At 35.5% G+C, this 72,089-nt stretch overlaps 3 protein-coding genes across 4 annotated transcripts; all 3 read left to right on the top strand.

Moving 5' to 3' along the window:
• Positions 1 to 23,081: 23,081 nt before the first annotated feature.
• LOC118038751 (wall-associated receptor kinase-like 8) lies at positions 23,082 to 50,351 on the top strand. 2 transcript variants are annotated; one of them, XM_073408959.1, is made up of 4 exons: positions 23,106 to 23,943; positions 47,534 to 47,613; positions 47,730 to 47,882; positions 49,002 to 50,351. In XM_073408959.1, exons 1-4 carry the CDS (start codon positions 23,147 to 23,149, stop codon positions 50,153 to 50,155), a joined length of 2,184 nt encoding a protein of 727 aa, XP_073265060.1. In that variant the 5' UTR covers positions 23,106 to 23,146; the 3' UTR covers positions 50,156 to 50,351. The 2 variants fall into 2 exon arrangements, with proteins under 2 accessions (XP_073265059.1, XP_073265060.1); XM_073408958.1 differs by lacking the exons at positions 47,534 to 47,613; positions 47,730 to 47,882; positions 49,002 to 50,351 and adding exons at positions 24,134 to 24,286; positions 25,760 to 27,043 and having other exon boundaries at positions 23,082 to 24,026.
• LOC118038750 (wall-associated receptor kinase 3-like) lies at positions 34,837 to 35,755 on the top strand. Its single transcript, XM_073408647.1, is given in 1 exon segment — positions 34,837 to 35,755. A coding segment is annotated over 1 exon segment (906 nt). The 5' UTR covers positions 34,837 to 34,849.
• Positions 50,352 to 61,797: 11,446 nt separating the features above from the next.
• On the top strand, positions 61,798 to 69,993 carry LOC118038752 (wall-associated receptor kinase 2-like). Its single transcript, XM_073408922.1, is given in 6 exon segments — positions 61,798 to 62,007; positions 62,010 to 62,666; positions 62,779 to 62,928; positions 68,103 to 68,444; positions 68,447 to 68,983; positions 69,980 to 69,993. Coding segments are annotated over 6 exon segments (1,899 nt in total). The 5' UTR covers positions 61,798 to 61,808.
• The last annotated feature ends 2,096 nt before the right edge of the window (positions 69,994 to 72,089 follow it).

Genomic DNA, 72,089 nt, shown 5'->3' with positions numbered 1-72,089 from the left:
AAAATGACATATGAAATAAAGGCTGCCGGAATTGAAAAATTTGACGGGACAGATTTTGGATACTGGAAAATGCAAATCGAGGATTATTTATATGGGAAGAAACTTCATCTTCCCTTGTTAGGGAGCAAACCAGAGAATATACAAGAAGAAGAATGGCTACTTCTTGATAGACAAGTTTTGGGCATTATCCGGCTGTCCTTATCAAGAAGAGTTGCTCACAATATTACAAAAGAAAGATCCACTACAAGATTAATGGAAGCTTTGTCTAGGATGTATGAGAAGCCATCAGCAAATAATAAAGTGCACCTGATGAAAAAGTTGTTCAACTTGAAGATGACCGAAGGCACCTCTGTTACACAACACTTCAACAACTTTAATACCATCACAAATCAATTGTCATTTGTTGAGATTGAGTTTGATGATGAGATTCGTGCACTCATTTTGCTAGCTTCACTTCCAAGCAGTTGGGAAGGTATGAGGACAGCCGTGAGCAACTCAGCTGGAAAATCCAAACTGAAATATGATGACATCCGAGACTTGATTTTGGCTGAAGAAGTGCGAAAGAAAGACTCGGGTGAAAGTTCAAGTTCAGGTTCAGCTCTCAACATCAACACTTGAGGGAGGAGACATGATAGAGGCTTATCGAGAGGTAGATCAAAATCACAATACAGAAGTAAAAGCAAGTTTGGATCCAGAAAGCAGGTTGAATGTTGGAATTGTGGCAAACTTGGTCATTTCATGAGGAGTTGCACAAAACCAAAAAAACCTGAAGCTGACTCTGCAAACATTACCACAGATGAGGTACAAGATGCTTTGATTCTTGCTGTACAAAGTCCAATTGATGATTGGATTCTTGATTCTGGTGCTTCATTCCACTGTACACCACACCATGAAATGATGCAAAACTATGTTGCTGGAGATCATGGTGTAGTCTATCTGGCCGATGGACAACCAATAGATATTGTGGGTATAAGAGATGTGCAAATCAAGACAATGAATGGATCTATATGGAACTTGCAAAATGTAAGGCATGTTGCTGGATTAAAGAAGAAGTTGATCTCCGTCGGACAACTTGATGATAGTGGTCATTCAATCCTTTTTTCTGAAGGTATGTGGAAAGTATCAAAGGGAGCAATGGTTTTAGCTCATGGAAAGAAAACTGGCACCTTGTATATGACCATAAGATTTGCAGACATCATTGCCTCTACTGAAGCAGAAAATCAAGCTCAGTTATGGCACTGTAGACTTGGCCATATGAGTCAAAAGGGGATGAAAATACTTCAGTCGAAGGGAAAGCTGCTAGAGTTAAAAAAATGTCGATCTAGACATTTGTGAAAGTTATGTTATTGGAAAACAGAAGAAACTCAGTTTCTTAAAGGTTGGCAGGACCTTACGACCAAGAAAGCTAGAACTGGTACACACAGATTTATGGGGACCGTCTCCAGTAGCATCTCTTGGAGGTTCTCGGTATTATGTGACTTTCATTGATGATTTCAGCAGGAAGGTATGGGTCTACTTTCTGAAAAATAAATATGATGTGTTTGAAACATTTAAGAAATGGAAGGCTATGGTTGAGACTGAATCAGGTCTAAAGTTGAAATGCTTAAGATCTGATAATGAAGGAGAATACATTGATGGAGGTTTCAAAGAGTATTACGTTGTCAATGGTATCAGAATGGAAAAGACTGTTCCAGGCACACCACAACAGAATGGCATTGCTGAACGGATGAACATGACCATTAATGAACAAGCCAGAAGCATGAGGTTGCATTCAGGGTTACCTCAAACATTCTGGGCTGATGCAGTTCATACTACAGTTTACTTAATCAACCGTGGTCCATCAGTTCCTTTGGAATTCAGATTGCCCGAGGAAGTATGGAGAGGAAAAGAGGTATAACTTTCTCTTCTAAAGGTCTTTGGGTGTGTTTCCTATGTTCATATAGATTCTGATGCTCGCAACAAGTTAGATGCCAAATCCAAGAAATGTTTCTTCATTGGATATGAAGATGAAGAATTTGGATTTCGATTCTGGGATGATCAGAATAAAAAGATTATCAGAAGCAGGAACATGATCTTCAATGAGAAGTTATGTACAAAGACAGATCAAGTGTAGAAACAGATATAGCCGATTCATATACAAGTCGACAAATATATGAATTCATAAGATTAGAAGGGCTTCCCGATGTTACTGAGCAGAACAACAATCAAGAGTCTTTACAAGAAGACTCAAGCATATTTGTACCCACTACTACACAAGAAGACGCGGAGCCAATTGAACTAGCTGTTCGCAGGTCTTCGAGGACTGTCAAGCCCCCACAACGGTTCACACTTCTACTGAATTATATTTAGCTAACAGATGGTGGTGAACCGCTAACTTATGAAGAATCCTTACAAGATGGAGACTCAAGCAAGTGGGAGTTAGCCATGAAGGATGAGATGAGTTCGTTGCTGAAGAACAAGACTTGGGAGCTAACCACACTACCTGAAGGAAAGAAGGCTTTGCAAAACAAATGGGTTTACAGAGTAAAGACTGAGCATGACAGAAGCAAACGGTTCAAGGCAAGACTTGTTGTAAAAGGGTTTCAACAAAAGAAAGGGATTGACTACTCTGAGATATTTTCTCCAGTTGTGAAGCTCACAACAATCAGAGTTGTTCTGGGGATAGTAGCTGCAGAAAATTTACATCTTGAACAATTAGATGTAAAAACAACATTTCTTCATGGTGACTTGGAGGAAGACATTTACATGCAGCAGCCAGAGGGGTTTGCAATACAAGGAAAGGAGAATCAAGTCTGCAAGCTAAAGAAAAGCCTATACGGTTTGAAGCAAGCTCCAACACAGTGGTACAAGAAGTTTGACAACTTCATGTGCAGTTCGGGGTACACAAGATGCCAAGCTGATCATTGTTGATATGTCAAACATTTTGACAACTCCTACATCATTCTACTATTATATGTGGATGATATGTTGATTGCAGGATCTAGCATTGAGGAGATTGATAAGCTGAAACATCAGTTGTCAAAATAGTTTGAAATGAAGGATCTAGGAGCTGCTAAACAAATACTTGGCATGAGAATCATCAGAGATAAAGACAAAGGCATACTAAAGCTTTCACAAACAGAGTATGTCAAGAAGGTTCTCAGCAGGTTTAGTATGGATAATGCTAAACCAGTAAGTACACCTCTGGGGAATCATTTCAAACTCAGCAAAGATCAGTCACCAAAAACTGAGCTAGAATGTGAATACATGGATAAGATTCCATACGCCTCAGCTATCGGCTCTTTGATGTATGCTATGGTCTGTACCAGACCAGACATTGCCCATACAGTGGGAGTTGTAAGCCGATATATGAGCAATCCTGGAAAGCAGCATTGTAAGGCTCTGTTACTTTGTTGTTTTCTTTAAAGATTTTCACTTGCTATAATTTTTTTTTTCTTAGCTTCTTCTTCTTCTTCTTCTTCTTTTAAATTAACACTCCTTTTGGAACTTTTTTCCTTCTTACCCACTACTAGCAATCAGATTTTGAATCAGTTAGGATTTTTTTTTATTAACGTGGATGTCCGGGGCAGCTTGTGCATACCTCGACTAATTTCACAGGCCCTGAAATTAATGACTATATAAGCTTCTAGCAGTCCTGATATTTATGGGGTTCGAATCAGTAATTTCTAGAAAACAAATATAGAATTTAAACAATTAAACTATACCCTTCAAAATTAAAGAGTTTGAAGTTTTAATATGTTGCGTGGTATTGTTATTGAGCTCAAAAACAAAATCATCTTTGCAAGCCAACTTGTGTGATTATAGTTCTTACATGTTCTAGCCCAACGAGTAATTGGTGTTAAAATAAGACTTCGAGGTTTTTTTTTCTTTGCAATACTTTAATAATGTATTCCTTATTATTTTTATGATATCTCGAGTTCGAGCTTATTGTTTATAATATAAATTACTGTGGACGGTCATTCTCAAGAAGAAGAGTTAATATAAGGTTTATTAAATTTTAAATGATCAACCCAACAAAGCTTAAAACTTATAATGCGTGCTATAGCCCGAGGGAAAGTATATATAAAAATGCAATTATTTTTTCATGGACTTTACGCGTGGTTAATGTTTGTATATCTAGTCAACTTGGCAGCTGACATATACCTCAAATTCACATATTATAAAATATCAGAAGCCTAGCTAGGTGTATTTTTATTTTCATCATTCTCGAAGGTCATGAGATTAATATATTTGATCAATATTAATGTTGATGAGTGATGATTCTTGTAACAAGTTAATTGTTTTTATATTTTAATTTTTGTAATATATATCCAAATGTAATAGTCTTTTTTGTGAAAAAAAAGAAAAAACAAGAGAGAAGATGTTGAAAAATTGTTGCAGTGGGCTGTTAAGGCTTCATCGATCGACCGATCGAGTCTGCTCTCCATATGTTATGTTTTTTTAACATACATTGATTAATTATTAATTTCATATTAGAACATAACTCATCACATCATTTTTGTAACTCATAATACCAGTACACAAAGCAAATACATTAATACATTAAACTCATTAAACTCAGATAATTCTAACATGAACTTATCCGTGTTAGAGAATAATATAAATCATATCTTGAAACTTTACTTAACAACTTAAGTTATTTGGTTGAAACTGGTTTTTTAAAATGGTATCAGAGCATTGACGACCAAGCGGTCAGTAATTTGAATCTCACCATCCATATTTATTTGATAAACATTAAGTATAAGTTAATGTGGGTCTGCGTAAGTTTCAAACTCAAAAGGTTTTCATTTGAGGAGGTGTGTTAGAGAATTATATAAATCATATCTTAAAATATCGCTTAACAATTTAAGATTTTGGGTTGAATTGATTATTTGACAATCCGACAAATACAAATCACAAACACATCCCACCATTTGGATAATTCCAACATGAACTTATCTGACATGTACAAATAACATAATCCATCACACCATTTGCAAAACTCAAATACTTCCCTTCCAAAACAGCATCTTTTATTATAATAATATAGCTACAAACACACATATATACTTTATAGATACTTTTAAGGATATATTTCATAATAATAACCGCTCATAATATTCTTAGTGAATTCAATCACTTTCATTATAAAAAAAAATTATATATAATATCTTTGAAATACCTAAACATATTTAAACACACCATAAAATTAATTTCAAAAGCAGATCAATAAAATTAGATAGTCCGCAGCCAATAACTCTAAATTCCCTTAATTATGATGTAAATTGTGGTATTTTGATAACATCTTTTTTCTTAATAAGAGATCTCGAGCTTAAATGATTATTTGTAATGTGAGTAATGGTGCTTTGTAATGCTAGGCTTATTAAGTTTAAGTGATTATTTGAACAAAGCTCAAAACTAATGCATGCCTTCAAAAAACCATCTCAACACATCCCTGGAATTAATTACAGGTACGTAAGTGACCTTGGAATTAATCTTATTGTGATTTTCTCCGTTTTGAGGCGTTGCAGCCATTACTGGCATTATTGTCTCTAATTCCCGAGTTGTAGCTTTATAAGCAATTATACTAGACAGTAATATCAATTTATTTTTGAAAATTCTTTTAACAGTTTGAGATTTTTAATTATAATATTTATATGACATAGTATATATCAAAGTTCTAACCAAGCATTCACCAATCTCAATCTTTAATTTATAGGTTATTCCTCAAATTCACTTCTTTTTCTTCCAAAATAAAAAAAAATAAAATAAAATAAAAACTGGCAACATAAAAATAAAAATAAAAGAGTTGTGAAAGATTTCAAACATATAGAAAAATTAAAGTGTAATTTTGGATGAAAATTCGAAAGTTAATTGTATCCCATTATACCTCACTAATGATTATTTGATCTAATTTTACCCCATTTATCATTTAATTTGATTGAAGAAACAATATGCGGATTCAATATCAAATTAAATTATTATTGAATGAATTTACATAAAAATTAAATCTAATGATATAATTAGACTTTTAAGAGGCCAATATGATTTAATCATGAGACAAATTAAAGTTTAATTATGTTTGAGAATTAATTTGGATCCAATTAAAGATTTTTATTGAGTGCAATGACTTCATTATATTTTAAAAGGATCAAATTAATTTTTTTTAGGGGCTTAATTGGTGAAAACTTAAGTTTGGGATCCAAATTTGGGCTTAATTGAGAAAATTGAATTTTTGAGAGACTAAATATGATTTTTACCTAGTCAATTGATTAAAATCAGGGGCAAAATAACAATAAAATAGAGTTTTGGGGTCAATTAGGGGTTAAATTGAAGAAATTCACAGCCAACGACCAATCTACAAAAAACGTTGAGCTATAGGGACCCAATTGATGAAAATTAGAGGTGGAATTGAAGAAAATTAAAAGTTTAATGATCAATTGAGGGTCATATTGCATAAATCTAAGACCAAGAACTAAACTGAAAAAAACACTGAAATTAGGGGTTGACTTTGAAATTTAGTAGGAGCAAAATGGCATTAAATCAGAAGTTTTGAGTCAATTAGAAATACAATTAACATAAATCAAAAGCCAAAGAAGACCAAAAAAAAGATGAAGGTTAGGATTTTTGGGCTACTAGCGGCCTAACCTGACTAGTTTGGGTCCGGCCCTATTGATCGGGCCGGGCCTAACCCTATGTATAATAATAATATATTAATAAATAATATTATAATATTAAATATTTTACAATAGACAAAAAAAAAACCAAAAATCTTTTTAAAAAATTTTGTGGTTTTCTTGCATGTTTTTCTATTAATTTTGCATAATATCGGGTTGTATATTTACACTGTAAGATACATATCTAGTATTAAAATACTCGGTTTTTCTTCAAAATATTTCAAAAAAATTATTTAAAATTCAAAAAGATTTAAATTAATTTCCTCTTTAAAAAAAAAAAATTATGCATACAACCATATCCTAAAATGTTTTCAATAAAAAATAAAAATTGCATTTTTCTCATGTTTTAAATGCAAATAAACTATTTACCAATCATTTTGTTCATTTTATATTAGGATTTAGATGTAAACTTTTAATATTTGAGGGATGTAAAACTACATGGTGGGGTATACCCTCAAGTATTGAAGATATAAAATGCAAAATAAATACGATGCTAAAATTCAAACTTTAGAATAGTTAGGATTAAACCAGATGAGGTAGAGACTTTTCATGAAGGGAGATCTGCTTTAAACCGTAGAAAAAGACCAACGGATAGAAACTTGACGTAGAAAAATAATTAAACAATAATGCAGCTTATCTTGGGTAAGGTGCACTGGAGGTGATGCATATTCTCCTTATATAACCAGTCTTTTACTTAGACTCTCGTAGACCATAAGATTTCTAGTAACTATAATATTAGATGATGAATTTAAACCTTAATAATAATTTTATAAATTAAATTCAAAAATTTTTTCTTCCCAACGATAAAAATTGTCAAAGATTTATTAAAAAAAAAATAGTTGAACTGTGGCTCCATTTGTTTGCAGGAAAGTGGTTTCCTTTTGGATTGAACCAGATGAGGTAGAGACTTTTCATGAAGGGAGATCTGCTTTAAACCGTAGAAAAAGACCAACGGATAGAAACTTGACGTAGAAAAATAATTAAACAATAATGCAGCTTATCTTGGGTAAGGTGCACTGGAGGTGATGCATATTTTCCTTATATAACCAGTCTTTTACTTAGACTCTCGTAGACCATAAGATTTCTAGTAACTATAATATTAGATGATGAATTTAAACCTTAATAATAATTTTATAATTAAATTCAAAACTTTTTTCTTCCCAACGATAAAAATTGTCAAAGATTTATTAAAAAAAAAAACAGTTGAACTGTGGCTCCGTTTGTTTGCAGGAAAGTGGTTTCCTTTTGGAAAGTGAATTCAGGGGAAAAGTGAAATTCCTGGAAAGTGAATTCCGGGAAAGTATTTTCCGATGTTTTGGCAGTGTTATGGAAAATGAACTGGAAAACACTTTCCAGTGTTTGGTTGTGTTATGGAAAATGAACTGGAAAATAATTTATTAATGAATTAATTTTTTTTCAAGTTTATCTAATATATATAAAATATTTAATCACTTACAATAAAAAAAATGAAATCTAAAAAGTATTTATAATGATGAATTTTTTTTATTATATCCTATATTCATACATAGCTTATTAAAATAATGAGAAACAAATCTTACAAATTAAAAAGTTGAATGAGAATGAAATTGAAAAAAAAAATATAATTTCATAAATTATCTCAAATAAAATAAATAATAATCAAAATAATAGAGATCAAATCTAAATTTTTTTTTTTAAAAAATGAAAGATGAAGAAATTAAAATAATAATAATCAACATTTCATAAATTATTTCAAATAAAATAAGTAACAATCAAAAGAATGAGGACCAAATTTAATAGATAATTTTTTTTAATAAAAATATGATAAGGAAAAAGCAAATAGCAATTATAAAAATAAGGACCAAAGTTAATATAAAAATAAAATTTTAAGAGATGAAATTGAAAAATAAATATTCAAAACAAAATATATATACCAATCAAAAGTTTGAGGATTAAATTTAATATAATCAGCAAATAATGACATTTCTAAATTTTTCACAATTTTCGGAAAAGTGTTTTCCCCCCAAATTTTTCAGGAAAACACTTTTATGAAAACCAAGCTAAATTTTCCTTTTACTGGAAAGTGTTTTCCATTGACCAACTTTTCTATTGGCAAACAAACACAAAAAAGTTTGGAAAGTGATTTCTCGGAAACCACTTTCTAAAAAACAAACACAGCTAAAGGGAAAACACTTTCCTGAAAACTAAGTCAAATTTTTCTTTGACTGAAATTGACTGGAAAGTGTTTTCCGTTGACCAGAAAGTGTTTTCCGTTGACCAACTTTCCTAATGACAAACAAACAAAAGAAAGTTTGGAAAATAATTTCCCGAAAACTACTTTTCGAGAAACAAACATGGCCGTAAACACTGTACAAGTATCTTGGTACCATGCTAAGACCACGTCAATTTAACATTTATTTTGGTCTTTGCGATTGTTGGGAACTGCTGGTCTTTAACAAAGTCGATGCAACATGCACTGGGGGTCTTATTTTGTACTAACTCCTTCATTTAATGAATACATACTTAATATTATTACATTAATGTATTTAATTAGAAAATCAAATTCTATTAAATATTAATTTTAAAATATGAATTAAAAAAAAATCCCCTTAATCATTAATTATTACTCTGCGTACCCCGAACGTCGAGGTTAGTGGCTGTGATGTGACTTCATTGGGGTTTTCATAGCAGGTCTATTTTGTAACAACTCCTTCATTTCAATGATTTCTTTATTTATTTATTTTTAATTATTTCTTCGTATCTTGAAACAGCAGTTAAATAATTTTTTAAAATTAAAAAAAGGAGTGAAAATTAACAATGAAAGATTTACATCCGTGGGTATTTTAATAGCAATTATATCTTATATATATCATATATGTAATGGATTAGATATGAATATAGTTAAATTTGAATCAAAATGTAAACCTGAAATATATACATTTATATTATATAAATAATGTGTAAAACATTTATATTTTTTTAATATATATATATTAGCATGATATGCGCACATATATAGCATTTTATACAACTTCATCTGCTTCCCACGCTGGTTTTACTTGGGAAGGTTTGTATTATTTGGTGAGAGGGTAACTCGTTTTAAAATTCTATGAGAAGATTGTTTTCTGTGAATTGCACATCTGGCTGCCTCAGGGAGCACAACTGTGCATGAGATCATTGGTAGGCTATTGATATCTGAAAGCATGAACAGTTGTTAAGGACGATTAACATTAGTTCTATCGCACACTATTTTTCCCTGGGAGGTGAATTAGTTCTATCGCAACGCTGTGATACTCTGTAATAACCATTGCTCCTTTTCAGCAACCGAGGACGTTGATGCTCTGTCATCATTGTGACATCATGTATGGTTCATTTCTTTCCAGAGGTGCATTGCAAACCAAAGAATGGATTCCAATTCCGAATGCATAAAAAGAGACATGATCCAATTATTGGAGGTGCTGGAAACCCTGCAACCGCGTTCATTCTAGTTTCTGGGATTCAGGATAGACAACAAATTACAGGCCCTAGTGAAAGAAAAGCCTGTGAAGGCCCGAGAAAGAAAAGAGGAATGGCATGGTGGAGACGAGTTTAATTTCATCTACAGCAGAGTGAATCATCAACCCCTGCCCTCTCGAATCATAGTGTAGAAGAAAGATTGTGGCGACGCTATACCCGAGGCAGTGGTGATATCATGCTGTCTCCAATAGTGCGTGACTATTGGTGATGAGATCAAGAACATAAAAGGGTTTTTCATGGAGTGTGAAACAGGAGGGTGGGGAGGAAAGGATTTTTCATGAAGTTTTATTTTTAGGTTTGCAAATGATTGTTCTGAAGCTAATAATCACGCCTTATTGAAACTTGGTCCCCCTTTTGTCCTGCTTCCTACTTTTGCAAGGGAGCGAGCATCATTTAGATAAACGAGGAACAGTTCATCGCAAGTGTTAGATTTTATATGAATATGGTCTCTTTAATCTCAAATGAGGCCAACTACCAAATTGCTCAAGAAAAATGTCAAGCTAGCTATTACAGCCCGAGAATAAACTATACATTAGCCCCTATAGTTAGAAATGTTCCACTTCAACAACTATAGTTTACAATTTTTTAGCATTTTTTTTATATATCATAATATTATTTTTTTATTTTTAATATTAACAAATTAATTAAAAGGATAAAAAAAATACTAAAATTAAAAATAAATAAAAAACAGTTATAAAAATACACTTTAACAAAGTAGATACGAGAAACCCTAAACTAATCAATTAGCTAGCTTCGTAGCTCTGTATGTTTCCCAACGCCAGGATGGGCTCAGCCCAATATAATTGGGCCAGCCCATCCAATATATTAATATAATATTATATATAAAAATAAAAATATTTCAAAAAAAATTTCAAAAAACCCTTTTCCAAAATTTGTGGTTTTCCGCGTATTTTAATTCAATTTTGTTTAATATTGGTTTGTATTTTTATACTGTAAAGATATAAATTTAGTATTAAAATATCTGGCTTTCACCAAAGCTTTGCAAAACAAATTACAAAAAAAAAAAAAAAAAGATGTCTTGTTTTTATACATACCGCCAAAATCTCTCAAAATAAAAAATCTTGTTGAATTTTTATACAACAAAAATTCAAAAATAGTTTTTAGCATGCATCTTGGCTTTAATAACCAGTTTATTAAAACCACGAAAACTACGTCAATATTTCAAAAGTTTGAAAAAAAATATTTTTTTTCTTTTCACATCTGAGATTTTGAACTCATATGTAAGATGTATTCCTAATAAAATGTAGTTTTTTATTGACCTTAGAACAATTAGATTTTACCCGATAAGATAAAGATTTCATTACAAAGGAGGACTTTTATTAAACCTTAAACAGACCAACAATTAGAAAAAATAATAATATTTTAGTTTATATCAGACAATCAAACAATACAGCTTACCTTAGGTATGATGTATTTGAGGTGTTAATACATTTTCTTTACGTAACCAGTTTCCATACCTAATCTCTAAAACTAGTTAGAATTTATAGTAAACAAAAATATTAAATAGTAACTCTCATTCCTTCATTTTACTAATAAAATACAATAATTCTTTGTGTTTTATTTATTTATTTATTTTCTTGATTACCTGAATAAATACCTAAAAGCGTGGATAATTATGAAGGGGTATGGTGTAATGGTAGAGGGTTTGAGATCTGCACAGTAGGTCTCGAGTTCGAGTCAGGGCGTGCATTTTTTATAAGAGCTTGGGATAGCCGGGGTTTTGCTTACTCACCTGGATCCACAAAGTGCTATTTCTAGAAATGGGATTTTCTCGAATTCAGAAAAAATAAAATCATGAAGAAAATTAAAACTATCAAGCTGATTTGGCTTCATAGGGGTTTGCCTACACATGTATTAGTAATTGTAGACTTTCATTTGGTCACAATTATGTGACTTCTTCCTAGCCAGGTACCCCTATTTTGTAATATTCAATGATTTCTTAATTTTTAACTCTCTTATCATATCTTCTATCAACAATTTAAATAATTTCTTAAGATTAATAGAGCTCCAATATGAAGAGCGTGAAAACATTGAAAGATTTACATCATATCGTAGTAGTGATTATTTTTATTTTTAAAATTAATTTTTAATATTAGTATATTAAAATTATTTAAAAATACATAAAAAATAATAATTTAAAAAAATATAATTTTTTTAAAATATTTTTAAAACACAAAAACAAACATATTATTAGATATAATTCACCAAATCAATTGACAAGTAAAATAACCAAATGAAGTCAATTAACAATTAACTAATTTAATTAATGAACAAAACCTAAAGTGCAAAAGCTTATTACATTTTATCTTTGGTTTTTTTTATTTATTTTATTCTGATAGAAATTCTCTCAATATATATAATCGACATATTTTCATTGGTACTTATAAATAGAGTTAGCAATAAAAAAAATCCCAAAAAGACAACTCTAAAGGAAATTTGTTAACAAAAAGAAAAAATTGAATATTTTGTTATTTAATATTCAAATTGAGAAACCGAAACGCCGAAAATATCATCCTACAGCTTAACAATTCTTGTACGTGTCCTACAAGGACACATTTCTTCTATTGATAAAAAAAAATAAAAATTATTTCTTGAACTTGGCCTTACCTGAATTGTCAATTCACTTCTTATTTCTTTATAAATCTTCAATATTGAATTAGTAGTACAACACTCACCACATCTTTAATTCCACACTTTGTTTTTAGACTTGAAAACTTTTATTTTGAGAATGCTTCACCAATAATAAAGTGATAATAGTATACATCAACATCACCAATAAATAATTCCCTCGTTTTTCAAAAAATTCATTCACATGGTTACCACAAGCATTACTTGCGCTGGGAGCCAACGCAAAATCTGGCTTTGGGGTCCTTTGAAAATTATCAAGGAATATCCAAAGGCCGAAAGGGTTGATGTGCGTTTTCTACGATAATGGATGGCATCCAAGTGGCTATAGATGGTCCAAAAAATAAACTCTTTGACCCAAAGACCCCTCCTTATTTTTCATCGGTTAATTTTAAAATTTGAAAGTATGGATATAATTATTTTTTAAAGTATTTTTTTATTTAAAATTATATTAAAATAATTTTTTAAAAAAAATTATTTTTGACATTAATACATCAAAATAATTTTACAATACAAAAAAAATAATTTAAAACAAAATAAAATAAAATAAAATAAAATCTTTTAAAAAATACTTTTAAAATTCAAAAACAAATAGGACCTGCTCTCATTGTGAGTGACTTTGCTATTGTTGGAACCTACTATTTGTTGTTTGTATGGGAAGTGTTTTTTTTTATTTTTGATATTAATAATTCAAAATAATAAAAAAATACTAATTAAAAATAAAAATAAAAAATTTTAAAAAACATGGTGAAACAACATTTACAAACAAGCACTTTGACAAGGTCATTGCAATATGTGTGGCTCTCATTTTGTACTAATTCTTCATTTATTAAATTGAACTAAGATACAAAAGAAGGAATAATTTATATAAAAAAATTCATGTTGATGGGTTGGTATATAACTTCTATATAAAAGAAGGAATAATTTATATAAAAAATTCATGTTGATTGGTTGGTATATAAATTCTACATAAAAGATGGAATAAATTATATAAAAAAAATTCATGTTGAATTGAAATAAAGTGAATGATAATATTAATAGGGATTTCTAGAATTTAGGTCATATATGGTGACATCCCCTTGTTGTGCTTTTAGCAGGCGTATAGTTGGCCTCAAAAAGCTCCAAATAATTCCCATCTCTATGTCTTGGTCATGTTTTAATATTTTTAATTAATTAAATTTCGGAGATGCATTTATTGGCTTTGTAATATGTAAGAGGGAGTATTTATGTTGGTGTTTGTGTTTATTTTTCCCTTAACAATCAATGTATCTTTAATTAGTTTTAAAGTCACTTGAGATTAAGTTTTTTTAAAAATAATTTTAAGAATACATACTTAATATTATTACATTAATTTATTTAATCAAAAAAATCAAATTCTATTATGATTGGCTTAAAGCATCAGCGAGCTTTAAGTGAGGAGAAGAACTTCAGAGAGAACGAGGGAATGGCTTAAAGCATCAGCGAGCTAGGATTTTCGGTGAGGCAAAAGAAACCAACAAGTATGTTGATGATCAGAAACTTGGGAAGGTGGTTTTGATTCTGTTTTCAAGGTAGTTTTAGCAGATAAGACCTTGGTTGCAGTCAATAAGTTTAAAGGGGCAGACAAGGCTTAGATGAATGAGGAATTTCAAAAGGAAATTAGCCTTGTTTTGCTGGTCAATCACAAGAATGTGTTCGGAGACTAAAATGCCATTACTAGTTTATGAGTTCATTTCAAATGGAAATTATCTTTTCAAGTCGGTGAGCATGCTTTCAGACAACAATTGTACGGCAAAGATTGCAGATTTTGGAGCTTCACCACAATCTTTCAGCAACAACAGAAGCATTTAGAACTGGACCGGTCATTTAATGAGATCAAGAAAATATATATGCAGCTAGCTCTTTTGTAGAAATCAAGCTGAATTGGCTAATATGAAGAGTATGAGAACATTGATTGATTTACATATAATTCATGAAATAAATGGATTTGCAAAATAAACAAATGAATTCGATGAACAAATAATTAATGTAATTAATGAAAAAATATGAGGTGAAAGTTTTAATTGATTATGGAATTAACATACATAGCTTAAACATCCCTCTACAGTTTGCACTTGAGAAATTACAAAGAAAAATTATATATTTATAAGGAAATTACGAGCCTATTTGGTTACATGCATGGTTTAGCTATGTTTATGTTAAAATTTAATTTTTTTTTTTATGTTTTTAGATTATTTTTTTATACATCAAAATTAATTTTTTTTTAATATATTTTAAAATAAAAACACTTTAAACCAACCATAAAAAAATCGCAATCATAGACTTTTCATACTATAGCTTTCACATATTAACTCCCCTTGCAATTATAACGAAAGAGATGGGTGGAGAGCTCAAATCTAACCAAATGAAATTAAGATATTTGATTGTTTTAGTACTATGAATTTTCTGCAAATATTTTGTTTGCCTTACTAAAACAAAAACTAAAAAGAAAGATGCAGGACTCTCAAGGTTCCATTCACCCGGTCATATTGGAACTAATCATAAATTGAATTAAAATAGTCGAAATGAAAAAAAATAATAATAATGGGTTGGTGTGTGTATATATATATATATAAATGAACTAGGATAATTTATATAAAAAAATTCATGTTGAATTGAAATAAAGTGAATGAGAATCTTAATATGGATTTCTAGCATTTCATATATGGTGCCATCCCCTTGTGTGCTTTTAGCATGCGTATTTTTAATTAATTACATTTCGGGGATGCATTTATTGGCTTTGGAATATGTAAGAGGGAGTATTTATTTTGGTGTTTGTGTTTTATTTTTCCCTTCACAATCAATGTATCTTTAATTAGTTTTTGAATTCACTTGAGATTAATTTTTTTTAAAATAATTTTAAGAATACATACTTAATATTATGACATTAATGTATTTAATTAGAAAATCAAATTCTATTAAATATTAATTTTAAAATATGAATTAAAAAAAAAACCCTTAATCATTAATTATTCTGCGTACCCCAAACATCGAGGTTGGTGGCTATGATTTGGCTTCATTGGGGTTTGTCTACACATGTATTAGTGATTGTAGACTTTGATTTGATCAATGTTATGTGAATTCTTCCTAGCCAGGTATAGACCTCTATTTTGTAATAGCTCCTTCATTTCAATGATTTCTTGATTTTTAACTCTCTCATCATATCTTCGATCAACAGTTAAATAATATCTTTACATTAATAAATCAAGCTCCAACACGAAGAGCATGAAAAACATTGAAAGATTTAAAACCCAATGAGATAATCTAAGTGGAAAAAAAAGTACAATATTTTTGTTTAATTTCTGAATACTTTACAATTCAATAAAAAATTTAATATAAATACTTCAAAAACTATATTTAAATACTTTAGGATTCATAAAAATACCAAATTGCTTTTATTAAAACCTTGCAAAGTAAAACCTAATAAGAAAAAACTAAGCAAAGAAAAAAGAGTAAAATTTGTTATAAATCTTTAAGATAATGCATTTCAATATTATAGATGTTATAACTCAATTTTGATCCATTTGCTTTTAATTTAATTTTAAAGGGATTAAAAATTTGAAATTAAAAGATTAGGGGCTTGAATGCAAAATTTCAAAACTTCAAGGACCAAATTGAAAATGATCATTCCCTTACCAAAATGATGTCATTTCCACATGCACTTTTCTTCTTCATCATCCTCTAGAGTTGAAAGTACGCCTGCAAAGAAGGGGAGGAGAAATGTAGGCATCCCAGTTCTACCAAAACACAAATATCAATTTCTATCATCAAGGCATATAACCGACATATATTTATTGTTACTTATAAACAGAGTTAGCAATAAAAAAATTCCAAAAAAACAACTCTAAAGGAAATTTATTAAAAAAAAATTGAATATTTTTTTATTTAATATTTAAATTGAGGAACCAAAATGCCAAAAATATCATCCTACAGCTTAAAAATTCTTGTACGTGTCCTACGAGGACTAACATTTCTTCTATTGATAAAAAAAAAATATATATATTTCTTGGACTTGGCCTTACCTGAATTGTCAATTCACTTCTTTCTTTATAAATCTTCAATATTGAATTAGTAGTACAACACTCACCACATCTTTAATTCCACACTTTATTTTCGGACTTGAAAACTTTTATTTAGAGAATGCTCCACCACATCTTTAATTCCACACCAATATTGAATAAAGTGATAATAGTAAACATCACCAATAAATAATCCCCTCGTTTTTCTCTCATTCACTCACTTGGTTGTCGCAAGCATTACTTGCGATGGGGGCCAATGCAAAATCTGGCTTTGGGATCCTTTGAAAATTATAAAGGAATATCATCAAGACATATGTCACGACCCGAATCCCGGGTCCATAACCAGTAATGCAGGAGCGGTATTGAAAGGATAACTTATCTACACTAAGTCTCAGAATAGACATATCAAAAGAATAATTTATTAAAAAATACACAACATCTTATAATTTTCAGAAATATTATATTATTCAAAACTGATAAAACCAAAAGATAGTTTAAAACTCCTCATTAGTAATTAAAACAAAAACAATAATTCATAATACTCATTACATTGTCAAAATCCAAATTTACTTAAAACAAGGTAATAGTTGAGTGTCTAAGACATCGAATTAAAACTAAAAGGAAAGCCTCGCAAAACAAGCAAGGCATACCGACCAAAATTGAAGAAGCGGAAACACTCAACAAAGTCCAACTACTATCAGAAACTAAGAACCTGAAATAATATTAAGAATGAGGGGTGAGTTCAACCAACTCAGTGAGGGAATAATATTTAATATACATTTTAGATATTAATAGTTTGCAAGATGATTTATCTTGATATACATATACATATACATATACATATACATATACATATAAATATACATACTAAACATATTATCATAACGTAGTGGAATACATGTCAGAGATCAGATGACACCCAAAGGTGACTAGATGACACTCAAAAGTGACCAGATGACACCCGAAGGTAACCACTATAGGATGATCAGTCGCCATAGGCTGATGCCTCTCACACCAGCTAGGTATACAGAATATTATGTGCATATAGGCTAACTACTCTCCGTTAGCATGAAGTTACTGACAAGTCCTATATCAAGGCATAATAAGTATTCATATTGTCGCACGTTGGAAAATCCACGCGACATCGGCTGTTGATTTTTTTTTACATGTTCTTCCCATTTTAAATCTACAATGTAAATCTATCTATATTTATTTGACAAATATAGGAAGACAATAAGATATTGTCTTTTGTGGGTGGAAAATCGAATGGGAGTCGCCACCTAGTATTTTGGTCACTAGGAACCCTAACTGGTCTCAGAGATCGGGTATGAGGACTGGTTGCGTAAAGGGAAGGTATTAGCACCCCAAATACGCCCTACCTAAGGTAAGCTGCATTGTTTCATTGTCTGATAAAAACTAAGGTGTTATTGTACTTTTAGTTGTTGGTCTGTCCATGGTTCAAGAAAAATCCTTCTCGGTAAGAAGGTCTTTATCTTATCGGGTAAAATCCTAACCGTTCTAACATCTATACCAAAACTTTATTAATAATATTTAGGAATGCGTTTTACGTATAAATTCGTAATCCCAAATACTAAAAGAAAACAAAAAGATTTTTTAGAATTTTTGAAATATTGGCCTAGTTCTTATGGCTTGAATAAACTGGTTATTAAAGCCAAAATGCATGCTAATACATATATTGTTTTGAAAATTTCCTTTGTTGTGTGAAAATATGATGTTATAATATTTATATATATATATTGGAGAGACTAGGCCGTATTTTAAAACAAAAAAACAATTTTTTGGAAAATATTATTTTTTATGCTTTGACGAAAATCGGGTATTTTAATACTGGGTTTGTATCCTTACGGTATAAAAAATACAATCCAATATTAATCCACCTTAATAAAAAATATGCAAGAAAAATCAACAATATTTTTAAGGATTTTTTAGAATTTTTTTTGAAAGCAAAAACATTTTTTATGTTGAAAGTCTTTGATGTTTTGACGAAAAACCGGGTATTTTAATCATGAATTTATATCTCTACGGTATAGAAATACAAACCATTATTAAGCCAAAAATGCAAGCAAATCAACAATATTTTTCAAAGATTTTTCAGAATATATATATATTTTTTAAAGAAAATATATATATATATATATTATAATACATAATATAATATATATTAAGTGGGCTGGGCCGACCCAACTGGAGTTGGGATTGGGCCGATCTCGGCCCATTTAAGCTTTTATCTCTGACTGGGCCAGACCTGGCCCAGTATGAATGACTGGGCCAGAATCGGTCTGGCCCAGCAAAAGAAAACAGTCGGGAGGGGAATTAATTTTCCCCTCCCCTTCTCCTGCATGCAACACAATTATGCATGCAGGAGGGAAGCTTCTTCAGCTAACAGGTGCAAAAAGGGGGGGGGGGAGAAGACTTCACCTGGCGTGGAGGAGGCGGTCGCTGGTGCTGCTGCGATGGAGGCCGGCGTGGCTGAAGGCGGCGAGGCTGGGAACTGATCGCCGCTGGAGGAAGAACAAAACAGGTCCTGTAGAGGAGAAGGAGAGCCCACGGTCGCAGCTGTTGGAGCGGCTGAAGGGAGAGTTGCTATCCTGGCGGTCTTTGGTACTGCTGCTATCCAGCAGAGGGGAAGGAAAAATCACGGTTGCAAGATGGTTGCTGTGGCTGCTGCTGCTGCTGCTGGAGGCCTCTGTGACAGAGGAGAAGAGTTTTGCAGAGGAGAGAGAGATGATGCAACCACCGTGTGTGACGTTTTGGTGGCTGCTTCAGGTGGAGATGACGGTGAGAAGACGAGTGGTGATGGTGGTGGTTGCTGAGGGCCAACGGCGGAGAGGGAAAAAGAAGAAGAGGCTGGTTGCAGGAAAACTGGGCAGTAATGGCTGGTTTTCATCCGACTTTGTGTTTTATTTTCTCCTCCCTCAGGTCTTCAAAAGAGATTCTATTTATAGGCGATGCAAGAGGAAAACATTTTCTACATTGGGAAAAAATTTCAGCCCTTGATTCGACCCGAGGAATCCAAACCACTGGTTCAAAGTGTGTACCTTGAACTGCCGAATTTGGCAATCCAAGGCTGCAGACTGCCCGAGGTGGCCACTTCGAGCCAATAAACGGACCCGTTTCTAAATTTTTCGACCCGACAGAACCATTCCCTGGGATAAAGGGGTTTCAGTTGGACATGTTGGTGCACGGTTTGTCGGATTTGGAGGCCAGAAGAGCCGGAAAACGCGCCTGGAAAGCAACCACTCGGGCAGCTTTTCGAGGAAGAAAGTGAACAGTAACAGGCGACGTGTCGCCTGCTTTCCCTGCGCCATTTTTCAAATTAATCCTCCAGTTTTCAATATCTTCAATTTGACCCCGGATCAATACAATACAACACCCCTATTTACGCGCCTTTTCCAAATTGGTCCCTTGTTTCGGATTTTCTCAATTAAGTCCCTAATTGGCCATTAAACTTCAATATTTATGGAATTAAACCCATGGACCTAATAAATTCCTAAAAAATATATTTTGGCCTCAGAACTTAGATTTCTTCTAATTAAAGCCCAAATTGACTTAAAAATCAATTTTTCTTGCAATCAAACCCCCTACAAATCCAATTAAAAATCCAATTAAGTCCATAAACATCCAAATTTGGGTTTTTCTCCTCAAAATTTAAATTTTCCTTCTAAAAAAGGGCCCTCATCCTTCAAGAATATACTGTCAAAAATCCCATCTTTGTATATTTATACTCCTTGACCAATTTTCTGACCATTTTCTGAACGCTTCTGCCTCTTGTTATTTTTCTAACCTCTTTTGGCTATTTATTTTATTTTTATTTTTGTGTTTACCCGAAAATGGGTTACAACACATATAATCATCAAATAAATACATATCCTATCGAATAGAATTTAGTTCAACAGATTGCGAGTGCAAATTCAAGAATAAATGAGTACTCGGAAAATAAAGCAAAATATGTAGATATTCAAGGAATTAACTAGTTGTACTCATCGTATAATCAACATAAATATTTATTTATAATATATGCATATTAAAGATTATCCCACTCACTCGAAAAATATAAAACTAAAAGGAATATAAGATGAAAGACCCGAAAAACCTATTGAGGATCGTTAGGAGAACCTACAATAAATATACGAAATATACTCAAAAGCAACTCAAAGCAACACAATTAAAAGATTTCAATGCATAAAAGAAAACCAGGTTTAGTCTCCTAGGTTTAGGGACTAAAACGATAATTATCCAAAACAGGGACCAAAATGTAATTTTACCAAAACTGGACCAAACTATAAATACATAACCATACTGAAATTTCACCCATAAACCATCTTCAATTCTGTCTAGAACGAATTAGGAACTGAACTGCAATTTTATAAAGTTTAGGGACTAAAATGTAAATTCCCAAAATTGAGGGACCAAAATAAAAATATTCCAAATCAAATATCAAACTGAGATTCATCATCATTAACCTCATAATAACACTGTCCAGAATCTCAAAATACATTTAGGGGCCAAATTATAATTTTTTCAAAGTTTAGGGACTAAACTGAAATTTTCATAAATCAAGGACCAAAATAAAATTTGGTCATCTTCAACCTCAATGCTATTCTGTCCAGATTTTCCAGCAATGTTAAAATGAATTTCTTAACCCATAAAAATCAATTTAAACAAATCAACTCACAAATCCTTATTTCTAACAACATAATAATCAATCACCTAACATTAAACCCTTTATTATAGATCAATCTTAATAACATAAACTTTCAATCCTTATAAACCCTAATCTCTTCTTTAATCATTCCATAAGCAAACTATAATCAAAAGTAATATGAAAGAGAACTACTTACTTGCTACTTCCACCTTTCTTGAATCAAAAACTCAAGAACAAAAACTAAACTCTTTGGTTTGAGGAGGGGAGGGTCACGGCAGCTACAAGAATTAGAAGAGAGGAAAGAAATTATCTTGTAAATCTTCCTTAAATATCTAGGTTAATTTAGGTTGGGTTTGGAATGACTTAAACTTAGATTCGAGTTAAAAGTCTGGGTCTTACAACATCGACGACAACAACACTCAAATTTCAAAGAATCTAATCCTAGATCGATAAGTCATTGTCGACCCAACGAGTATTCATGTGCCCATAGCTCTGGCCTTATATAATTTTCCACAAGAAGATTCAAAAGCCGAAAGGGTTGATGTGCGTTTTCCACGATAATGGATGGCATCCAAGTGGCTATAGATGGTCAAAAAATAAACCCTTTGACCCGAAGGTGGTCACTACCTTGCCAGTTAGATTTTGCGAAGCCATGGACCCAAAGGCCCCTCCTTATTTTCCATCGATTGATTTTAGAGTTTGTTTAAAAATATAGTTATAATTATTTTTAAAGTATTTTTTATTTAAAATTATATTAAAATAATATTTTTTATTTTTAAAAAAATTATTTTTAATATCAGCATATTAAAATAATTAAAAAAAAATTGAAATAAAAAAATAATATAAAATAATTTTTAAAAAAAAATACTTAAAAAAAAAAAACTTAATCTCATTGTGGGTGACTTTGTGATTGTTGAGACCTACTATTTGTTATCTGTATGGGGAGTGTTTTTTAAAATATTTTATTTTTTATTTTTGAGACCAATACTTTAAAATAATAAAATAAAAATAATAAAATATTAATTAAAAAAAAAAAAAACTTTAATTTTTTTTAAAAAACATGGTCAAACCACATTTACAAACAAGCATTTATTTTGGTGTTTGTGTATAGTTTCCCTTAACAATCAATGTATCTTTAATTAGTTTCAAAGTCACTTGAGATTAAGTTTTTTTTTTAAATAATTTTAAGAATACATACTTATTATTACATCATTAATGTATTTAATTAGAAAATCAAATTCTATTAAATATTAATTTTAAAATATGAATTAAAAAAATCCTCTTAATCATTAATTAATTACTCTACGTACCCCAGACGTTTATGGCTTCACTGGGGTTTTCATAGTTTGTCCACACATGTATTAGAAATTGTAGACTTTGATTTGGTCAATGTTATGACTTTGCATGCGTCCCAACTGAAAAGAAAGATCTAGGAAAGGACTCTCAAGACTCTATCGACCCTGTAGTCTTGGACTTGGTCGTGTTTTTTTAGTGGTCTGTGTTAATTAGCTTATATATATATATATATATATATATATATGTCCTCTACAAGAAAAGAAGCTGCAGAAGTTAGTGGTTTGGAGCTTCTTTATACAAATCTTCTAGGGGTCAATCACTATACTTATTAAGTTGGGAGTTGCATAGTCATGTGGGTGTTTTTGCTGATGATGGTGTCGCTATTATTGTGTCCAGTAGCAGAATCAACGGCAAGTGCAGATGTAAAACCTGGCTGCCAAGATAAGTGTGGGGATGTTAGTGTTCCTTACCCCTTTGGGATTGGAGAACCAACATGTGCCATGAACGAGGACTTCATTCTAAACTGCAGTTCAGGCGCTGATGGGCAACCTGAACTGTTTTTTCGAAGAAACATGCCTGCTCGCAATATATCAGTGCTGGAGGGCACAATAAGTGCCAGCTTATACACTGCTTTCGCCTGCTATGACAAAAATGGGAGCTGGACAGACTATTTCTCACAGTCTTTCAACCTTGGATCAGGCCCCTTCACGTTGTCAGACACCCGAAATGCATTCACAGTAATTGGTTGCGATACATATGCCGGGATGACCAACTATGAGTTCACATACGGAGCTGCCTGTCTCTCCTTATGCACCGAAAACGTGAACATGTCCGATGAAAATCCTTGCTCAGGTTCTGGATGCTGCCAAACCTCAATCCCCAAGGGCCTCAAATCACTTTATTATCCATTATCAAGTTTTTTCAACTACACGAACGTTTCGGACTTCAATCTATGTGGATTCGCATTTTTAGTGGACAAGAACTCCTTCAAGATTTCAGATTGGCCGCTCTCTCTCAAGCCAAAATATGGTAATAATGCATATACAGCAGATATTGTGATTGAATGGGTAGTTGAAAATAAGACGTGCGAACAGGCCAAAGCTGATAATACAAGTGCGTATGCTTGTGGAACTAATGCAAATTGCACCTACCCTGAGATTGGTCAAGGATATCGTTGCTCTTGCAATGAAGGGTTCGAAGGAAACCCTTATCTCCAAGAAGGATGCCAAGGTAAACTGATTATTTCTTTTCTTTAGGCTTTAATCACTAATAATTATGCTTATCTTGTTCATCAAGTTGATATTTTTTTCCACTAATATTTTTAACATTTACAATAGACATAGATGAATGCAAGGTTCGAGGAAAAAACGCTTGTGAAGAAGGTACTTGCGAGAATGTGATTGGAGATTACAAGTGTCGATGTCCACGTGGCAAGTACGGTGATGGTAAAATAGGCTGTAAAGGACCTGGTATCAACACAATTATTGCAGGTAATTAGCTTTCTTTGCATTCTCTTATGATGACATTACTTGATATGTATGTTTCCCAGCCCTCAGTTTTTTACACACACGCACCTGAAGTAGTTAATAAGAATATATACTAGTTATTTGATCTGTGACTTGCCGCAGGTCAAGTACCTTTTTTTTTTTTTTTTTTTAATAAAACAATATTTTTTATTTTTTTTAATATAAAAAGATTTCAATCACAAATAAAAAATTTCACATATATATTTAATTAAATAAATTGATAATTATCTATGAAAATAAAAAAATAATTATAAAGCATAATTTCTAACCAATTGAAGTTAACTAGCTAAACTTGTGACTTGAGTCATGAATTTTATTGAGCTAATAAATAATTGTTTTCAATAATTTTTTTTTATCTAAGATGGACACATATAAAATTGAGAGCCAACAAAAAATTAAAAAAGAAAGATAAATAAATATCAATTGTTATGGATAAAATTTAAGGAAAAAAATTAAAAATAAAAAAATAAAAAAAAGCCCAGTCACTCGGTCCTAGTTGGCTAGAGCCAGGGGCCTCAAGAAAAAGGCTCAAGTGCACTGGCATGGAGAAGCCAATGTGCTTGGGCCTTATTATTATTTTTTATTTTTTATTGTTATTTGCCCTTAACTTTTTAAAGAAAAAAAAAATTGATGACGGGTTATCTACCCTATCAAGATTTTAGTCAGACAAAAAAACAAAGACATTTTAAACCATGTTTCCATTATAAAAAAACCCCAAACACTTTCTAAAATATATTTATAACCTCAAACAACTTAAAAAATATACCGAAAACCCACAATCTACCCCAAGCCAAAACTGTGTTCATGCTCAAATCTACCATAAAAGTAAGTCAAGGAAAAAAAATACGTACTATAAACTCTCAACGATACTAAAATTATTATTTTTTCATAATTTGAATTGATGTAAATGATAATTATTCCTCTCTACAACTAAAATCTAATATTTTTCTCTCTCATTCCTCAACCCGAGAATCAAAAGATAATGGAAATAAAGTTTGAGATAAAAATTGATTTTATTCTTATATTTTAAAAATTGAAGGCACCAATTATTAATAATTAGGAAAGTTTGGGGACTCTACAATAAACATTTCAAGTAAACTTTTTTAAAGCCATCAATTCCCTTTATTTTTTTCATTTTGATCTCCAGTCTTTTAATCTCACCCCTTCCCTATCAAATTAATCTAAATTAGCTTTCAATTCGGCAATTTAAGGATGAATTTTAAAAAAAATTGAAATGAAATTTTATTTTTTACCATAGAAGTCCACAATGAATTGTAAAAGGATCTACAGTGTAAGACAAAAACAATATGTTCTCTTGCCTATTTTTTAATGGTCGCTATACATGTATCCCTTGGTTTTAATATACCTGAGCCAAGTGATATTTTCAACTCAAACCATATGCCTGAGCTAACTCATATTTTTTACCTCGGAATACAGTTATCGGTCTGGCCCTTGGAGTACTGTTGTTGCTCATTGGTGCTTGGTGGATGTTCAAACTTATCAAAAGAAGGAAGTGCATTCAGTTGAAGAAGTTGTTTTTCAAACGGAATGGTGGTCTCTTATTGCAGCAACAATTATCCTCGAGTGATGGTAGTGTTCAAAAGACAAAAATATTCAGTTCAAATGAGTTGGAAAAGGCGACCGATTATTTTAATGAGAACAGAATACTTGGTCATGGCGGTCAAGGCACCGTTTACAAGGGAATGCTACCTGATGGGAGTATTGTTGCAGTTAAGAGGTCTACAATAGTGGATGAAGAAAAACTAGAAGAATTCATCAACGAGGTTGTCATTCTTTCACAAATCAGTCACAGAAATGTGGTTAGGCTACATGGATGTTGCCTGGAGACTGATGTTCCTCTCCTAGTCTATGAATTCATTCCTAATGGAACTCTTTCACAATATCTCCATGAGCAAAACGAGGACTTTACGTTATCATGGGAATCGCGGTTACAAATCGCCTCGGAAGCTGCAGGTGCGATATCCTATCTTCACTCGACAGCATCTATCCCGATTTACCACCGAGACATTAAGTCCACAAACATACTCTTAGATGAGAAATATAGAGCAAAAGTTTCAGACTTCGGAACCTCAAGATCAGTTTCCATTGATCAAACTCATCTGACCACCAAGGTGCAAGGTACTTTTGGTTACTTAGATCCAGAGTATTTTCGAACCAGTCAATTAACAGGAAAGAGTGATGTTTATAGTTTTGGAGTGGTTCTCGTCGAGCTCTTAAGTGGGAAAAAACCAATTTTCTTAACCCATTCACTGAAAACCATGAGCCTAGCCGAACATTTCATTGAATTGATGGAAGATAGTAGACTCTTTGATATCATTGATGCTCAGGTTAAGGGGGATTGCACTGAAGAGGAAGCCATAGTTATAGCGAATCTTGCAAAGAGATGTTTGAATATGAATGGAAAAAACCGGCCAACAATGAGAGAAGTTGCAAGGGAATTGGAGGGGATTCTATTATCACGTAACGGTATCAATAATCAACAAATGGTTGAAGTGGATAATTCATCGTGGTCGATTTCCTGCAGCAGTTTCGAGATTGGTACAGATGTACCATTAGATTGCAAGCCGTTGATTTCTTCTGAATTAAACATGGTGAGCGATTAAGAAAATATATCACAAATCATATGTTTCTTTTTTGTTTTTAACACTTTTACGAGGCCGTTGCTGATTGAATAAAAACTTGTAATTGTATTGTGGTCCATGTGTTTTAGCACATGTTCTTAGTCTTTCATGTTAAGAACTTAATAAATTAAAATCCTTCGCGATGATTATAAGAGAGTTTCTTTGCTCAATTGGTAACTTGAGCCATGTCTCTATCTCGAGGAATCAAAGCCATCATCAGTTAGCAAAGACTTCATTTGAGAAGTCTTTAGCCTCTCGAATCCTCTGGTGTGAGAGGATTCGAGAGGCTAAATACATAGACATGGACATGGTTTACAAGCACAGGATATTGATATATTTTTTACACATTAAAGGCGAACGTCCACATATGACATGCATTTTGAATTATGTAACAAAAAAGTTGCCCTTAATTTATTGTACTAAAAATATAGACGCACAATTGTCGTTCATAAAAAATCATTTTGAAGATATTGGCTATAAAAATAATCTTGAAGGCCATATATATATATATATATATATATATATATATATATATATATCAATTAGTAAAAAGGTCTAAATTTTTTTATTTTTTAATATTAATTTTTTTAAACCACCGTACGTTAAACCTTTATAAATTAATATTATTAAAATCATGAAAAAATATTAATTAATTAAGATATTGTTTAACCTTCAGGAATAAAAATATTATTTAATCAAAATTATTAATTTATCAAATATAATAAATTGATGTAATATAATGCCAACATCGTTTACATGGTTCCTTCCTAAAATATGACTTATTAAATGAGACACGTGGAAAGTGGAAGCACGTGATTTGCAAACAAAAATATTTTAAAAAAAAAGTTACACTTAATTATTTTAATAAAATTAACGGTTTTTTTTTCTTTTTCTTTTTTATTTTAAAAAAAGCTCTCTGTTTATCTATCTCTCTCACACATGTAATTCTCAAAATCAAAACACCCGAAGTGTACCACATCAAAGACAAGCACCATCATGGAAGCACTACATAATTAACTTTGGTGGCTGCTTATCCACAAATAAAAGGCCTTATTTGTTTTAGGGATGTTAAAAAAAACCGATAAACTAATAAAATAAAAACAATTAGCTAAAAAAACCGAACAAAATAAACCCGATCAAACTGATTAGATTATGTAGAAAAAACTCTCAGTTCGGTTCGGTTTTGTAGTGTAAAACCGGGTTAACCAGACCGAACCGGACTGAACCGGTTAAAAAAAAAGGTTCCTAGTATAAATAGAAAATGTAGCCAGTTTGCCACGCTACGCCCCTCTCTTGTCTCAAGTCTCGCCTCTCCGCTAAGGCTAACCCTAACACAGTTTCTGTGTTGCCCACTACCAAAGGTCTAGAGCCACCCGCCATCCCGCCCCCATACCAGAGCACCCGCCGTCCCTCGCCTCTCACCTCTCCCTCTCTACTCTAGTTAGACTTAGAAAACAGAAACACAAATTGACATTTCCTTAGTCTTCACTGGACCAAAATAGTTTGTGTTTCCATCCTTCGAAACCAGTCAAGCCTCTCAAAAACAGATCGACATTTCCTCAGTCTCCACTACTTCGAAACCGAATCAGTTCTATAGCAATGAGTTTTATTTTTTTTTCCTTTCTAATTAATTAATTAATTAACTAATAGTTGCTCATATTTTGCCTAGCTTTATCATCCTTTTAATTTATTGTATTTGCTTTTTTTTTTCAATGCAAAGGTCAAGTCTTTGCTGTGTAGCCTCTATTGATTCTGTTACTGTGTTGGTTGATTCTGTTGTTGTGTTGATTATGTTGCTGCGTTGGTTGATTTATAAGGTAACCATCAGAGACCAAACCGAAGGCTTGTCCTTTTGGCTGCTATTGGTGTCGAAAACATCACGACATTTACGGTAGGTTTTGCTCGGAAGGCATTCGGAGGCTTTTCTTTAACTTGGGGATAATAATAATAATAATAAACATCATGAATTTTGTTGGATTAACAAAGCTCAAGGAGGCTTCAATAGTAAGAAGTTAGTAAATAAATATTTCCCCTTGATTTGATTATGAAAGTAACGTCTTTGACACTTGCTTGCAGCTGTTGGCGCAAGCATTCTCCTTGTGATTATTTGTCTGCTACTCTACATGATCTGCACAAAAAGAATAAAGGAGAAGAACTTCCAAGTGAACGGGGTAAATTTTTTAAAGAATCAACGAGTACGGATTTTCAACGAGGCAGAGCTGGTAAAGGCAACCAACAATTATGCTGATGATCGAAAACTCGGGGAGGGTGGTTTTGGTTCTGTTTACAGTGGAGGTCTAACAGATAATACAGTGGTTGCTGTCAAGAAGTCCAAAGGGGTTGTTGGTGGGAGGAGCCACTGGTGGTGGCTTTGAAACACTCAGAGGGGATAAAACACACTGTTTTATTACACAAAACCGAAGCTTACAATTAATGAAAACTTAACACAATACACGCCCTCTCTCTCTCTTTTTCTCTTTCAAGTGTTTCTCTCAATTCTCTCCACACAAAATAACATAACTGAGCACTCTATTTATACATAAATTCAGAATACAAAAAAAAACTACAGTTCCAGGTGTGAAGGCGGCTGTTGACCGGCGGTGTGAAGGCGGCTGGCGGCTGCTGCTGGTGGCTGGCGGCTGGTCGGTGGTCGGTGGCTGGTGGCTGGTTGCCTTCCTTGACTGGAACCTTCTAGATGTTGAGTTTAATTATTCAACAAATCTCCCCCTTAAACTCAATCGAGGGATGTCATGCCAAGCATGAACTTTAATCGGATAAATACTTCTCCTTTTAATGGCTTGGTGAAGATGTCAGCAACTTGATCATTTGTGTTGCAAGATATCAGTTGGACTTCTTCATTCTTCACATGTTCCCGGATAAAATGATGACGTGTATCAATGTGTTTGCTCCTCTCATGATACACTGGATTCTTTGCCAATGCGATTGCTGATCGATTGTCAATGTAAATCTCCGTAGGATTTTCTTGAGGAAATCCCAAAAACTTCAGCATATTCCTTAACCATATTGAATGGCATACGGCTGAGTTGGCAGCAACATACTCAGCTTCACAGCTTGATAATGTTACAATCGATTGCTTCTTGGATGACCATGTGAAAGATGTGTCTCCCATGAAAAAGACAAACCCTGTTGTGCTTTTCCTTTCATCCAAATCTCTACCCCAATCACTGTCCGAGTAGCCTACAAGATTAAAGTCTTTACTTGAGGTATAAAACATACCTTCATTCATTGTGCCTTTGATGTAGCGAAGAATTCTCTTGGCTGCATTCAAGTGAGACTGGTCTGGTGTCTCCATGTATCTGCTGACGAGTCCGACTCCGTAGAGTATATCCGGTCTGGTACATGTCAAGTACCTTAAGCTTCCTACTAAGCTTTTGAAGTAAGTTGGATCAACATTTCCAACCTTACTCTTCCTCAATTCCACTCCATTCTCAACTGGAGTTGATACCGGATTGCAGCTTTCCATCTTGAACCTTTCAAGAATATCTTTGGCGTAACCGCTTTGGGATACAAAAATCCCTTCTTCCTTCTGCGTTACTTCTAAGCCAAGAAAATGTGACATTAGACCAATGTCAGTCATTTCAAACTCCTGTACCATGCTTCGTTTGAAGTCTTCAAACATGGTAGGGTTGTTGCCGGTGAATATCAAGTCATCAACATATAGGCACGCAAATAAGATGCTGCCATCTGCTTCTTTCTTCACATATACTGCATGTTCATATGGACATTTGTCAAATCCATTATCTTGAAAATACCTGTCAATTCTGGTATTCCAAGCACGTGGAGCTTGCTTCAAACCATAGAGAGCTTTCTTCAACTTGTATACTTTGCCTTCATTTTCAGCATCAATGTATCCAAGTGGTTGTTCAACATATATTTCTTCTTCTAGAAAGCCATTCAGAAATGCTGACTTCACATCGAGTTGATAGATCTTCCATCTATGTTGTGCAGCTAGTGAGATCATCAGTCTGATTGTCTCTAGCCGGGCTACTGGAGCAAATACTTCTCCATAGTCAATGCCTTCTCTCTGTTTGTAGCCTTTAGCCACTAATCTGGCTTTGTATCTTTGCACTTCTCCTTTGGCGTTCTTCTTCGTCTTGTAGACCCATTTGACACCTATTGCTTTCTTGTTTTCTGGTAGATAAGTCAGCTTCCAGGTATCATTCTTCTCAATGGCATGTATTTCTTCATCCATTGCTTCTATCCATTTCTTTTCTGTGACAGCTTCATCGAAGCTTAGTGGGTCACTATCTGCAAAGAAACAAAACAGAGTTGTATCTTCCATAACCTGAGTGGTATCGTACAACTCTTCAAGGTTTCGCATCCTTCTTGGTCCTTCTGACGAGGATGCTGATGGTGGTGTTGATGATGATGCTCCTGGTGTGTTCCTCCTGTTGAATACAGGGAATCTGTGTACCGGACTTTGTGGTTCAGCTACTGGCACAATCGGTTCTTCTGCAGGTACAATCGGTTCTTCGACAAGTACTGTTGGTACTTCTTCACCTTCAAGGATCAAATCAGTGTTGATCCATCTGACTGCTTCTTGATCACCATTCCATTCCCAAGATTTATCTTCTTCAAAGATAACATCTCTACTTGTAATCACCTTCTTCGTGATAGGATTATATAGTCTGTATCCCATCCTTCTTTCACCATATCCCACAAAGATGCATTTCTCGCTCTTATCATCGAGCTTTCTCCTTCTTGCATCTGGGATCTTTGCATATGCCACACAACCAAAGACTCGTAGATGAGTAACACTTGGTTTGTGACCACTCCATACTTCTTCTGGAATGACTCCTTGCAAACTTCTGGTTGGGCAGCGATTCAACAGATACACTGCACATGATACAGCTTCAGCCCAGTATTGCTTGGGCAACTTCTTTGCTTTGAGCAGACTTCTTGCCATGTCAAGAATAGTGCGATTCTTCCTTTCTGCTACACCGTTCAGCTGTGGTGTATAAGCTGGTGTCGTCTGATGTCTGATGCCTTGTTGTGTACAATAGGCTTCAAAGTCATTGGCTGTATATTCTCCTCCTTGATCAGATCTTACTGTTCTGATCGTATAACCAGTTTGCTTCTCCACAATTGCTTTAAAATCTTTAAAACAATTGAATACTTCTGACTTCCTCTTCAGAAAGTATATCCACGTCTTTCTACTAAAATCATCAGTAAAAGTGAGGAAGTACCTATTTTGTCCAGTTGACATAGGTGTGATTGGGCCACACACATCTGTGTGTACTAACTCCAGTGGCCTTTTTGCTCTCCAGTTGACTTCTTTGGCAAAACTGGATCTGTGATATTTGCTGAGGACACAACTCTCACAGACTTCATCTGGATGATCAATGTGAGGCAAACCTTTGACCATCTTCTTGCTTGCTAGCATCTTCAAACTTGTGAAATTCAGATGTCCAAGCCTCAGGTGCCAAAGCCATTCTTCACTGTTGGTGATGACACTCAAACACCTTGCTGCGTCATACTGGATGTTCAAAGGAAACATCCTATTCTTGGACATTTTCACGTAGGCCATTAATCTCCAATTGTTGTCTCTAATTGCCAGATGACAATTCTCCGAGTAAAAAGTATAGCCTCTCTCCAAAAGTTGACCTAAGCTGATTAGGTTCTGTTTTATGGCTGGGACATAATAGACATCGGCGATGTAGCTGGAATCGCCATTCTTCATCTTGACTGGGATGTTGCCTTTACCTTTGAATGGAACCTTTGTGGTATCTCCAAAAGTAACTAGACCTTGCTTGGTCTCATCTAGATTACTAAATAACTCTCGGTAGCCGCACATGTGATTGCTGGCTCCAGTATCTAGATACCATATGTCCTCCTTTTTCTTATCAAGTCCTTGTTGGACAAGAAATGCAGTTTCTTCTCTGTCATCCTTCTCTACATAGTTAGCTTGCTCACGTATCTCCAATGGAGCTTTCCTTCTGCATTCAGTGCTATAGTGCCCAAATTGATTGCAACTATAACATTGGATATTCCTCTTGTCACGGTTATTGTAACCGCCTCCTCTTCCTCTGGGAGTGAATGCTTGTTGTCCTCGGCCTCCTCTGGTGGTGTTTCTACCACCTCTTCCTCTAAAGCTTGTATTCCAAGAACCTCTTCCTTGGAATCTTTGGAATCCTCCTCTGGATTGTTGACTTCCTCCTTGAGTGGTGTAGCCACTTGATGAAGTCTCCCCTTGCTCATATCTGTCCTTGAGAGACAGCTTTGCTTGTAAGGCATGCTCAATTGCCTTATCTCCATTTCGCTTTACAATCTTCTGCTCATGAGCTTGCAAAGAACTCATAAGCTCATCAACCGTCAACTTGTCCACATCTTTGGACTCTTCAATTGCGACAACAACAAAATCAAATTTTGGATCTAGGGATCTCAAAATTTTCTCAGTAATTCGAGCATCGATGATGGCTTCTCCATTTCTCCTCATCTGGTTGACTATCACCATAATCCTTGTGTGATAATCAGAAATAGACTCCGAGGACTTCATTTGCAATAACTCAAATTCTCCTCGCAAAGATTGAAGACGAATCTTCTTGATTCTGTCAGCACCTTTGTATTTCTGTTGGAGAGCCTCCCATATATCATGTGATGTTTCAGCGGAAGCTATTATCTCGAACGTATCTTCATCAAGACCTTGGTAGATGATGGTCTTGGCTTTGTTGTCCTTCTTTCTGTTGACTTTCAAAGTTTGCTTTTGAGCCTCTTGTAAAGCATCTTCTCTTTCTTTAGACTCTGGTTCATCATAACCAGTTTGTACAATATCCAAACACTCTTGTGACCCAAGAAATGCCTTCAATCTGATGCACCAACTATCATAGTTGTCTTTGGTCAGCTTAGGGATGAGTGTATGTGTACCTTCTGTAGTCATTTTGTTCTTTTAATGACTATATCACCTCTTTGGGAGCCGAATTTGACCAAACGGACACTGTAGATAGATCCGGAATGGTTCAAATAGTAGGGAACCGGTCTGACTTTGTTGAAATCGGGTCAAAAAATGGGTGAACCGGTCAAAAAACCAATTCTGTACGGCGGGCGGTTCGCTGGGTTGAACCGGGAATATTCTGGGAATATTCTGTGGAATATTCGGGGAATATTCTGGGGAATATTCCTTCGGCTCGGCTGAGGCTTGAAAGCGGCTCGGCTCGGCGCGAGGTACGGCTCGGCTTGTGGCTCGGCTTGGACTCGGCGTGACGGCTCAGCTCGGCTTGAATATGGCGCGCGTGCACGTCAGTCGTCTTCAACCTCGGGGCGCGTGGGATGCGCGTGGGCTAACTGGCTGAATATTCAGGCGGCGCGTGTGGGCTACCCCGAACTCCGATTTGGCTGATTTTTGCGGCAGTGAGTTCGTCTTGATGAGCTCTACACTATAGAATGATCAAAACTTGTTTTTGACAATTTTGAAAATTCGGATATACCCCAAAACTCTTCTGTTTTCCGATGAACGGGGCTCTGATACCAATTGTTGGTGGGAGGAGCCACTGGTGGTGGCTTTGAAACACTCAGAGGGGATAAAACACACTGTTTTATTACACAAAACCGAAGCTTACAATTAATGAAAACTTAACACAATACACGCCCTCTCTCTCTCTTTTTCTCTTTCAAGTGTTTCTCTCAATTCTCTCCACACAAAATAACATAACTGAGCACTCTATTTATACATAAATTCAGAATACAAAAAAAAACTACAGTTCCAGGTGTGAAGGCGGCTGTTGACCGGCGGTGTGAAGGCGGCTGGCGGCTGCTGCTGGTGGCTGGCGGCTGGTCGGTGGTCGGTGGCTGGTGGCTGGTTGCCTTCCTTGACTGGAACCTTCTAGATGTTGAGTTTAATTATTCAACAGGGGTGGACAAAGCTCAGATGAATGCGGAATTTCAAAAGGAAATGAGCATTGTTTCACAGGTCAATCACAAGAATGTGGTAAAGCTCCTGGGCCTGTGTTTAGAGACCAAAGTTCCATTACTGGTCTATGAGCTCATCTCAAATGGAACTCTTTCCAAGCACATCCACGAAAAAGGTTCCCGGATACTGGCTTCCTGGACCAATTGTTTGAGGGTAGCATCGGAGACTGCGCTTGCGCTTGATTATTTGCACTCTCTGGCAGACCCTCCCGTTATTCATGGAGATGTCAAGTCAGTCAACATACTTCTAGACAGTAATTGCACAACAAAAGTAGCAGATTTTGGAGCTTCGGTGCTGATGTCTCCTGGCCAAACCGATATCTTAGCTACAAAAATACAAGGTCCTCTAGGCTACCTGGATCCTGAGTATCTTATGACGGGTATTTTAACCGTTCAAAGTGATGTCTATAGCTTTGGGGTAGTTCTTGTGGAGCTTCTCACTGGAGAGATGCCAAACTCCATTTCCAAGTCTGGAGAGAAACGGAACGTTATTCAACACTTCATCTCAGCACTGGAAAATAATCATCTCTTCAAAATTTTAGATTTACAGATAGCTGATGAAGGTGAAATTGATGAGATAGAAGTTGTAGCTGAGCTTGCAAAAGGATGTCTAAATAGCATGGGAGTAAACCGGCCAACCATAAAGGAAGTGTCCAATGAGCTTGCTAAGCTGAAAGCTCTTTACTAGAAATCATGGGCTCAGCAAAATAGAGAGGAAACATACTACTTGTTAGGCAAATCATCACAATCTTTATGCAAGAATGCAAGTCCTCCCATGAACCAATCCCAGACTTGTTGGGATATTGCCATTTATGTAGCAGCATTTGCAGCCCATGTTCTAGAAGAAGATAGCTTCCATTTTTAAAGAGGGTTGTTGGTGCAACAACCAAAAGTCACAAAGTTGGCAAAGGTTAGGTGACCACCATTAATGAAGATCAGCTGGAGCATCACCATTAATGCCTATAAAAGAGGCATGATTTTAGAGAGGAAAATGAGAGAGAGAATGGTTAGAGTAAGTGAAGAGAATAAGAGAGAAAGAGAGAAGAGCTGCAATGGCAGCAGCTGCAAGGGCAGCAATGTGAGCTGGGAGTTGAGTTTGAGTTGATGTGATCCTCCTCCTCCTCCTCTATGTATTTGTTTTGTATCATTTCTCTATCTCTAATAATATAAACCTCTCTCATGGATGTAAGTGATTTGTCGAACCACGTTAAATATTGTGTCAGTGTGCTTAGCCTCCAATGGGCAACTACCAGTACATTACCGGTTAGATTCCCCAACAATTGGTATCAGAGCATATGGTTTAAAGTGGTGTTTTGCTCAAAAATAAAAGTTGTCAAAATTGTGTTTTGACCATACCAACGTGTAGAGGAGAAAGAGACGAAGCCACTAGTGAAAACCGTGTCAAAATTGGACGTTGGGCATGGCCGCACACACCCCTACACGCCGGCGAGGTGGCTGGCCATACACACAAACGCACCAAATGCATGCCATGCGTCTTCTTCGCCCAGATGGACTGACCCAACTTGCATACCAGACGACCTGACCCACGTGCCTGACTCGAATAAGGATGACGTAATTATAATGGCAGCATGCACAGTTGGCATGCCATGTTAGCGCCAGTCAGCAGCCACGTCAGCATAGTGGGACTCACATGCCACATCATCAGCCAAGAGGAGCCGAGCCGTGTGCCGAGGGATAGGATTCTATGTAGCAGAGTCTACGTGAAACCGGATCTGAGATTGAATCTGGGCCGTTCATCAAGCCATAATTGTTTTGATGAAATCTTAGCCTTCTGAAATGTGATTTGGACGATTGCAGACTTGTTTCCATCTATTTTGATCGTTCTGGATGCAATGGTATGGTCCAATCATTGAGATTGAGACCGAAAATGGTGGTGGTGAATTATTAAGAGAAATTGCCCGATCAGGAGGCATCTGAAGCTCTTGATGGTGGTCAATGGAGATGAAGAAGAAAAAGTCACACATATTTTCCTAATTATGTGTGCTGAATTGTTTAGTGGGGAAATTTAATTGCCTTGATAGAAGGCAAAATTAGAACACTCTGAACACCCGAGATGTGGACGATTTGAGGTGGAGAATGAAAATTGTTGAAGACCAATTTTGATGAATCTAAGCACTGGTAGTCTCGCTAGATAAGAATTCAGGTATAAATAAAAAATATTCCAGATCACTTGTAAAGGAAAGCCGCAACAAAGCTACCAAATGATGTATATACGGAAAGGCAGTACAATGGATAGATATGGTCTCAGAAGTTCTGGCTAGGAGATTGGGTTTTAAGCGGGACCATTGTGACCCCTCCAATCTTTCCTGCAAACTTGCTTAGTTGAAGGATTATCCATATGGTACTATTTTCGTATATGTAACAGTTTGTAATGAAATTGGTGAATATTAGCAGGATAACGGCATAAGGGGAACAATTGGGTTTCATATGATCAAGGATCTAATGGAGTGGTGATTTCTTCAAAGAAGTCAGATTCGGTGACTGTAATTTCTCGAGGGGAGAATTGATGAAGATCTTGATAATGGAAGAGAAATACAACAAGGGGATAAAGATTGACACTCTATTTTGACTTGATAGGTGTTGTGACAGATGAGCTCCTGTCAAACATAAAAGCAAGGAATAGGGAGAAATCTGAAGAACATAAATTGCACGAGAGCACACAAAAATTGTGCAGGAGTACCCGTAGGATCTAACGAGGTACTGTAATAAGACAACAGGTGTAAGGAGAAGAAGAGTTCCCAAATGAAGCTCAGAGCAGAGACTGTGTACAACAAGAAGTCTCTTGTGCTCTTGATGAATACAACAGGTGAAGACCTTTCCAGTGCATGCAAGAATAAAAAGATGAGTTGTTGCAAAAACACCTAATTAAGGGGGGTGCAAACACCTGTGACAAAAGGCGACCGCCTATGAAAGGTGAAGACACTAAAGAGAATTGGTGCAAATGGAGTTATTAAGCAGAAAGGCATAGAAGCTCCAAACATAGAAATCGAGGTGGAGGATTGCGAGGAGTATACCGTAACTTTCTCTTTCTATGTAGTCAGTGGCAATAATCTCTCCTAAGTCCACATGGTGGTAGAGAATCTTGGAGCCACTAGAGTCATCCCAGATGAAGGAGGACGAGACTGCTCCACGACAAGCGAAGACACCTCAGACAGAAGGTCTGAGGGCCACAATGTGAGCCCAGATTTAGACCGCCGCATGACGACGAGCGGATACACCTCAGATGAAAGGTGTGTGGGCCATGATAGGAGCCCCAGTTTAAACTATCTTATAACAATAGGCTAAGACACCTTAGAGAAGGTGTGAGGGCCATGATAGGAGCCCTAGTTCAGAACACCCCAAAGCCAATGTGATGGCTAGATATAAGTGGATAGGTGTATGGATAGCCAATAAAGTGACTATGATGAGTATGAAGACAAATGCAAGATTGACTTTCATGGATATTGCCCTCATGTTAAACGTCAATGAGCTAAAAGACATTTGCCTTGGACACTAAGTGGGTGACTTATGGAGCATTAAGACGCAACTGCTAGTAGGAGCAGAGGGCATACGAAGGTTCCTGAAACAAGTTGACTCTTGTCAAGGTGGTGAGCTCCGTGATGACATTGTAATACTCAGAGTATGAGACAGATATGGATCAACCTTTAATGGGCTGCCCCCATGGTTAAAGGTGGAAAGCTACCTAGACTTTTGAGACTAAGAGTGAGAGACTTAAGGGGAAGTAAGGCGTGGTTTCTAGAGTGGAACAGAGGAGACGCAACTCCTGGATGAGTAGACTCTTGGAAAAGTGGTGAGCTTGTGATCATATTAAGATACTCAGATAATGATTGTCGCACTTGGAAATAGAAATTTTCGTTTGATGGGGTGTTGTAAGCCTTGGTGTGAGGCTTGATAAATCATTCCAAATCAAGCATGATTAATACGCTTGAAGGGGAATGTTGTGTCCCAGAGATAAGCATTAACACTCTTCAGATGAGATGTGACAAACCATCTGGTTAAAGTGATCTTTTGGTGTGAGCAAAGGTGTGCTTTGGTGACTCTGATGATTGAAATGTTTGGCAAGTACCTGTAAACCTAGTCGAAGATGCTCTCGGAATAGTAAACTTGGAAGAGCTGCAGGATGCAAGCTTGTGTTGAAAAAGCAAGAGAACAATTGCCCCACATAAATGGTAAAGGGGGTGATTGTCAGGATATTGCCACTTATATGGCAACATTTGCAGTCCATCTTCTAGAAGAAGATGGCTTCCATTTTCAAAGAGGGTTGTTGGTGCAGCAACCAAAAGTCACAAAGTAGGCAAAGTTTAGGTGAACACCATTAATGAAGATCAGCTGGAGCAGCACCATTAATGCCTATAAAAGAGGCATGATTTTAGAAAGAAAAATGAGAGAGAGAATGGAGAGAGTATGTGAAGAGAATAAGAGAGAAGGAGATAACAGCTCCAAAGGCATCAATGTGAGCTAAGAGTTGAGTTTGAGTGGATGTGATCCTCCTCCTCCATGTATTTGTTTTGTATCATTTCTCTATCTCTACAAATATGGACCTCTCCCATGGATGTAGGCGATTTGCTAAACCACGTTAAATATTGTGTCAATGTGCTTAGCCTCCAATGGACAACTATCAGTATATCACCGGTCAGATTCCCCAACAAGACTGTGATGTCATTGCAGATCAAGAACTACACTAACAACAATTAAAGTCAAACCACAATCAGTTTCCAACATTCAATAAGTCAGATAGCTCCATTAATAAATTATAGATTATGGCTATTGATGTTCTTGAGTTATTGTCTCTAGTACTTCTCCTGGAATCCAGATTTTCCTTTTCTTTTGTCACCTGTGTTCAAATAAAAATTGTGTGTTTACAGGACTAGTTAATATACACTCTAAAAAAGAAATTGTTTTGAGAAATTTATAAGGACCTTTGATTTCCTAATCAAACTAGATTCAATGATGTTTACTTACATTCACAGACAGAGAAAGCTCCATAGCTAGCTTAAATTTCCATAGCATACGAATTCTTACCAAAACAAGATTCCAATCATTTTCTAGCCTTTATGAGCAGCTATAACCATTGTTCTTAAGCTTAACCTCTTGATCTCGGGAAAGTCTCAGGTTTCAGGTGAGGTAAATTGATTCGAGTTAATATAATTTTTTTAATTTTATTAAAAGTAAAAATCATATCATTTGAAAGTATAGCCTCTTATATTTAAAAGTTAACTATAGAAAAACTTTGAACTAAAAACTTTACACAATCAATCCCCTCTTATATTTAAATTTGAGACAAAATGACCTGAATATAGAAATTTAAATCATATAAGATTCTAAAAATTATCTGAAAAAAGAATCCTAAAAGAATTAGAAAAACAATGAAAAAAAATCCCGGCTGTAACTTTTGGATCAAATTTGGTATGTTGGCATCCTGTAATCCTAATAGGAAATAGAATTGTTAACACGTTATGATAAAATTTTAACCCAATTGAATGATTGATTAAAATATATTTTTATCATAAATATTATGTAGTGTGTGTCCATCCTTCTGAAATTATGATTTTGTTTTTAAATCAAGGTTGTTTGGAGATGGTTTTGGTTGAAAATTGATGCAAAATAGGTTTCACACAAATCACCTTTGCTCAAAGTGTCATGTTTTTTTTTTTCTCTTTCGAGAAAGGTCTCAGGTACATACCATGCTACGACCAAATCACAGCTTGTAAGTTGATAAACTTATTTTTAACTGGTTTAAAAAACTCTTATTACCATCTTTCTTTGGGCATGATTTATGTGGAAGGCTTGGCGGTATGCAAAATCTTGCACTTGAACTTGACAGTTAATCAAGTTTAAGGTAACTGGATTTAATAAATATATCAGATTTAAGATGTTTGGATTGGCAATCAACCAAATCCAAGACATTTGCATTTGGCAAATCAATTAAATTCAAGGAAACATGGGTATGACGAATATATCAGACTCAAGACATTTGGATTTGGCAGTCAATCAAATCTAAGGCATTTGAATTTAGCAAATCAACCAAGTCTAAGGTGATGTGAATTTGACAAACATACTAGACACGAGACACGTGGACTTGACAGTTAGCCAAGTCCAAAACACTACTAGAAATTCAATAAATACAAATGAAATTATTGATGATTTTTTTCATTGGTATTTTGCAGTGATATTTACCAACAAAATTTTTTCCATCGTTAAAATTGTTAGTATATACCGAGGGAAACTCAAACAAAATATAAAGAATGGAAAAAAAAAAAGAAGTTGTGCGATGACGTGTAAGTTTTTATGGACAATTTTACCAATAAAATTACAGTCATATTCAAACCAAGTTGTTCGTATAGTCACGTGTCAAAAACAACGACGAAGTGACATATAGAATAATTCTGTCGGTAATTTTATTACTAATATTTAATAAATAACTAGGCATCAACCCTCCCCTCCCCTATTTTTCCTTCTTCTCCCCCCTGCATCTAAACAAATGCCCCCTCCCAATATTAACAGCCAACTCCCCCCTCCCAATCATCCCCCCGCATCTCAACACAAACTTTTTTAGTCTTAGCATCCATATTATGATTTATTGTGGATTTTTTATTTTTAGTAAGTAAATGTATCTTTTTTTTTTAATTTTAATACAATTTTAAAATATCAATTTTATTATTGAATGTTCTTTTAGTATATGTATTTTATTTGAGTATTTACTTGTTTTATTGTTTTTTCTAAAATATGTAATATGAATTTATAATTTTGTGCTTGCTAATTTGTTTTAGATTTTGTAAAATTTTATTTATTTGTAAATTATTAAAACTTATGTCGAATTATCAATTTTAAATGTGTTGTGATGAAATAAATAATAATTTGTTTAACATGTTTGTTTTAAGTTTTGTCAATTTTATTGATAATTTGTAATTTCTGTAAGTTAATGGGTATAAAATAATTAATAATGAATATTTAAGAAAATTCTGCCATGCTCTTATGAATGTGGGGAGTTTGATTTTCAGGCTTTTGGAGTGGAATTAGGAATTTATATCTGATATTGTTTAACCATATGAATGGCAAGATATTTGCTTGTACCTCCGTGCAATGAAAATAGAAATGTCAACCCTATAAAGAAGATCTAAGGGCTGTTGGTGTGAGTTATGTGTGTTCTGTATTGATTTTAGCTATTGTTTTTTCATCTGATATATCCTTCAGAGGAGATCCGTCGCCTGTCGCCTGTCGCCTGGCTGATATGACAAATACCCAATATATAACCACCACTTTCAGGCCAGAACTTGTGACGGTCGCTGATAAGTTACATGGGGTGAACACACAAAAACGGGATGAGCCGTGTCAATGTTGTCTCCAAGAAAGATGCACTAGAATTTATCGAGCATGACCAATCTCATATGTAATGCAGAATAAGGTCGGAAGGTTTTTTAACACACGAGAATTTCTTCTTTCTTTTTGTAATTATATTTTTACATTTTTACGGATCTGCCAATTTTATATCCTTGGACTTGGTGAAATCGGTTGCTAGTGATAAACCGTGACTTAAATTAACTCATTCATCCTTGTCTGTCGGTGCGGCCAAACTCTGATGAACGATGACAAATTGATCTATATGACACTGCTGCAATGTATCTGTTAGCTGTTACCATGAACACCTAGGCATGTATGGAAATTATGCTTTTCAATATATTCGATCTCCTGTTATTTACTTTTTGGAAAATTTTCTTTCTTGATATTGTTGATGAATGCTACTGATTGCAATTCTGTCGGCCTTCATGTCGCCTCTAGATGCGTTCTTTGAATTGAAATTCATGCTCAAGTATAGATATTTTTATTAATAATTATATTTTTTATTCGATTTAAGAAAAAACTTTAATAACATTTATATATATTTTTTTTATTAAAAAAAATATTCAACTTGCAGTGAAGCAAGTTGAATACACACGTTAATATATTTTTTTTGTATTTATTGCATAGATAATTCTTGATTTATTTCATTAAATACATGCATAGAGCTTTTTATTTATAATTAGGTTTTTTTATTTTGTAAAAACACATTTAAAAACCTTGTGTATTAATTTTTTTTTACTAAAAAGTTATCTCACGGGTGACTATACGCAAGTCAAATAACCAGACATCTTTGTTTATTTTGGCGTTTTAAAAGTGTTTTTGAAAAATTTAATTTTTTTTTATTTTTTTTGTGTTTTTAAAATTATTTTGATTTATTGATATAAAAATAATTTTTTAAAAATAAAAAAAAATATATTATTTTAATATATTTTTAAATAAAAAATATTAAAAAAACAATTACAATTTCACAAACAACGAAGGCCGGGTAAATTTGCCATCAAATGAAACGAACTCTTTTTACTAGGGGTGTTCATGGTCCGGTTCGGTTCGGTTTTAACATAAAAATTCAACCGAACCGGAAAATACCATTTCTTGTTAATATAACCCGAACCGAACCGAAAACCGGTTCAAACCGAACCGGTTTTGTTCGGTTCGGGTCGGTTTTTTAGCCTTAGAAACCAGAAAAACCGAAACTAATTAAATAAAAGAAAACTTGGCTGAATCACAATCACTGCCCCTCCTTGCTTGTTCTCTTTAAAAAAGCCTAGCCCAGATGGTTCATTTCCGGCTACACGCCGGCGTTTTATTCTTCATCGTTGTTGTTCTTTTCCCTTTACTTTGCTTCGGCATTCGTTCAATACCGTCGAGGGAGGGGAATAGCGGTGCAGTTGAAGTGCTCAACGGGTATCGATTCGCTGAAGCGCCGAAGTATCGTAACGGGAGAGACTATCCTGTTTTAACAAGCAATGGCCGATTAGTCTCCTCCTGCGAGCCTTCTTTAGTTCACATAGCCATGACTCTTGATTCTGAGTATCTACGGGGCTCAATCGCTGGAAGGGGGAAAAGAGAAGTGGGAGGGTGAGTGGGCTGGTTTTGGGGAAAAGGGAAGGGGAAGAGTGAGCGGGGTGGAAAGGTTTTGGGGAAAGTGGAAAGGTTTTGGGGAAAAGGGAAGGGTATTTATTATTTAGGTTTATGATGTTTTTTTTAATATATTTTTTTAGATATAATTAAACCGGTTCGGTTTGGTCCGGTTCAATCGGTTTAAGTTTTTTTAAACTTTTTTAATCGGTTTATTCAGTTTTTTCTATAGGTTCGGTTTTTTCGATTAATTTTTTCTCGGTTTTCTCGATTTAATCGGTTGGTCGGTTTTTTTGAACACCCCTACTTTTTACATCGTTTTTTATTAGGAGCCGAGGGAACCTTGCTTCCAGTTGATCTGCCATCAATTTAATAGACCTATGGACCTAAAGGCCTTCTCTGAGTCCATAGGTCTACTATCAAATTGAGCCCATTATTGGTGATGGGCTTGTAAGTAACATTAATGGCCTATCACTACTTTGTAAACTCTCAACTCTAAAACAATAAAATAGAAAATAATTGGATTTGAATCTTCCCAGGTTCCTGAGGAGATCCAAATACTCATCACTTAGTAATTAAAAAGTTAGTAAATGTATCCTTTCCATTGGTTCGCTTTGTAAGTTACACAATCTTTCGTTGACATTTTTCTTGCAGCTATTGGAGCAACAATTTTCCTTGTGATTATTTGTCTACAGTTCTACATGATGTGCTGGAAAAGAAAAAAAGTGAGGAGAAGAACTTCAGAGAGAACGAGGGAATGGCTTAAAGCATCAGCGAGCTAGGATTTTCGGTGAGGCAAAAGAAACCAGCAAGTATGTTGATGATCAGAAACTTGGGAAGGTGGTTTTGGTTCTGTTTTCAAGGGAGTTTTAGCAGATAAGACCTTGGTTGCAGTCCATAAGTTTAAAGGGGCAGAGAAGGCTTAGATGAACGAGGAATTTCAAAAGGGAATTAGCCTTGTTTTGCTGGTCAATCACAAGAATGTGGTCAAGCTCTTTGGCCTGTAATGCCATTACTAGTTTATGAGTTCATTTCAAATGGAAATTATCTTTTCAAGTCGGTGAGCATGCTTTCAGACAACAATTATACGGCAAAGATTGCAGATTTTGGAGCTTCACCACTGATTTCTTCAAGCCAGACCATCATAGTCAAAAACATATAAGCCACTTTTAGCTAGCTGGATCCTTGGTATCTTATGAAAAAGTGATGTCTATAGCTTTGGAGCTGTCCTTGTGGAGCTTCTCACAGGAGAGCTGCCAAACTGAAATGTCAGGTCAGGAGGGAAACTGAACATTACTCGGTACTTTATCTCCGCATTGGAAAATAATCGTCTTTCCAGAATTCTGGATTTTCAGGAAGCTGATGAACGTTAAATGGATGGGATAGAAGCTGTAGCTGAGCTTGCAAATTATCATAAAAAAACACTAAAGCTGCTGGTGATATTATTCATTGTAATAATATAATTATGAATTTACCTAACAAAAAAAATGACAATAAACTAAGCTTTGAGTGTAAAATTGTCTTTCTAACATGTCTTTAACATATCATATGAAGTTATATTTATCATTTTATTTTTATTTTGCACAATAAAATTACAACTATGGCTCAGGAAAACAAAACTCTTATGCTTTTGTCTTGGGGGTGTTTTTACCCTTTTATTTTTTTTCAAAATACTTAAATAACTTTGGTATCTTTTGAGACGAAAAAGTATAACTCTCTAATAAGGTTATCCTTTGAAAATCTGGCTTTGGGATCCTTTGAAAATTATTAAGGAATATCGACGACAATCACACTCAAATTTCAAAGAATCTATGTCCGCACTTGACCCGGCGAGTATTTTTGTGCTGATAGCTCTGCCCTGATATAATTTTCCACAAGGAGATCCAAAAGCCGAAAGGGTTGGTGTGCGTTTTCTACGATAATGGATGGCATTCAAGTGGTCCAAAAAATAAACTCTTTGACCCGAAGGTGGTCACTACCTTGCCAGTTAGATTTTGCGAAGCCATGGACCCAAAGGCCCCTCCTTATTTTCCATCTATCGATTTTAGAGCGTGTATAAAAATATAGTTATAATTATTTTTTAAAGTATTTTTTTATTTAAAATAATATATAAATAATATTTTTTATTTTTAAAAAAATTATCTTTAACATCAATATATTAAAATAATTTAAAAATACAAAAAAATTTAAATTTAAAATAAATAAAAAAATTAAATTAAATTAAATATTTTTAAAAATGCTTTTAAAATCCAAAAACAAATAGGGTTTCATCCCATTGTGATGACTTTGCCATTATTGGGACTTATTATTTGTTATTTGTATGGGGAGTGTTTTTTTTTAAAAAAAATTTATTTAAAAATATTTTTTTTTATTTTTCATATCAATACTTTAAAATAATAAAAAATATTAAAAAAATACTAATTAAAAATAAAAAATAAAAAACTTTTAAAAATTTAAAAAAACATGGTCACACCACATTTACAAACAAGCACTTTGACAACGTCACTGCAATATGTGGGCTCTCATTTTGTACTAATTCTTTCATTTACTAAATTGAACTAAGATAGGTGAAATGAAAAACAAAATGATGGGTTGGTATATAACTTCTATATAAAAAAAGGAATAATTTGTATATAAAAAAATATTCATGTTGAAATATTGAAATAAAGTGAATGAGAATCTTAATAGGGATTTCTAGCATTTAGGTCATGGTGCCATCCCCTTGTTGTGCTTTTAGCATGCGTATAGCTGGCCTAAAAAACCTCCAAATAATTCCCATCTATATGTATTGGTCATGTTTTAATTAATATTTTTAATTAATTACATTTTGAGGATGCATTTATTTGGCTTTGGAATATGTAAGAGGGAGTATTTATTTTGGCGCTAGTGTTTATTTTTTCCCTCACAATCAATGTATCTTTGGAAAATCAAACTCTCTTAAATATATAAAATAAGATAAATATATTATTTAGCATTCCTAACTCGAGGTTGATGTCTGTGATTTGGCTTCATTGGGGTTTCCATTGTTTGTCTACATATGTATTATTAATTGTTGACTTTGATTTGGTCAATGTTATGTGCACTTCTTCCTAAATTGCACTTTCAGCGCTGATGGGCAACCTCAACTGTTGTTTGGAACAAACATGCCTGTTCGCAAAATATCACAGCCGAACGGCACAGTCACTGTAGGCATATACCCTGCTTCCGACTGCCATAACGAAACAGCATGGAGCACGACAGAATCTTCTGTCACCCTTGGATCAGGCCCCTTCATGTTCTCAGACACCCGAAATGTATTGACAGTAATTGGTTGCGATACATATGCCTGGATTACCAACTATGAGAACACATATGGAGTTGGCTGTCACTCCTTGTGCACCAAAAACGTGAACATGTCAGATGGAAATCCTTGCTTAGGTTCTGGATGCTGCCAAACCTCGATTTCCAAGGGCCTCAAGTCACTTAACATTTCAACTCACAGTTATAACAACCACACGAATGTTTTGAACTTCAATCCTTGTGGAATTGCCCTTTTAGTGGACAGAAGCTCCTTGAAGCTTTCAGATTGGCCGCTCTCTCGCAATCCAGAATATGAAAATGATGTATTTACAGATGCTGTGATTGAATGGGTAGTTAAAAATGAGACGTGCGAACAGGCCAAAGCTGATAGTACAAGTGCTTGTGGCAGTAATGCAAATTGCACTTACTCTGAGAATCAAGGATATCGTTGCTTATGCAAAGAAGGGTTCGAAGGAAACCCTTATCTCCCAGATGGCTGCCATGGTAAACTGATTATTTCTTTTCTTTAGGCTTTAATCACTAGTAATTATGCTTATCTTGTTCCATGTGGTCTCTAATTGTCTGTGCGGTGTTCATCAAGTTGAGATTTTTTTTTTCAGACATAGATGAATGCAAGGTTCGAGGAAAAAACGCTTGTGAAGAAGGTACTTGCGAGAATGTGATTGGAGATTACAAGTGTCGATGTCCACTTGGCAAGTACGGTGATGGTAAAACAGGTTGTAAAGGAGTTGGTATCATCGCAATTATTGCAGGTAATTAGCTTTCTTTGCATTTTCTTGTAAGCTTATAAATTCAGTTAATTTGGGTTGATCAAAACTAGTTTTTTATGTTTTATTTTATTTTATTTTATTTTATGAAATATTGATTTATTTATTATTAATTTTTTTATTTAATTAAATTAAAATTAATTTATTTATTTTAGTTAGGTTTATAATGCATATTTTTTTAAAAGTACACTTATTATATTTAAATATTATTTTTTATATAAAAAAAATAGTTCTGCTCCAAATCAAAGCACGGGCTTGGTACAGTGACTAATCTCTATTCATGAATCCCTTGGTTCTAATATGAATAGCCTGTTTTTTTTTTTTATTTGTACTTGGACTCACAATTTTCGTGCATAAACATATTTTGAAGATATTTTCCGTTAAAAAAAATAGAGATATATTGTTTAATACTGATTTGCAAGGTCTGAACTTTTTGATTTTTTAATACTGATTTTTTAAACTACAATTAAACCATTATAAATTAATATCTTTTCAAACCATAAAAATTAATTAATTAATTAATTAAGATATATTGTTTAAACTTCAAATTTAAGTTGGGATTAAACAAAAATATTATTTAATAAGAGTTATTAATTTATGAAGGTTATATAAAGCATACAGGGTTTATATAAAGTGTACACGGTTTTCATGAACATAGGTGCCTTCTAAAAAATTACTTAAATGAGACACGTGGAATCACATGATTTGCAAACAAAAAAAAATTAAAAAGGGGTTAAACTTAATTCTTTTTATAAATTAATGGTTTGATTAAAAACACACTCTCTCTCTCTCTCTCTCTCTCGTGTTCTTCAATCAATTGTTCTAGCTTCGCTTCATTTCTTCTCCTTCTGGCTGCTATTGGTGTTGAGGAGACCACGACATTTGAGGTAGCTTTTGATCGGAAGGCTAACGACCGCTTGATTTTAACTTGACTTGATAGTTCGAGGGATCAAAATAAATTAAAAATAAAACATCAGGAATTTAGTTGGATTAACGAAGCTCATGGAGGTTTGCGATCAATTACAATAGTAAAAAGTTAGTAAATAAATATTTTCCCTTGGTTTGATTTTGAAAGTAACGTCCTTCTTTGACATTTGCTTGCAGCTGCTGGCGCAAGCATTTTCCTTGTGGTTATTTGTCTGCTACTCTACATGATCTGCACGAAAAGAATAAAGGAGAAGAACTTCCAAGAGAATGGTGGAAAAATTTTAAAGAATCAACGAGTAAGGATTTTCAGTGAGGCAGAGCTGGCGAAGGCAACCAACAATTATGCTGATGATCGGAAACTCGGGGAGGGTGGTTTTGGTTCTGTTTACAGTGGAGTTTTAACAGATAATACAGTGGTTGCTGTCAAGAAGTCCAAAGGGGTGGACAAAGCTCAGATGAATGCGGAATTTCAAAAGGAAATGAGCATTGTTTCACAGGTCAATCACAGGAATGTGGTAAAGCTCCTGGGCCTGTGTTTAGAGACCAAAGTTCCATTACTGGTCTATGAGTTCATCTCAAATGGAACTCTTTCCAAGCACATCCACGACAAAGGTTCCCGGATATTGGCTTCCTGGACCAATCGTTTGAGGGTAGCATCGGAGGCTGCGCTTGCGCTTGATTATTTGCACTCTCTGGCAGACCCTCCAGTTATTCATGGAGATGTCAAGTCAGTGAACATACTTCTAGACAGTAATTGCACAGCAAAAGTAGCAGATTTTGGAGCTTCGGTGCTGATGTCTCCTGGCCAAACCGATATCTTAGCTACAAAAATACAAGGTACTCTAGGCTACCTGGATCCTGAGTATCTTATGACGGGTATTTTAACCGTTCAAAGTGATGTCTATAGCTTTGGGGTAGTTCTTGTGGAGCTTCTCACTGGAGAAAAGCCAAACTCCATTTCCAAGTCTGGAGAGAAACGGAACGTTATTCAACACTTCATCTCAGCACTGGAAAATAATCATCTCTTCAAAATTTTGGATTTCCAGACAGCTGATGAAGGTGAAATGGATGAGATAGAAGCTGTAGCTGAGCTTGCAAAAGGATGTCTGAATAGCATGGGAGTAAACCGGCCAACCATGAAGGAAGTGTCCGATGAGCTTGCTAAGCTGAAAGCTCTTCATCAGAAATCATTGGCTCAGCAAAATAGCGAGGAAACAGACTACTTGTTAGGCGAATCATCACAATCTTTCTGCAAGAATGCAAGTCCTCCAATGGATGAATCCCAGACTGTGATATCATTGCAGATTGAGAACTACACTAACAGCAATTAAAGTCAGACCACAATGATCAGCTTCCAACATTCAATAAGTCAGATAGCTCCATTAATAAATTGTAGATTATGGTTATTGATGTTCTTGAGTTATCTAGTAATTCTCGTGGAACTTGGAAGCTTGACATTTTTCAAGAATCCAGATTTTCCATTTCTTTTGTCACCTGTGTTCAAATAAAAATTATGTGTTTACAGGGTGTCCTACTTGTTGGGTATTGCCACTTCTGTGGCAGCATTTGCAACCCATCTTCTAGAAGAAGATGGCTTTCATTTTCAAAAAGAGTTGTTGGTGAAGTAACCAAAAGTCACAAAGTAGACAAATGTTAGGTGACCACCATTAATAAAGATGAGATGGAGCAGCAGCATTGATGCCTATAAATAGAGGTATAAGTTAGAAAGCAAAGTTGAGAGAGAATGAGAGTGTGAAGAAAAGAGAGGAAGAGAGAAAGAGGAGTGGCTGCCAAGGGCAGCAACCCTGCTGCAATGTCCACTAGTGTGTGTGAGCAATGGGAGTAGAGTTAGAGTGAAGTGATCCTCCTCCTCTATGTGTGTTGTAACCCTTTCTCTATCTATCTCTAATAATATAGACATCTCCCGTGGATGTAGGTGGTTTGCTGAACCATGTTAAATACTATGTCAGTGTGCTTAGCCTTCAATGAAAAACTATCAGTACATCACCAGTCAGATTCCTTAACAATTGGTATCAGAGCATTTGGTTTAAAGTGATGTTTGATTTTTTCTTAAAAATAAAAGTTGTCAAAATTATGTTTTGACCATACCACCATGTAAAGGAGGAAAATACGAGCACACAGGTGAAAACCACGTCAAAATCGGATGTCAGGCGTGGCCGCACGCGCCGGCGAGCTGGCTGGCCACACGTACAGACGCGCGCCATGTGCCGCACGTATCTTCTTCACCCGGATGGGCCGACCCGACCCGAATACCATATGACCCGATCCACGTGCCTGACCTGGATAGGGATGACATCATCATAACATAATCATATCGTCATCATGCACAATTGGCATGACCAGTTAGCAAACACGTCATCAGGTGGGACCCACCTGCCACGTCACCAGCAGCGAGCCGAGCCGAGTTGAGGGATAGGATTCTGCGTAGCGGAGTCTACTTGCAACCGGATCTGAGATTGAATCTGGGCCATCGATCAGGCCAGAATTGTTTTGATCAAATCCTAGTCGTCTGAAATGCGATTTGGATGATTTCAGACTTGTTTCTAGCTAATTTGATCATTTTGAATGCAATGATATGGTCCGATCATTCAAATTGAGACTAAAAAATGGCGGTGGTGAATTATTAAGAGAGATTGCCCGATCAGAAGGCATCTAAAGGTCATTATGGTGGTCGATAGAGATGATGAAGAAGAAAAAGGTGCATATGTTTATCCAATTACATGTGCTTAACTGTTAAGTGGGGAAATTTTAATTGCCTTGAGGGAAGGTAAAATTGGGACACTCTGAACGCCCGATCATGTGGACGATTTGAGGTGGAGAGTGAAAAATTGATGAAGACCAATCTTGACGAATCTAAGCACTGGTAGTCTTGCCAGATGTTGAGAAATCATGTATAAAACAAAATATTTCAAATCACTTGTAAAAGAAAAGCCGCAACAAAGCTAGCAAATGGTTGTATATAAGGAAAGACAGTATGATGGATAGATATGGCCTAAGAAGTTCTGGCTAGGAGATTGGGTTTTAAGCGGGACCATTGTGATCCCTCCAATATTTGCTGGGAACTTGCTTAGTTGAATGATTATCCATATAGTATTATTTTTGTATATGTAACAGTTTGTAATGAAACTGTTGAAGACTAGCAAGATGACGGCACAAAGGAACAATTGGGTCCCGTATGATCAAGGATTTGATGAAGTGGTGATTTCTCCAAAGAAGTTAGATTCGGTGACTGTAATTTCTCGAGGGGAGAATTGATGAAGACCCTGATAATGGAAGAGAAATACAACAATGGGATAAAGATTGGCACCCTATTTTGACTTAGTAGGTGTTGTGACATGATGAGCTGCTGTCAAACATAAAAGCAAAGAATATGGAGAAATATTGAGAACAGATATTGCACGAGGGCACATGGAGAATATGCAGGAGTACCCATAGAATCTAACGAGGTACTGTAATGAGACAATAGGTGCAAGAAGAAGAAGAGTTCCTAGATGAAGCTCAGAGCAGAGATTGTGTGAAGGATGTACAACGGGAAGTCTCTTGTGCTTTTGATAAAGGCAACAGACGAAGACCTTTCCAATGCATGCAACGATGGAAACATGAGCTGTTGTGGAGGCACCTAATTGAGGGGGTGCGAATGCCTGTGATAAAAGGCGATTGCCTATGAAAGGCGAAGACACCAAAGAGAGTTGGTGTAGGTGAAGCTGTCAAGCAGAAAGGTGTAAAAGCTCCAAACATAGAAATCGAGGTGGAGGATTGTGAGGAGTACTTTCCCTTTCTATGTAGTCAATGGTTGTGATCTCTCCCAAGTCCACATGGTGGTAGAGAATCTTGGAGCCACTGGAGTTATCCTCGATGAAGAAGGATGAGATCGCTCTATGACGAGCGGAGACACCTCGAATGGAAGGTGTGTGAGCCATAATATGAGCCCAGATTCTGACCGCTGCATGACGACGGGCGGAGACACCTTAGATGGAAGGTGTGTGGGTCATGATAAGAGCCCCAGTTCAAACCGTCTTATGACAACAGACGAAGACACCTTATAGAAAGTGTGAGGGCCATGATAGGAGCCCCAGTTCAAAATGCCCTAGAGCCAATGTGATGGTTGGTTATAAGTGGACAAGTGTATAGCTAAATGAAGTGGCTATGATGAATATGAAGACAAATGCAGGATTAACCTTCATGGATATTGTCCCCATGCTAAAGATCAATGAGCTAAAAGATATTTGCCTTGGACAATAAATGAGTGACTTGTGGAGCATTAAAACGCAACTGCTAGGATTGAGCAGAGGGCATGTGCAGGTTCCGGGAACAAGTTGACTCTTGTCAAGGTGGTGAGCTCGGTGATGGCAATGTAATACTCAAAGTATAAAGACAGATATGGATCAACCTTTAATGGGCTGCCCCCATGGTTAAAGGTGGAGAGCTACCTGGACTCTTGAGACTAAGAGCGGAAGACTCACGGAGAAGAAAAGCGTGGTTTCTATGGTGGAACAGAGGACAGATGCAACTCAAGGTATTAGCACCCCAAATACGCCTTACCTAAGGTAAGCTGCATTGTTTTATTGTCTGATAAAATCTAAGGTCTTTTCGTGTGTTTCCTAATTGTTGGTCTATCCATAGTTCAAGAAAAATCCTCCTCGGTAAGGAGGTCTTTATCTTATTGGGTAAAAATCTAACCATTCTAACGTCTTTACAAAAAATCTTTTTTATTTTTTAATATTAGGAATACGTTTTACGTATAAATTCGTAATCCCAAATACTAAAAGAAAACAAAAAGATTTTTTTCTAGAATTTTTGAAATATTGGCCTAGTTCTCATGGCTTGAATAAACTGGTTATTAAAGCCAAAATGCATGATAATACATATATTCTTTTGAAATTTCCTTTGTTGTGTGAAAACATGATGTTATAATATTTATATATATATTGGAGAGACTAGGCCGTATTTTAAAACAAAAACATTTTTTTTATGTATATATATATATAATATTTTGATGAAAATCGATGTATTTTAATACTAGGTTTGTATCCTTACGGTATAAAAATACAACCCAATATTAATTCACCTTAATAAAAATATGCAGGAAAAATCCACACTATTTTTAAGGACTTTTTAGAATTTTTCGAAAGCAAAAACATTTTTTATTTTGAAAATCTTTGACGTTTTGATGAAAACCGGGTATTTTAATACTGAATTTATATCTCTACGGTATAGAAACACAACCCAATATTAATCCACCTTAACAAAAATATACAGGAAAAAAATCAACAATATTTTTAAGGACTTTTAGAATTTTTTTGAAAGCAAAAACATTTTTTTTTATTTTGAAAATCTTTGATGTTTTGACGAAAACTGGGTATTTTAATACTGAATTTGTATCTCTACAGTATAGAAATAAAAACCAATATTAAGCCATTTTGACAAAAAAAATATGCAGGAAAATCAACAATATTTTTCAAAGATTTTTTTCAATTTTTTTTTTATATATAATATATATACACACATATATATTATAATTTATAATATATAATATAACTATATTAAGTGGGCTGGGTCGGCCCAAATAATTGGGCCAGACTCAGCCCGAAAGAAAGGTTGGACCGACCTCGGCCCAAAAGGAGATTGGGCCGATCTTGGCCCAACCAAAAATTCTTATTCAGTCAAGGCCAGCCTCGGCCCAGACGTGCAAGGCTGGGCCAGCAACAGAAGCCCAGCGGGGGAGAATTATTTTTCTCCCCCCCGCCTCCTGGATGCAGAACGATTCTGCATGTAGGAGGCAAACGCCTACAACTAAAATGTAGAGGTAAAGAAGACTTTACCTGGCGTGGAGGACGCGGTCGCTGGTGGTGCTGCGGTGGAGGCCGGTGGCGGTGTCGTGGCTCCCGGACGGCGGCTCCAGGCTGTGCTGCGGCTGTTTCAAACGGCGGAGGGTGAGGTTACTGCTCTTCCCTTTCTCCTCCGTATGGCTTCCTCTGTTTTCAGTGGTTTCCTCCTTCTCAGTTAGGGTTTGCTAACGGTCTTTTTCTGGTTCGGTTCTTTCCCTCCTTTTCCTCTCTCTCGCTCGTTCTCTCTCTTCCCTCTCTCTCTTCGGTTTTTTTTCTCTTCCCCTCGGGTCCTCTCTTTTTTCTTTTTGTTCTATATTTATAGGAGCGAAAGGGTGTTGGGCCCTTCATTAGTGCGCCTGGGGAGCGGGTTACGCGGCGGCTGGTCGGCCACCACCCGCGACAACAAGGCGCCGCTCCCTTGCTTTCGGCAAGGCGAGCGGCCGGTCGGCCAGTGGCTTCGGTCTGTGGTCCAGAGCGTGGGGCTTCGGGTTGATGGCCTCGAGGAGAGAGAGGCCGGTTTAAAGAAGAAAAACCATTTTTCTTCCTTCTTCTGCATCGCATCCAGGGAGGAAGAAGAAAGGGAAACAATGCCGTTCAAAACGGCACCGTTCGGTCCTCTTTTTTTTTATGTATGAAACGACGTCGTTTTGGATAAAACACGCCGTTTCAATTAAAAATGGCGCCAGAACGCGCCAAATTTCAAATCAGCCCTCAATTATCTTTTGTTTATTTCAATTGTGTCCCTGTCAATTTCGGTCCCCGCCCCCCATAGTTGGCCGCGTTTTTCACTTTGGTCCTTGGCCTCTGATTTATGCAATTGAGCCCTCAATTGAACAAAAAAACTTCCAATTTCTTCAATTAGGCCCCTGAATCAATTCAATACAGCCCCCTCTATCTTCGCACCTTTTCCAAATTGGTCCCTGGTTTCGAATTTTCACAATTAAGCCCCTGATTTGACCTAATAAATTCCTAAAAAATATATTTTGGCCACTGAACTTAAATTTCTTCCAAATAAAGCCCAAATTGACTTAAAAATCAATTTTTCTTGCACTCAAATCGTCTATAAATTCAATTAAAAATCCAATTAAGTCCATAAACCTCCAAATTTGGACTTTTCTCCTCAAAATTCAAATTTTCTTATCCACCAGGGCTCTCATCATTCAAGAATATATTGTCAAAAATCTATCTTTGTATTTTTAACCTCCTTGACCAATTTTTCTGACCATTTTCTGGGCTCTTCATGCCTCCTGTTATTTTTCTAATCTCTTTTGGCTATTTATTTTATTTTTTGTGGGGATCCAAAAATGGGTTACATCAGAGACCATTTGATTGAAGTGATCCTTTGGTGTGAGAAAAGGTGTGCTTCAGCAACTCTGGTGATTGAAAGGTTTGGCGAGTACCTATAAACTTGGTCACAGCTGCTCTCGGAATGGTAAGCTTGGAAAAGCTGCAGGATGCAAGCTTGTGTTGAAAAAGCAAGAGGACAATTGCCCCACATAAATGGCAAAGGGGGTGATTGTTGGGATATTACCACTTATGTGGCAACATTTGCATCCCATCTTCTAGAAGAAGATGGCTTCCAATTTCAAAGAGGCTTGTTGGTGTAGCAACCAAAAGTCACAAAGTAGGCAAATGTTAGGTGACCACCATTAATAAAGTTGAGCTGGAGCAGCACCATTGATGCCTATAAATAGAGGCATAAGTTAGATACCAAGGTTGAGAGAGAATGAGAGTGTGAAGAAAAGAGAGAAAGAGAGAAAGAGGAGTGGCTGCCAAGGGCAGCAGCCCTGCTGCAATGTCCAGTAGTGTGTGTGAGCAATAGGAGTAGAGTTAGAGTGAAGTGATCCTCCTCCTCCTCCATGTGTGTTGTAACCCTTTCTCTATCTATCTCTAATAATATAGACCTCACCCATAGATGTAGGTAGTTTGTTGAACCACGTTAAATATTGTGTCAGTGTGCTTAGCCTCCAATGGACAACTATCAGTACATCACCGGTTGGATTCCCCAACACTACTCTCTCAAAAAGAAATTGATTAGTACCTTCGATTTCCTAATAAAACCAAATTCAATGATGTTTACCTCCATTCATAGATAGAGAAAGCTCCACAGCTAACTCAAATTTCCATAGCATACGAATTCTTACCAAAACAAGATTCCCATAATTTTCTAGCCATTGCATGAGCAGCTACAAACATAGTTTTAAAAATTTAAATTTTTAATTCGATCAATTATCTCTCTATTCTTATCAAAATCCTTCTTGGTCTCAGCTTTTAGTCACTAGAATCTTAGGTTAACCATCAAACCGGTTAGAGTTTTAAAACAATTACTTCTTCATGTAGAAATAAGAATTTCTTTTTCTTTCTAGAATATAATTTTCTTTTTAGAATAGAATAAAAGGAATAATCTGATTGCCTTTAATTTTGACTTAAAATAATCAATTTCTTTTCTATTTTTGTATCTTTCGTATGTGCACACTAATAACTTTCCTTGAGAAAAAGAAAATATACTGAAAACTTGGGATTCAGTAATGACATCAATTGACCATCTTTCTTCTTCTCAATTTTTTTTTGGGCAATAAAAGAAATTTATTGAGAGAGGGCTTATGCCCCCAAAATTTACATTGATCTCTTTTTGAGACGATGCTAGAAAAGTTCTGATTTTATAAATAAAAAGTAGCATGTGTGAATGTTTTGTTTAAGATCTAATATAGAAAAAATGAACTTTAATAGATAAAAACTTGTTCAAAGATATGAGAGTCTTATTGCTACTTGTTACTACCCAATTTTTGACCCATCTTTTGATAAATTTTCAGAAAAATCCAAAAATAGAGAAAAACAACGAAAATCCAAAAAGTATGTTTTTTAATATATTTTCATCATTTTAGCATTTTCAACATCGTCTAAAAAAGAATTAAAATTTTTAACTTTCGAACGTGTTCGACTTTTCATGCGTTATATTTTTGAATCATTGATTTTCCTCATCGAGTTGACGTTGATATTGCTCGTTTTCAAAAAAATACAAAAAAAGTTAAGAAAAATTAAATTTACAAAAAGAAAGAAGTTGAGGGACTAAGTTTGAAAACTTGGCAACATTTTTGCCTCTAAATACTGGTTTCCAACACTTGCAAGGGGGGGCAATTTTGAAAAAAAAATACAAAAAAAGGGGGGGAAACCTAACCCTAAACCTATCTACCCAAGGAGCCGCCCCCCACCTGGTTGTGATTTTTCTCTCCAAAAGAGCCGCTGACTCCCCAAGCCAGCACCACCTACACGCCCGACCATCTTCCTTCTCCCTCTTGACAGCCATCAACACACAGCCCTCACCTCCAACATGTTCTCCCCAAAACACAAACTCTCGGCCCCTCACCTCACAGAAGATAGCTCCCTCATCCCTCTCCCGGTCGCGCCTCTATTTTCGGCTGAAAATCAGAGGGCCCTTCCCCATTCCCACAAATCTTCCCCTCTCGGCCATTCCTCCTTCTTCACCACCAGCGACCTACAGCCATCAAGGACTCAACTCAAACTGACCTCCTTCTCAGCCACCATGAGCTGACCACCCTCTCCTCTCCATTCAGCCTCCAATAGCAGCGGCCAAAACAACAGCCTGAAGCCAGCCACCGCCAGATCCGTCCGCCATCTTCATCCAGCTCCTCCACCACATAGCAGTCCCCATCATCTCCTCAGAGCACCACGGATCTGCCCTCATCAGCACAGATCAGCTGCCGCCGCCCAACCACCAGACCTGCCACTCAAAGCAGAGGAGAAGACGGAACCCTAACGAACGAACCCGCCGTGAAGTAGATCTGAAGAAGGAGAAGGGGGGAGAAGCTTATTTGAAGAAGGAAAAGAAAGAGCAAACCTACGAAGGAGAAGAAAGAGCAGATCGGAGAAGAAAAAAGCAGATCCGTGACCAAGAACAAAAACTAAAACCAACTAGATTGCGTTTTTTTCTTCTTTACAGGTGATGTTGCTCCTCACCGCCGGTGTAGGAGGGAAGAGGAGGCGAACTCGAGTAGGATCCACCAGTTGTTCGGGGTTGTCTGCGACCCACGCGCCGCCACTGTTCAGATGCCTAGAAGATGTTCCCAGCACTGTTTCGGTGGTGCAGAAGGTGTTCCTGTAAATTCCAGATTGTTTTGGGGTTGTTATTGTAATTTTAATGTAATTTTTGTTTAATTGTTTTAAATTTTTATTTTGTATTGTGGATGTAAAAGAAAAGAAAAGAAACAAAAATAGTGAAAGTGTATGTGTGTGTTTGTATTTGTTTTATGAATTTTTTTTATTTTTTTTATGATAAAATTGCAAAGATTAAATAAGAATTTAATATTTTGATTGGATCACGGTCAATAATTATTAAATTATACGTAAGTTGTATTTCTAATATCCGATGAAAAGATAATTATTAAAACTTCTTTAACACATCAAATTCGCGAAGCAGCTTACCTTAGGTAGGGTGTGTTAGGGGTGCTAATACCTTCCCTAACCACAACCAGTCCCTTACCCGCGATCTCTGAGAAGACCAGTACATCCAGGTTCCTAGTAGCCTGCAATCAATTACTAGGTGGCGACTCCAACGAACCAATCAAAGCAACGCATTAACGATAAAAAAATCGCCAGCCGATGCCGCGCGGATTTTCCGACGTGCGACACTACTAAAAAGTTGTGACAATAATATGAAATGTAAATGCATAAATACATATCAAGTGTATAGCAATTTTGAAATTGTAAAGTCTTCATCGAAGAGGCTGTTTAGGGTTACGGTGCAACTTGTTTTTCATGATTTTTTTTTAAATATTTAAAATAATTTTTTATGTTTTTGAATTATTTTAATGTGTTAATATTAAAAATAAAAAATATATATATTTTAATACATTTAAAAAAAAACACTTTAACAATTAATCATTATTATACTCTTTTGTTGAAGGTAGATATTTTAAAAGCAGCCTGCCTAACTACCTGCTTCAATTGTTCTCAAGTCTTTTGATATATACTACAACTACATGGATACAAACTTTAATAATTGTCCCGAACAAATATAAAAATTTAAAATAATCAATCCCCTCTTGTAAAAAAATAACTAAACCTGATTTGGATATAGAAATCTAAACCATATAAGATTCTAAAACTTAATAAGAGAAAAATCCTAAAAAATTAGAAAAATAATGAAAAATTCTTGGTAGTAACTTTTAGATCAAATCTGGTATGTTCTCGAAACTCGGATGGCATTGTCTTGGAATTCCAATAGGAAATAGGGTTTTTAAAATGTTATAATAAAATTCCATACTTAAGATCTATTTTCATCATAAATATGATCATCTAGTGTGTTTCCAAACCTTCTTATCCTCCTTTTGGAAATTTTTTCCTTCTTCCCCACTACGTACTAGCAATCGGATTTTGAATCAGTTTAGATTTTTAATATGTTGCGTGGTATTGTTATTGAGCTCAAAAACAAAATCATCTTCATAAGCCAATTTGTGTGATTATATTTCTTACCTATAATCACAGTGTCGGTAGCAGCAAAACAAAAGCAGCAAAACAACAGATGGTGTGTATATATATATAAATTCTGAAAAATCCTTAAAAATATTTGTTGATTTTCCTACATATTTTTATCAAAATTTATTAATATTGATATGTATTTTTATACCGTAAAGATACAAATCCAGTATTAAAATACCTGGTTTTCGTCAAAACATTGAAAAAGAAAATTTAAAAATAAAAAATGTTTTGCTTTCAAAATTCTGAAAAAATCCTAAAAAAAATATTGTTGATTTTCCTGCATATTTTTATCAAAATTTCTTAATATTGGTTTGTATTTTTATACCGTAAATGCTCCAATAAATAATCCCCTCCTTTTTCTCTCATTCAGTCACTGAAATTATAAAGGAATATCATCAAGACATCGACGACAATCACACTCAAATTGCAAAGAATCTAATCCTGGTTAAGTCCTTGTCGACCCAACGAGTATTCATGTGCTCATAGCTCTGCCCTTATATAATTTTCCACAAGAAGATCCAGTGCGTTTTCCACGATAATGGATGGCATCCAAGTGGTCCAAAAATAAACCCTTCGACCCGAAGGTGGTCACTACCTTGCCAGTTAGATTTTGCCCAGCCATGGACCCAAAGGCCACTCCTGATTTTTTGTCCAATTTTAGAGCTTGTTTAAAAGTATAATTATAATTATATTTTAAAATATTTTTTTATTTAAAATTACATTAAAATAATATTTTTTATTTTTAAAAAAATTATTTCTAATATCGACACATCAAAATAATTTGAAATAAAAAAAATTAAAAAAAAATAAAATAATTTTTTTTAAAAAATACTTTTAAAATCCAAAAAAATAAAAAACAGGACCTAATCCATTGTGAGTGATTTGCGATTGTTGGGACCTACTATTTATTATCGGTATGAGAGTGTTTTTTTAAAATATTTTTTTATTTTTGATACCAATACTTCAAAATAATAAAATAATAATAATAAAATATTAATGAAAAATAAAAAAAAAAATTTTAATTTTTTTAAAAAAACATGGTCAAACCAATTTACAAGCAAGCATTTTAACAAGGAAAAGTAGTTATTTTGGTGTTTGTGTATAGTTTTCCCTTAACATTCAATGTATCTTTAATTAGTTTCAAAGTCACTTGAGATTAAGTTTTTTTTTAAATAATTTTAAGAATACATACTTATTATTACATTAATGTATTTAATTAGAAAATCAAATACCATTAAATATTAATTTTAAAATATAAATTAAAAAAAAATTCTCTTAATCATTAATTACTCTGCGTACCCCAGACGTCGAGGTTGGTGGCTGTGATATGGCTTCACTGGGGTTTCCATAGTTTGTCAACACATGTTATTAGGAATTGTAGACTTTGATTTGGTCAATGTTATGACTTTGTATGCGTGCCAACTGAAAAGAAAGATCTAGGAAAGGACTCTCAGGACTCTATCGAACCTGTAGTCTTGGACTTGGTCTGTGTTAATTAGCTTATATATATATGTCCTCTACGAGAAAAGAAGTTGCAGAAGTTAAGTGGTTTGGAGCCTTTTTATACAAATCTTCTAGGGGTCAATTGCTACTTATTAAGTGGTTTGGAGGTTAAGTGGTTTGGAGGTGCAGAGTCATGTGGGTGTTTTTGCTGATGATGTCGCTTTTATTGTATCCAGCTGCAGCATCAACAGCAAGGACAGATGCAAAACCTGGCTGCCAAGATAAGAGCGGGAATGTTAGTGTTCCTTACCCCTTCGGGATTGGAGAACGAAGCTGTGCCATGAATAAGCACTTCTTCCTAAACTGCAGTTCTAACGATGAACTGTTTTTTGGAAGATACATGCTCGCAACATATCAGTGCTGGAGGGCACAATAACTGCCAGCTTATACACTGCTTTCGCCTGTTATAACAAAACTGGGAGCAGGACAGACAATTACGCACAGTCTTTCACCCTTGGATCAGGCCCCTTCACGTTGTCAGACACCCGAAATGCATTCACAGTAATTGGTTGCGATACATATGCCTGGATGACCAACAATGAGTCCACATACGGAGCTGCCTGTCTCTCCTTGTGCACAGAAAATGTGAGCATGTCCGATGGAAATCCTTGCTCAGGTTCTGGATGCTGCCAAACCTCAATCCCCAAGGGCCTCAAATCACTTAAATATTCATTGTCAACTTTAAACGAGTACACGGACGTTTCGGACTTCAATCTCTGTGGATTCGCATTTTTAGTGGACAAGAACTCCTTCCAGATTTCAGATTGGCCGCTCTCTCGCAAGCCAAAATATGATAATGATGCATATACAGCAGATGTTGTGATTGAATGGGTAGTTGAAAATAAGACGTGCGAACAGGCCAAAGCTAATCAAAGTGCATATGCTTGTGGCGCTAATGCAAATTGCACCTACCCTGAGATTGGTCAAGGATATCGTTGCTCATGCAATGAAGGGTTCGAAGGAAATCCTTATCTCCGAGAAGGATGCCAAGGTAAACTGGTTATTGCTTCTATTTATTCGGCACTATTTGTTTTTTACAGTTTTTTTTTTTTGAATTTGTATATTCAGGTTTTTTCCACTAATATTTTTAACGTTTACAACAGATATAGATGAATGCAAGGTTTTAAAAAACCCTTGTAAAGAAGATACTTGCGAGAATGTGATTGGAGATTACAATTGTCGATGTCCACGTGGCAAGTACGGTGATGGTAAAACAGGTTGTCAAAGAGGTAGTATCATCACAATTATTGCAGGTAATTAGCTTTCTTTGCATTTTCTTGTAAGCATTGAAATTCAGCTAACTTCGGTTGATCAGTTTTTTATGTTATTTTATTTTTTTTATATTTAATGGGATGTTGATTCATCTATTATTAATTTTTTTCATCTAATTAAATTAAAAATAGCTTATTTATTTTAGTTGGATCTATAATTCAAGTCATATAATTTTTTCTCTCTCCCTCTCTCTCCCTCTCTCTCTCTCGTGTTCTTCGATTAATTGTTTTAGCTTTGCTTCCTTTATGAAAGAATTAAATTACAACTGAAATTGCTTGAGTAAAACTGTGTTTACTCAGCTATATATATACACGTAAAGTCTGTTACAATGAAAACTCTTTATAAGAGTTGTAGTTACAGAGGGATAGGAATTGCAGAGACAGGAACAAACAGAGAACTGGGAACATTGAAACTCTAGGTAACAAATATCAGTGTTTATCGTCAATCTTAATATTGTGAACTTTATCCTTATCATTCCCCTGTAAACTGGCAGGGACATCTGTCACAGAAAGTTTATCCCGGAGGTAACAGAACCGATCAGCCGTGTGTCCCTTGGTAAAAATATCTGCAGGTTGCAGAGAGGTGGGAACATGTTGAAGTAGTATATCTTTATTTGTCACCTTTTCTCTGACAAAGTGGTAATCCACTTCAATGTGTTTCGATCGGGCATGGAAAATAGGATTGGAGGCAAGAGCTAAAGCACTTATATTGTCACACCATACGACTGGAGCAGAAGCAAGAGAAACCTGCAACTCACGCAACAACATTCTTAGCCAATACACCTCAGCTGTAACTAGAGCTAAACACCTGTATTCAGCTTCAGTACTGGATTTTGACACTACAGGTTGTTTCTTAGCAGACCAAGATATGAGATTGGACCCAACAAAAACACCATAGCCACAGGTGGAGCGTCTGTCGTCAGGATCACCGGCCCAATCAGAGTCACAATAGGCATTGATTGCAAAGGAACCAGGTCTGTAGAAGAAACCATAATCAAGTGTTTGTTTTAAGTATCGTAGCACGCGTTTGGCTGCTGTCCAGTGAGCTGAAGTAGGCGCTTGCATGTGTTGACAGAGTTGATTGACTGAGTATTCAATGTCCGGGCGTGTGAGAGTTACATAATGTAAAGCCCCCACTGTTTGCCTATATTCAGATGGGTCTGGAATACTTTCTCCATCAAACTTGGATAGCTTACACCCGGAGACACAAGGTGCACGGTATGGGCGGATACCAGTAAGCTGCACACGGTCCAGAAGATCAATTATATACCTTGTTTGTCGAAGATGTAACCCTGAAGAATTGCGTATGGCCTCAATTCCCAAAAAATATGTCAACTGACCAAGATCCTTCATAGTAAACTCAAGTTGTAATTGAGATATAAGAGTGGTAATAAAATTCTGATCATTTAAGGTAACCAGAATGTCATCCACGTAAACTAAGAAGAATGCATGGACATTGTCACGATGACAGATAAATAGTGAGGGATCAACTTGTGAACTTTGAAAATCAAGAGCCAAAAGAGCAGTAGACAGTCGATTAAACCAGGCACGGGGAGCTTGTTTCAACCCGTAAAGAGATTTATGAAGCTTACAAATGAATTGGGGGTGTGCAGGATCAACAAATCCTTTGGGTTGTGTCATATAAACTTCCTCTTCTAACACACCATGAAGGAAGGCGTTAGAGACATCAAGTTGACGAATATCCCAGTTGAAAGAAACAGCGATGGCAAGAATCATTCGGACAGTGGAAGGCTTGATGACTGGACTAAATGTGTCAAGAAAATCAACACAACTTCTCTGTAGATATCCCACAGCAACTAATCTGGCCTTGTGACGTTCAATACTGCCATCAGGTCGCCGTTTGAGTTTAAAAACCCATTTACATGGAACCAAATTCTTACCAGGGGGACGAGAACATAGTGACCATGTATCATTCTTTAACAAGGACTGGAATTCACTGTCCATTGCCGCACGCCACTCAGGAATGGTTGCTGCTTCAGCATAGGAACGGGGCTCAACACAAATCAGACCTGCATGCAAAGCTTGAAGGGGGTGACGAGTGGAATATAAATGAAAGTCAGGGAACCTACGAGGCTTATGATGACCAGTCTGTGATCTAGTGATTATTTTGGTGGAAGACTCATGAGTAGACAGGGCACCATTTTGGAGGTTAAGGATGGTATTGTCGTGGTGGTCAGAAGAAGGACTAAGAGTTGGTGCACTAGGTATGGGAATGGATTCAGAAGAATCGGGTTGGCTAGAATAAAGAGATGGGAGAGAGGAGGGGAGATGGTATTCATTGGAATTAATAGTTGGAGCAGGATGAATATTATGTAAGGGAAGGTCAGCGAGAACCTGGGTAGGTGAGGAAGTTGCTGGGGGAGGAGAAAAATCAGAGGATGAGGGGAAAATATGTGAAGGAGGAGTGAAGAACAAACCTGGAGACATACCTGAAGAGGAGACGCAACTGGCAGGATCTGTGATAATGGAGTGTGCAGGAAATTGCTCTTCATCAAAAATCACATTTCGAGAGATATAGACACGTCTGGAGGAAGGATCTAAACATCGAAATCCTTTGTGATTGGAGCTATAACCAATGAAAATCCAAGGCATGCTACGATATGACAATTTATCATTTGTGTAAGGACGAAGACATGGAAAACATTGACATCCAAATGCTCGAAAATATGTGAAGTCTGGAGGAAGATGAAAAAGACGTTCATATGGAGAAACATAATCAAGAACTTTAATAGGTAGTCGATTAATGATAAAGATAACAGTGAGAAAAGCATCAACCCAAAATTTCTTAGATAAGCCTGATTGAGCTAGAAGAGTAAGTCCCATATCCATAATATGACGATGTTTCCTCTCAGTGAGGCCATTTTGTTGAGAAGTGTGAGGACATGATAGTCGATGAAAAATTCCATTATCCCTTAAAAAAATGTTTAAAGATGGTGGAACAATATTCACCACCATTATCACTTTGAAATTGCCGAATTGGGAATTTAAATTGTTTCTCCACTAAAAGCTTGAATTTAACAAATGTAGAATAAACATCAGACTTATGTGAAATAGGAAACATCTAACAAAAACGAGAAAAATCGTCAATAAAAATAACATAATAACGACAACCACTTATTGAAGGTGTGGAATTGGACCAGACATCAGAGTGAATTATTTCTAGGGGAGCAGTGGACTCTCTTGATGAGTCAGAAAAGAGCAATTGTTTAGACTTGCCTAGTTGGCAAGGTGCACAAACTGATGTTTTATTGATGGAATCACTAACTGGAAGAGAAAATTTGGAAATGACACGACGAAGAGTTTCTGGGGAAGGATGGCCTAGGCGACAGTGCCAGATGGAAGTAGGAGCGTTGACACCAATAGTCATTGTGAGAGCATGATATGGTGAAGCAGATAGTTGACGAAGGTTGATCGGATACAATCCATTATCACTTGGTCCCGTCAGGAGCGTGTTCCCCGTCAGGATATCCTTAACAGAAAAATCAGAACCAGTGAGTTCAAAAAGGACATTATTATCCTGACAGAATTTATTGATAGAGAGGAGATGAGCTGATGCTTGAGGACAATAAGCAACATTATTTAAGGCAAGAGTAGTAGAAGAGAGGGTTTTAATGGAAGCATTGCCAGTATGAGATATGTGCAAACCTGTACCGTTACCTACGCCCACAGAAGCATCACCTTCGTAAGGATGAGAAGTTGCAAGATTAGCAATATCTGAAGTAACGTGAATATTAGCACCACTGTCTGCATACCATTGATGTTGATTTAAATAAGTTGTATTGGCTTCTGCAACCATGGCTGCTAAGTCAATAGGAGGATGTCATCCTTGAAAAGAGTAATTCATGCGGTTAAAGCAATCCAAGGCCTGATGTCCCTCTCGTTTGCAAATTTGGCATGGAGATTTGGAACGAGAGTCAGAAGGAGCTGATGAAGATGGACGTGGGAGGTGAGGTAGTGGCTGCCGAAATTGAGAGGAAGCACTACCCGATCCTTTAGATACCCCGGAGAAGCGAGATTTATTACTGCTGTGACGAGAACTGATTTTAGCTGCGGGTTTATGTGAGTAAAGAGCATAAGAACCTGCCTCATGGTGAAGAGATTGACTATGAAATTGTTGCATAAGGTCATGGTTCAGTAGTTCTGCATGAAAATCTGAGAATGACATGGATTTCTCTTTGGAGAGGAGCATATACGTAGTGACAAATGAATGAAATGAAGAGTTGAGACCATTGAGAACAGATAATATGAGATCAGAATCATCAATAGGTTTGCCAACGGCAGAGAGTTCATCTGCAAGAGTTTTGACTTCATCCAGAAATTTCTGACAAGGTAAGGAGCCTTGCTGCAAAGATTGCAACTTTCGCTTGATAAGAGAAATTCTAGAAGTTGATGGCGCAACAAAACGTGCACCAAGGGCTTGCCAAGCAAGACGAGAAGTTTCAAGGCCATAAATGGTGGAAACCACCGTAGGAGATAATGAGGAGATAATCCATCCAAGGATTGTTTGGTCCTTATACTGCCAAGCCATATAAGCAGAATTAGTAATACCTTGGATTTTATGTTCTTCGCTGGAAAATTGAGGAGGACAAAAATCAGATCCATCAACAATTCCCATGAGACCATAACTCCGAAACAGAGGAAGCAATTGAGCAGTCCAGGCAAGGAAATTAATTCCATCAAGTTTGATGGAAATAACTTGAGCTGGAAGATGAAATGCAGCGGAAGAAAAATCTGAAGTAGTAGCCATAGGATCGTTGGAAGCGTTAGCTATGAGACGCTCTGATACCATGAGAGAATTAAATTACAACTGATGTAATTTAATATCAGTGTTTATCGTCAATCTTAATATTGTGAACTTTATCCTTATCACTTTCTTCTCCTTCTGGCTGCTATTGGTGTTGAGGAGACCACGACATTTGAGGTAGCTTTTGATCGGAAGGCTAACGAAGGCTTGATTTTAACTTGACTTGATAGTTCAAGGGATCAAAATAAATTAAAAAATAAAACATCACGAATTTAGTTGGATTAACGAAGCTCATGGTGGCTATCAGTCAATTACAAGTGAAGTTAGTAAATAAATATTTTCCCTTGATTTGATTTTGAAAGTAACGTCCTTCTTTGACACTTGCTTGCAGCTGTTGGCGCAAGCATTCTCTTTGTTGTTATTTGTCTGCTACTCTACATGATCTGCACGAAAAGAATAAAGGAGAAGAACTTCCAAGAGAACGGGGGAAAATTTTTAAAGAATCAACGAGTAAGGATTTTCAGCGAGGCAGAGCTGGCAAAGGCAACCAACAATTATGCTGATGATCGGAAACTCGGGGAGGGTGGTTTTGGTTCTGTTTACAGTGGAACATTAACAGATAATACAGTGGTCGCTGTCAAGAAGTCCAAAAGGGTGGACAAAGCTCAGATGAATGAGGAATTTCAAAAGGAAATGAGCATTGTTTCACAGGTCAATCACAAGAATGTGGTAAAGCTCTTGGGCTGTGTTTAGAGACCAAAGTTCCATTACTGGTCTATGAGTTCATCTCAAATGGAACTCTTTCCAAGCACATCCACGACAAAGGTTCCCGGATATTGGCTTCCTGGACCAATCGTTTGAGGGTAGCATCGGAGGCTGCGCTTGCGCTTGATTATTTGCACTTTCTGGCAGACCCTCCAGTTATTCATGGAGATGTCAAGTCAGTGAACATACTTCTAGACAGTAATTACACAGCAAAAGTAGCAGATTTTGGAGCTTCGGTGCTGATGTCTCCTGGCCAAACCGATATCTTAGCTACAAAAATACAAGGGACTCTAGGCTACCTGGATCCTGAGTATCTTATGACGGGTATTTTAACCGTTCAAAGTGATGTCTATAGCTTTGGGGTAGTTCTTGTGGAGCTTCTCACTGGAGAGATGCCAACCTCCTTTTCCAAGTCTGGAGAGAAACGGAACGTTATTCAACACTTCATCTCAGCACTGGAAAATAATCATCTATTCAAAATTTTGGATTTCCAGACAGCTGATGAAGGTGATGTTGTAACCCAATTTTGGACTCACCAAGATTTTCTTGAATGTTATTTTATTTCTATTATTATTTATAAAAATAAAAAAAAATCAATTTCTTTTTCAAAAATAAAAATTAAAAAATAAAAATAAAGGCTGACAATGTGGAGAAAGGAAATCGGGGAATCAAGCTGCAATTTTGGAGGAAGTTCAAGGCCTAATTGTACCTTATTGTGCCTAAGAAATGAAGAAAAAATACAAATTCAAGGTCAAATTAAATGATTATCGGATGAATTTGCATAAAAATTAAGTTCAATGACATAATTAAATTTTTAATGGGCCAATTTGATTTAATCATGGGCCGAATTAAATTTTAATTATGTTTAAGAATTAATTTGGGTCCAATTGAAGGATTTGATTAAGTGCAAGGACTTAATTATATTTTAAATGGGTCAAATTAATTTTATTTGGGGCTTAATTGGTGAAAAATTAAGTTTGGGAGTTTAATTTGGGCTTAATTGAGAAAATCTGAATTTTAAAAGACCAAATTTAATTTTTACCAAGTTAATTAGGGGGCGAATTGCATTAAATAAAAAGGTTTAGGGTCAATTAGGGCTAAATTGAAAGAGAAAGGACTGAAATGGACTTTGATAAAAAATCACTGTTCATTATCTTCTTTATTTTTCTGAAAAAAGCTGGTCTGGTTGACTACTTTGCAACTGCATTTAATGTACCTAACATCCACTAAATTTAACAAATCTTATACGAAAATGATCCTCTGCAGTTTTTCTACAACCCCATGTGATCAGGTTGGGCTAAATGACAATATATTAGCACTGGTGACAGCCTAAAGAGGCCTACTCAATCAGTTTTTGTCTGCAGATTTTATTTTTTTTCTCTGAAAAAGCTGGTCTGGTTGACTACTTTGCAGCTGCATTCAATGTACCTAATGTCCACCGAATTTAACAAATCTTATATGAAACGGATCCTATGCATTTTTTCTACAATCCCATGTGATCAGGTTGGGCTAAATGACAATATATTAGCACTGGTGACAGCCTAAAGAGGCCTACTCAATCAGCTTTTGTCTGCAGATTTTCAACTCATGATACCTACTTTGAGCCAATGGTTGGGATCCTTCCCAACTGAATCAAGGGCTTAAATTTTTTCTCAATGTAGACAAGATTGCCCTCTTCCACCGCCTATAAAATAGAGAGTGGATTTCATTGCCTGAAAAGAAAAAAAATCGGGTCCAAAGTCAGCCAAAAAACCTGTTTTTCTGCCGATTTCTGCAACTTTTTTCCTTCTCTCTCCGCCTCTTCTTCAGCACCACCACCACCATCACCGGCTTTACCACCATAATTTCCATCAACTCAGATCCTCTCCCACTGGCGGAGCAGCCACTGTGACTTTCTCTCCTCTCTCTCCTCTCCTCCTTCTCCCCGCTGCAGATTTTCTTCTTCTTTCTTCCTCTGCTGTCAACGTCTCCTCCTCCAACTCCATCGTTTCAACCACCAGCCGAACCACCTCATCATAGCAGCCACGACCCCTTCAGCCAGGTGAGCCTCCCTTCTTTCTTTTTCTTTCTTCTTCTTCTTCTTTCCTTTTCCTATTGCATGAACAGTAGACGTGAAATATAATTCACGTCCTACTGTTCATGCAGGACGTGAATTATATATATATATGTTTGTGTGTGTGTGCTATAATAATAAAAAATAAAAAAATAATAAAACAAAACCAAGGGAGTTCTTGCAGTAGGCATTGATGTCATGTTACTTTGCACACAAAACTGTACCGTAATTTTGTAATATGGGAGAACAAATAACTGCTGCTTTTACGAGTCCTAAAATTTCTAGCATGTCTCAATCGTTTGTGCTGCTTGAATGTAGCATGTTTATTGTACAATATCACACTTTAACAAAAATAAAAAATAAAAATAAAACAAAAATAAAAATAAAAGGAAAAATAACGCGGATCTAACACCCATCCTATCATGTTATCGTTCGTGGGTCCAAAGCCAAAATCTCAAATATGGTTATACCCATTTCTCAACGATATAAAAAATAACTTTTTATTTTATAAACAAATACTGTTCGTCGACATGTCTCTTTTTCATAAAAAGGACCGATGTCAAAAGTTTAAATATCAAATATGGATTATGTCCATATTTTTTTTGGTAACTCCGACGTAATTCTCCTTTTTAGGGTTAAACGTCAATATTTTAGACAAGTTTCCTATTTCTAGGAACTGATGTCATTTTTAACGCGTCTCCTACGAATATTTTTTGTTTTTGGTCGACACGTCTCTTTTTTACAGAAAAGGACCGATGTCAAGGATTTATACCAAATAAGGGTTATGTCCATTATTTTCTCTTGGTAACTAAGACGTAAATCTCCTTTTTAGGGTTAAGTGTCAATATTTTAGACGAGTCTCCTATTTTTAGGGACTGATGTCATTTTTAACGTGTCTCCTATTTTTTAGGGGACCGACGTTAACTATTTTATAAAAAAATAAAAATTGCAAATAAGCTCAAAATATAATAGCATTTGAATCATATATAAAAACACACGAGTAAGGGTAACCTTTCTTTTGAAGGATGTTTTTAAGGGTGGTGTCTACCTTCCCTTAGTCATAACTAACCCAGTACCTGAATCTCTGGACCAGTGTCTAATTTGGGATTTCTAGTTCCCTCAAATTACTAGATGGCGACTCCAATAAAATTTTCATTTCCCCAATAAAAATAAAAAAAATCTTTTTGTTAAATAAACAAAAATGAGCGGAGCCGTCGCCCGACGTCGTGTATCGACAGAATGGCGACTCCACTGGGGAATAGGGTTGAACCAACTGCTTGTGTGTGTTTTTTTCATTTGTTTTTTTTATTGCTGTTTATTTTTTAGTATTTATTTTATTTGCACTATTTATTTTATGCAATATCAATTGTAAATCATTTCATTTTTTAATTACACATGCATGCATGTTATTTATTTGTGTATTCACACACTTCACGGTGAACCCATAAAAGCTCTGGACCCGAGCTCGTCCTTTTTAAGATTAGAAAAGAAAGATTCAGGTGGCAAGTGTGACTTATGTCCACTGATGCTCATTTGGACTTTCGCTTGGATTGTAAACTC

This window comes from Populus alba, chromosome 4 (genome assembly GCF_005239225.2).
Source record: "Populus alba chromosome 4, ASM523922v2, whole genome shotgun sequence".
NCBI classification, from domain to species: Eukaryota; Viridiplantae; Streptophyta; class Magnoliopsida; order Malpighiales; family Salicaceae; genus Populus; species Populus alba.
Note: the sequence above shows the minus strand (reverse complement) of the source record. Positions and strands in the feature narration are given on the sequence as shown.

Bases quoted from the DNA above. Each gene is read 5' to 3' on its own strand.
- LOC118038751 (XM_073408958.1), top strand. From the start codon at position 23,147: ATGTGGGTGTTTTTGCTGATGATGGTGTCGCTATTATTGTGTCCAGTA. The intron at 24,027-24,133 runs GTAAACTGATTA...CATTTACAATAG, and splicing joins TCTCCAAGAAGGATGCCAAG to ACATAGATGAATGCAAGGTT. The intron at 24,287-25,759 runs GTAATTAGCTTT...CTCGGAATACAG, and splicing joins TATCAACACAATTATTGCAG to TTATCGGTCTGGCCCTTGGA.